This window comes from Clytia hemisphaerica, unplaced genomic scaffold (assembly GCF_902728285.1).
Source record: "Clytia hemisphaerica strain Z4C2 unplaced genomic scaffold, Clytia hemisphaerica genome assembly, whole genome shotgun sequence".
Taxonomy (NCBI): domain Eukaryota; kingdom Metazoa; phylum Cnidaria; class Hydrozoa; order Leptothecata; family Clytiidae; genus Clytia; species Clytia hemisphaerica.
In genome coordinates, this window is record NW_027103938.1 from 332,918 (window position 1) to 386,324 (window position 53,407).

Sequence of the window (53,407 nt, forward strand, 5' to 3'; positions counted from 1 at the left end):
TGAATGATCCGTGTTCAATTTGTAGGATACGGGGGCCGTACGTGCGTTTCTTTTCCCTTTCGTTGACATCGCATGCTTGGGAGATGCTGGAGTTCCTGAACCGTTTGGCGATTGGGTTGAAAACCCTTACGTCAAAAAATGCCTTTTGGCCAGGAATCCAAAATCCCCTAGCAGCAATATCAAGACGGGCATTGTCTTGAGTGTTGGTAGATTTCATTTCAAAGTTCTCTCCTGACAGTGGAGTCAACGCTGGCTCGACTTTCACGTCTTTGCAGACTTGCGCCAGGAGGGACGCAGTAATGTCACGAATTTGGTTGTGGCGAAGAGTGACAAAGCCACCCTTCTTGCACGTCAGCGCGTGCTCCAAGTTGAACGAAGATCCACATACACAAACGTCTGGTAAACGATTTACTTGGTGACCGTATCGAATCTTGATCAGGTCCCAAAATGATTGCTTGTCGAGCTGGAAACCTTCGTCTTGGATGGGGAGTGTGGATAGCCAGAGGGATGATCCAGGCTCGCGGTTGATTTCGAGGAGCTTTTTCATGCCGTCTTGTGATTGGTTCTTGATGTTTTCCAACTTCTGTCGATGAGACTGTGTGCGTTTGAGTTTGAATGACGCTTTCAATTTCTTAATTTCATCTTTGTCGATTTCGTTTTCTTCTTGTTTGATGATGTTCTTACGGAGCTGTTCGGTGAGCAATTCTGAGTTTCGGAATTCGGATTCGGCCAGATCGCTGAACTTCGGAATTCCCAAACCACCCAGGCTTGGAGGGAGGGTAAACAACTCGCGCTCTACGTTATTTGGATGAATTCCTCCTGTGATCGCTGGGATGAACTTGGTGTTGATGATTTCATCTAGCTTTGAGAGGTGGTGTTGAATGTTGGGGATGGTTCTCATGGTGAAGTTTAATTTGTGTTTGTAACCTGCCGTGAAGCAAGTGTAGGCTTCTTGAGGGGCGATTTTGGCGATCTCCGACAATAGCTCAATTTCGCCGATCCAGGTGCTGATCTTCTCAGTGACAAACTCATCGCGGTAGTCGTCTGAACCGATGGCAGCTCCGAGGTGTTTTTTTCCTTCGGTAGTGATGCGGATATTTGTGTCTTTGAATTCTTGTTGGGCTTGTTCTAGGTGTTGTGGTTTGACGATGATCCAAGTTTTATCTGCACGCTGGAAGTAGCCATATTTGGGGCCCCAGCGAAGTATCGTATCCCACATTCGTTTGAGCCCAAGAATCGTACCGCCTCCGAATATGTCGTCGGCATATCCTGCTGCTCGGGTGTTGGTGTTACGTATCTCGCTAGCGGCGAAGAGAATCAAAGGGATTGTTGCGATAGCGTACAGCAGGCCGGCAATGGGATCACCCTGCGTGGTGCCTTCGGATGAACGGATTTCGACACCACCGAGGACGAAGAGTCTGGAGGGCGTATTGTAGCAGTTGGAGGCAAATGTTGCAATTGAGGGGCAGATGACTTTTATGTTGTGCAAAAATGCTTCACGGTTGACTGCGTTGAAGGCGTTTGATGCGTCGACTAACATCACGGCTTCACACTCGTGTTTGTTGAATATCTCTCTGAGGGCGTGAATAGCAGCTTCACAACCTGCATCTTGGCCGGCACATACTTGCAATGAACCGACGGAATCGGTGATGTCTTGTTTGAGCAATCTTGATACTGTCTTGCCGATGATTCTCCGTAGTGTTTCGCCGATACCGATCGGTCGCAGGCCTGGGTTTTTGTTCAAGGGGATCAGCCGGCTGGAAAGGAAGGCTTCAAGAGATCCATCCGATTGGATAGTGGTGCATAGACGTTTCGTAAATTCAGCTAAAGACGTGCATAGATCGTTTGATTCGGTCTTAAAGCTGTTCGAACAAAGTATGCGTCGCCATCCATCGCCATCCAGTCCTGAAGGTCCTGCCCCTCCTTTTGTCCTCAATGCCGATTGTCTGATCATATCACCGTTGATTTCGTCGAATCTGACCGGGTGAAGTTTGATTGGCGTGTCGTCGAGCAGAATATCCGGATCGGCTGGCTCAGGTGGCGGATGTTTTTGTTTCAGCGTGTTCAATGTCACATCATCGAGAGGAAGGATTCCGTTGCTCATGTTTTTGCTGAGTAGTTTTATTGCGCCGTTTACGTTGCCTTTCGACATTTTCTTGATGAACTCCTTTGTGATCTCTTTAACGGACGATCTATTGGTTTTAGACGACAGTAGGTGTCTTTGAATGGTCTCTCCTTCGTGTAGAAGATTGAAAAGGTCTCCCTTTTCCCATAGATCGAGGCGTTTTGAAAGTGCTGTTGCGTGCTCTTTAGATTTTGATTTGCGCGAAGGTTTCTGCAACAGGAGGGCTGGCATAATCATGATTGCTTTCAGGGATATGGTTTTGATTGACGAATCTTCCACCCAGCTGTTGATGAGTCGACTGAGTTCGCGGATGAATCTTTTGCCAGCATTCCCGGATGGTAAACGAAATAGGTTTTGACGCCAAAAGACTATTTTCTCGTAGACGACGTTCAACATTTGGGTATAATCAGATCCTTTGTAATCTCCCCAGCGGAAGATTTCGAGTGGGTTGGGTTCGTCTGGTGGATCCGGGGGTTCTGGATTTGGGTTCTCTGCTGTTGACAAATCAGGAGGGCTGGGAAGGTCAGCGGTAGGGTTTGTTGACGACGAAGACGATATTTTGGATGTGACGTCAGATAATTTTACTGTTGATGGCAATGCAGGAGCTTCCGTCTGATTTCGAGGATTTTGGGTGCATTTATTTTGATGTAGAGTTTTCCCTGATTTCGATTTCAAAACTTTGTGGCAAAAGCTGCACTCAAACCTGCTCTGGTTCTCGGATACCATTTTCGTCTCTGTGGTGTCGGTGGCGTGAACGCTTATCTCTCTCTCCGGAGAAAGATAAAGACAGAAAAGGCTGGAAATGCCGGAACACTTCAGAAAATCGGGGGGGGTCCCCTGTAATAGGCTTCCCGCAGAGCCCGAAATTTCCAGGAAGGAAAAGAGTACGAGAAGAAAGAGAACCGACTCACCAAGAAAAAGAGGGGTGAGTCGACGAGAATGGCTCTCTTTCTCAAAACTTTCAACAACTGGTTGAAAATTTGCGCGTTCACACCGAATATCGAATGTGATTGAATTGTTTGACGCACGGTATAATAACAAAGGCTGATGCGATATTTCGTGGTGGACGGTGGTTTCTAGAATTCGGAGCAACTTGAATATTTCGATCTCACCTCAAATTCCGCTTCTGGGATGGCGATTTCTCAACTTCGATTTTTTCCGTTCAGGAGCACCTCCGCCATCTTTGATCGTCAACCGTAATCTAATTTAATTATTTAATTGAAGCCATTATGGATTTTTTTCCAAGTCTCTTTTAAGATCGAGCTCCGAGCGGGAAAACAGTACAGTGTTCTTTTTTTGAAACGGAGTACGTTTCTTTTGAGACACGGCACCGGAAAACATCCCTACGGTTCCTTGCCGATCGGGAAACGTCGCCCGGTTCGGAAGCGTATCTCCGTTTTCGAAATTCTACTTTACTGGTAATTTTCGTAAAAGTAAATAAACAGCAAGAAGCTCAACAGCTATTTTGCTTTTTTGCTTTTCCTTTCTTTGGTTTCTTTTTAATATTGATTGATTGATCTGGTCTCTCTGCTCTGTTCACTGGTGCCATCGTTTGTACATGGATAGGGAATGGTCTAATGGACATGGTATCCTGTTTCTTAAATAGAGAACATTTTGTTATGGATTTGTACAGTTGTTCTTCAGAAATTATTATGGGGCTTATCGCAACCAACCATCTTAACAAAATAAACAAAGACCAAAAACCGACCAATGGAAACATTTACTTTAGCCCTCTTGAAAATTGAGAGTGGCATATTTTTGCTGCATGGTAATACATAATTTGGTAGTCTTTGTAGGTGGCAACCGACCGACCGACCGGCCGACTCACTTTTTAGATCGACCGACCACCTCACTTTGTAGGCCGACCGACCGCCTCACTTTGTTGACCTACTGACCGCCTCACTTTGTAGACTGACCAACCGACTCACTTTGTAGACCGACCGACTCACTTTGTAGACCGACCGAATCACTTTTTTTAGACCGACCGACCGACTCACTTTTTAGACCGACCAACCGACTCACTTTTTAGACCGACCGACCGACTCACTTTTTAGACCGACCGACCGACTCACTTTTTAGACCGACCGACCGACCGACTCACTTTTTAGACCGACTGACCGACTCACTTTTTAGACCGACCGACCGCCCGACTCACTTTTTAGACCGACCAACTGACTCACTTTTTAGACCGATCGACCGACTCACGTTTTAGTTTTAGACCGACCGACTCACTTACTTTCATGAGTATTTATTCAATGTACTTGTGTAAATAATGTAGGTATATAAACATTTGCAAACGGAATCTTTCACGATTTGGGCCATATTTGTGAAAGTAAAATTGAGCGAAGTTACATTTTTCCAATCATTCATGAATCATTCGGTTGAGGCCCGATTTATGGGGACTTAATTGTATCTTTTGCTCTTCTCATTGATTGAATTTAAAAATTATCTGGATTCGTTTTTTCATATCTATCATTTTTTTGCCCCCGAAAGTGGTCTTAACTCATCGAATGTCTGCATACCACCATTGTGGTAATCAGATTGTTACAGACTACACATCCTAAAACACCTATTTAAATTTGTTCCGCCGTCGAGATGTCGCACCTGACATTAAACGAACTTACTTGGTCGCTGTGTCCCAAGGAACGGAGCCTTTTGGTAAGAGAGTCATTCGGGCAATCGAATCTAGCGTACGACGCCTGTTTCACTTGCCCGAAGCCTCCCTCGCCCAGGTTCCGCCCCAGAACAAATCCATAATGTAAACACTCTTGTGCTTCAATAGTCATTATGATATTCTCAATTTATCAATGTAATTAACAAATTTCACTAACAATACTATTCTCACAAAATAATGAGAATAATCCTTCGAGCGTCTATTCTCAAAGGTGGGTCGAAATGATAATTTACGGTCAGAAATTATTATGGGGCTTATCGCAACCAACCATCTTAACAAAATAAACAAAGACCAAAAACTGTTTTGATTTGCATTTATAACACTCGCTTCAGCTTTTCAAAGCTAAATCAAAACTAAAATTGTAATATGAAATAATGATAATACCATATAACGTAATATGAAAATATGTATCGGTAGTATACGGAAAAACCGAACATTCACGGAAGAGACTACCTACGGATATGCTTACGCGACAACAACAACAACAACAACAACAAAACAATTCGCAAAATTTTGAGATTCCAGTCCAATATCTATGCGTGAAACTATGAGTGCCTCCTCGTCGCTACGCTCCTGCGGGGGCAATTATGATAACATGCAATAATAAATCTCTAAATTTCTCCATCAAAGCCTTGTTACTAATATTTGTTTTTACTTTGAACAAGATATAAGTACACATTCATGAGAGTTAGGCGACAAAACATTGGATTTAGACTGTTGTATCAAATATCAGGTCAAAGATTTATAGAGTCATGTTATTTTGACACGTTTTTTATAAAAACTTCTACATTGATGAACAAAGCAAAGGCTTATACCCTTATTCTGTTGTACCAGCAGCTATATTGATAATTCTGAAAAACAATGCACTGTTTTTAACCCTTTAAGTGTCACGGTTATTTTTTTCTAAGTTTTTTAAAGAAAATCGCTAGTTCAAACTCAAACTTTAAAGGCTTATATCTCCGGATCTAGAAGGAGTTAGAAGCTCGTTTATAGGTCCGTTGGATAGCTGCGCAGACCTGACTGAATGATAGAAAGGTGCTGAGTGGTAAAACTTCAAACTAATTCAGAATCAAGTTAATCAGCAGGGTCAAATTTGGAGGTTCTTGGATCACTCGTTGACCAAAAATGGTCAAAAAACAGTCAAAATCTTAAAAAAGTGGATTTTTGTCAATTTTTTGCATTTTTTTGACTTTTTAGCTTAAAATCTCGCTGAAAAGCCTCACTTTTCATTTTTTTTGCTTGGTCATGAAGCCCAAACTGATTCCAACAAGTTAGACCAAAAATGACGGTTTCTAACTCGAACTGGGCATTACAGGATGGCTTCACTGATATATACGACATTGGCACTTAAAGGGTTAATAAGAAACATTTTATAAGAACCAAAAGGCTTAAACATAAAAGTGCTGACGAATATGAGAATAATTTATCAGCAATGCTGAGCCTACAGGCTGAATATCAAACAAGTAGTAAAGACATGGTATCAAAATAAGAACATGATAAGAACAATATTAGGCTGAAAATGTCAAAAAAAGAATAGTCGAGCCTCGTTAAATTTACTGGTTCTTATAAGAAGGTTCTTAGAAGGTCATTGGAATAATATTTAAGCATGCTTAACTACACAGCTTTATAAGAATTCGAGGCTAAAAATTGGCCAAAACCTAAGAACAATCTGAACCTCAGCTCTTAGATATCTACGAAATATTTAAAAACAATTTACACGAGGCCAACAGACTGAATCAAGGATATAAGGAAACAAATATCGTTACACACGGGGTTTATAGTCAATGTAATTTTCCCGCCTAATGTTTATCTTTAAAGGCTCAAAAAAAGAATTAAGAAAATAACAGGCACAAAATTAATGAAATGGTCGTAAGTCATTTTAAATAAGAAGATTTTAAGAATATTTAAGCCTAAAAATTTCAAAAAATTAAGAACAGTCTAGCCTAAGTTAAAGTTTACTTGTTCTTAAAAACAAAATGTAACTATCTTTTCAAATTGGAAGCCTAGATATGCTTATAATCATAGTGGCAAAGTAGAAAACCTGAGGCTTCGCCATACAGCCATAGTTAAGCTTCAATAAGGTTCACTCTTATATCCCCCCTTAACCTAGTTAAAAGAGTTAAAAGAGAAATATACTATTGGTTTGCATTGCTGAATGTCTCAGATCCTGTCATCTTTTACTTATTTATGACAAGCGGAGTTTTACATTGAAGATACATATGGGTCCGTAGTATTAAGTTAGTAGTCAGAATCCACCATTTTTAATTCATGTGTTGAAACAAATTCACAAAAACTTTTCCCATACTCAAACAAAGTCTTCGCCCGACTTTTTATTAGGCTGACATGATTATCTTTGGGCTAAAAGCATTAGTCAAATTGTGTATTAAACAAATGCCTAAACATATCTTAAAGCCGATGCCACAAATTTTTCAAAGTTTTCTACGAACATTTTGAATATGATTATAATTTATTGATGATAATTTTCAGATATAAATCTTACAAACGACTTTGTAAACTTCAACTTCATAATTGCAGCGTTTTCTAGCTTGTTGTGAGAACTTGAAACTGTTTAGAAATTAGAAGTGTTTGGGTCACGTTTTTTTGTTCCAAGGCGTAAAGGGTCGCGGTACTAAAATTATAGCATAATTTTGTAATTACACAATTACGTTATGTAACTTATAAATGAACCTAACACTTCACTTTTTGCTATCTGGAATTAAGAAGGAGGGAAATCATTTTCAAATGGGAAAAGTAGGAAAAATTTTGTCGGTTGTTTTCACTTTAGTTTTATGAGTTTTTTTAACACTGTTCAAACGTTACTTGAACATAAAAGTTCCTATGAATAATTTAAGTCCCTTCCCTTGATACAAACATTTTCAACGCTCAATATAATCTGGAGAACATTTTTGGAACATTCTTCTTTTGTTCTCAATATCTTTATTCGTTGAAAAGAGAGGATATACTCCTCAGTTATTGCAAGAGAAACAGTTTTCACAGAATATATACTCAATATATTTTTCAGTAGTTTTCTTAAAATTGTTTCATCTCTCCTTGGTGTCAATTTATGAGTTAATGGTTCATTATCGTTGGTTAGTGCGGAAATTCCGTGGCTGGAGGTCAATGTCGAGTTACAATTGCAATGAAAAAGAAATGGAATCCCAGAAAGTGGAAAAAACTGAAAATGTTGGCAACGACAAAGAGGAACTCTTTAATACTTTCTATAATAGTGTCACTTTGCATGGATTCAAATTCTTATTCGAGAAGAGCTCAATGCTTCGTAAGGGTGTTTGGTTTCTAATCATCATGGTTGCTTTTATGTGTTCTATTGCTTTATTCTTTGACCTCGTGGGTGATTTTCTTGAACGCAAAACGAACATTGATACTATTGAATATTATGAAGAAAACCATGAATTTCCAACACTGACCATTTGTCCTTACGACTCACAGTCTAAACAAAAATTAAACAATTTAACAGTCAATTACACTAAGGCTGATTTTCTGGACCTCGTCCAACGTATTTCACAACCAACCAGCGAGAATCTTTCTCTTACACCGGAAATCCAAAATTTTCTAAAAGAGTTAGACACACGTAATGTTAAAAACTACATGGACCTATTAAGTATGTATAATATGGACTTCAAAGATCTCATCGATAATAGAGTATATTTGAACAATGAAACCTGTCAATATTACAGCAAATATTGCAGTAAACAGGACTTCGAGACGGTCATTTGGAATAACCATCAAACCTGTATCGAATTCAATTCATTCATTTCCGGTAAACCGAGTCTTGTTGTCGGTAAAATCGATAATCGGTTCCGAGGATTTCAATTGTATTTGGATCTCGGACAAACGTCTTATTTTCGAACAGCTGATTTACACGGTGTCATGGTGATGATTAACAAGTTTGGGAATGCCCATCATTTGCTACCAGATAAGTCGTACGTTAGTGTTAAACCAGGCGAGATGGCTTTCATTAAATTGAAAGAATATGAGGTTAGTATGTGATTTAACAAAAACAAGCATTTTTCTAGACTATGCTATAGCTTAAGAAAAATCACGAACAACTAAGAAAAACCCCATAGCCGAAGAAAAATCGCAAACGGGTTTTTTCTTTCGCCGGGATGAGTTTATAATTGGTAGAGTTTGCCACAATCAAGGTCAAAAATTGTGAGACAGAAATGATTACAAGCTGTCTCCCCCCTTTCCCCCCATTGGCAATGTTCACTGAACGATGAGACGGCGTTACACAATGTTTTCTCAGTAATTTCAAGTGGTTTTCTCAAACATTTATGTATCTTTGATTGCAGTCTTCGAAACTCTCCCGCCGCCGATTTTTTCTATCTAACGCCAAAACGTGTATATTTTTCCGCCTTTACTATCCCTATAACGAACGATAACATCGTCTAGCATTTTTCATGATGGGCTCTTCCAGAAAAAAATTATGCATGGGAGGCGTGGAGGATATAACAATTTTTAGTGATTTACCCCCCGAAAAGGGTGACTTTTGGCCCCCCGTACAATAGGTTTTACCCCCCGGACAAGCATCTGCTGACCCCCCCGGACACCCCAAATTACCCCCGGACAGAGCAAATTTTGATGATTTTTTTGCTACCCCCCCGGACAAAATATCCTCCACCCCCCCCCCATGTACAATTTTTTTCTGGAAGAGCCCATTAGAAATTTTGTATAATGACATTTTATCATTGACTTTTAGTCATCACTCCTACCACCTCCTTACCATTCGAACTGTGGTACCAGAGAATATCATTTAATCAACAAGAAAAGACCATATACCAACACTCTGTGTAAATTTGATTGTATAACCAATCATGTGTACCAAAAATGTGGCTGTGTGGGGGATGAAATGAAACATATCAAAAAACGAAGTGAGTCATTGATTTATTAAATTTATTACATTTAAACACCCCTTTCTCGTAGACCCGGTAGTGGGCTTATTCAGCCAGTGGGGTAAAGAGAACGGACTGAAATTCGATAGGGATTGATAAGCCCATGTTTTTATACACCCCTTTTTCACAGAACCACTGGGACCACTTCCCACTGGAAAAATTGGTGCTCCAATTTTTGTCCCGCTGAAAATAATCAAATAAACAAATCCTCAGTGCAAAATGTTATGTTATTTTCTCCATCCCGAATTTTTGTGACGTGAAAACAATAGAATTCAAATCCCCAGTCATAATAAAAAATTGGAATCTTAACCCCATCGAGTTTCAGTCCATTATTTTTACCCCACTGGCTGAATAAACCTTACCGGGTCTGCGAGAAGGGAGTATTCTGTGCTCAAGTCGAAAAGAGACATCTAAGTTCTGAACTTTCGGCTGAAAACTACGAAAAGAATAGATGAATGAATGAAAGGAGAAAGTAGACTGTCTAAACCAATGAAATATAAGGCCGAAGGGCTAGAAGCGAATCTCTCACCTTTATCAGGCAAGAAAAAGTGAAACCTTAAAAAATGCGCCGTATTTTCGATGACGGATTGAATATAGCAATTCTCTTGTTTTCGAGTGATATTTTTTTCGAAATCAAGCGGTAAATTTTATAGTTTCAATCTGCCATTTGTGTAGAAACCAGACGGGTCGCTCAAGGCCGCGCAACTTTAGTAGGATTTGTTGGCTTCAAATCCTACCAAGGAGATTCGTTTCTATCCCTTCGGGCTTATATTTCATTGGTCTAAACTAGTTTTTATACACGCACTACTTGAGGATTTTATAGGTAAATAACTCACGATATCGTTTTCGGGTCCAGAAATAATACCCCGCAGACAAACACACACCCCTCTTTTAGTTTTCTACTGTCTGAATTGAAATATTTTCAGTTCGCCATTGGGTGTATAGATCTGTAAGTCGGAATAACGCGCATAAAACGCCCACACTCAAAATCTTTTTTACGTTGACTAAAGACAACATCAAACATAAATATTTGAAAAAAAAGTCTATTATTTTTTGGGCGACGACAAAAGTTGGACCCCTCAAATGAACCCCCAAATGGAACACAAAATGGACCCCCAAATCAGGTTTACAGATAAAGATTATACATTAATGAAGCTTATGGATGTGTGGGTGCGTGGGTGAGTGGGTGAGTCGGTAGAATTTTTTTTGCTTGAGTACCTTAAGGTAAAAATATTTTTCGCGTTGTGTGTGTTAACTTTTTTTAATCAGAGAAATACGTCTTTTTGACTTTTTTATGTTGTATTTTTGTCATATGTTTTTGCTTTATTCTACTCCTTTTTTCTCAGTTTTTCTTTCTCACTATCACTAGGAGTGGGCTATAAGTCATGAAAAAGTAAAAATTTTAGTATCTCATTACGAACCGGATATTTTTAGGTGCCTTAACACCTATCTCGGTAAGAAATGAAAATTTTTTTCAAAAAAATCGAAAAGAAAAATGTGCTGGCTACTTTTGTAAGGAAGGGTGAAAATCACACAAATTTGATTTCTGCAACATTACTGGCAATAACTACACATTTACTTTTAACAATAAAACGCAAATGATAACATATTTTCAAAACACAAGAGACATACACGTTTTAAAAAATGTTCTAAAATGTTATAATTTGTTAAAAAATTTCTCAAAATATGAATATTTACATGCATAACTCATAACAAAACGAAATTTTAACGAATATATTCACTTAAAAAGATTTGAAATAATATGGTCAAATGTCTTTTGAATTTCTGAAACGTTAGTTAAAACAAACATTGGTTTCTCTGATGGAAAATCTCAGTCCCCTTAAATGTTTATAGGTAGAATTTGTACCTCTGCTGTGTCCTGGATATCGTCGTAGTCACTCGGCCGTACCCAGTTTTTCAGTACTTTCACCAGCTGATTGTTTCTCATGGAGCAAATTCGTGATTTCCTATTCATTAGGAAACAGAACACCATCTTGAGTCTCTCCCTCATCGGAGAGCATAATGATTATATTTTCAATCATATCTTCTTCGGAGAGCTTATTGACTTTGTAAAGGTGCGGGCGAGCTTCAGCGTCACGAGGGTGCGTCATGCTTTGATATTGAACTTCCTAGAGAAAACATGGATAGATACACCCTATGTTCACGAGGAGAAAAAATAAGTCACGGGAAAAGAGAATAAACAAAGTGATAGAAATTAGCAAAGCTACTACGTACCTGTCTCAAGAAAGATTTAAATTCCGGTGTTTTTTGCTTTACTAGTGCCATTAATTTGCTTACGGACGTAAATGAACCTTGATGTTGCTTGCATTTCGCTAGAAGTTGATCGATAAAATCATTTGATCTTGTGGGTTTCTTGTGGATGTTTTCTTTGATGTGTTTCTTTTTCAAAACTTTCTGACTTTGTGACCGCAAGACATCTCCCTAGCATCAACTGCTCTTTCGTCCATTACATCAGACAAGATTAGATCGTCCCTAATCCTTTTTCCTGTGAATTGTTTATTCATATGCACTGCAGAAAGCGAAGCAAGATACCCAAACTTTGCGAGGTATTTTTCACAATTAAGATTGTTAGTGGGGAGATTGGCTCTCTCCTTTGAGTTAAGGGCTCTGACCATAGTGAATTTTTTAAATATTTGCCACTTACAAAATATAAATTTCTACTTGATGTAGCCCACAAAACTGTGGCATGTTATACATATTCTGTTAGGCCAATTATCTGTGAGTCTGAAAATTTAAGAATCAAATGATAAAATTTGATGAAAAAGAAAATGAAGACTTTTGCGAAGAAGAGTATTTCAACTTTGAAGAGCTTAGTTTCGGCGAGGAAAAAATATTTTGAAAACATTTTTTCGGTAGATGGTGTATCTTTTATCGAACTAAAATCACTTTTTCGGAAAATTTTTCTAAAAGCTTATTTGTTTCAAAATCTTGAAAATATAGTTTTTTGACCAATTTTCCATACTAATTTTTCATAGAAAAACAGCCATAACTTTAGCCTGGATAGTCAAGCTCAAAACTTTAGAAAAAACAAAATTTACCTCAACATACAAAGTTCTAAAATTATAGAGCTTGGTCTCCCTAGGGAATGAAAGTGCAAACCCATGTTTCCAAAACTTTGCTAGCCAACCCAGGGCTGCAAAACATAAATTAATAAAAAGCAGCTTCAAAACATCCAAAGATTAAACCAGAGTCCATGAACAAGTTTGCATGCATTATCATGACCAACCATCAGACCATGTTTTCTTGGAAAATGAACTTGCCTCTGTTTTCTTCTTTTTCATGTTTTCATGTAACAGAAAGCCATATCTTCACTAGCAAGTGGAGGACTATCGAGTGTGATTAATTACGTGCGTCCCGTGCCCTCGTGGGTCGTGCCTTCGTGCCTCGTGCGTCCCGTGCCCTCGCGCCTTCGTGCCCTCGTGGGTCCCAGAAAAAAGTACGTGGGTCCCGAAAAAAATTACATGGGTAGTTTTCGTGGGTCCCAAAAAATATTACGTGGGTCCAAAAAAAAAAATACGTGGGTCCTAAAAAAAATTACGTGTGTCCAAAAAAAAAATTACCTGGGTCCCGAAAAAAAATTACGTGGGTAAGTTCGTGGGTCCCAAAAAAAATCTCGCGGGTAGTTCGAAAATCGGCTAAATGGAGTAAGTGTGGAAAATGGCCCAGCACATTTTTTTATTGACTTTAGACAAATTTTTATTGTTCATTCCTGTCGAGATACATGCTAAGGAGTCTAAATCCGGTCCGTGTTAATTTTGAAAAACACCTACTTATAGCCCACTCTTTCGACTTATTTTTTTCGAACAGCTTGAAAAACATAAATTTTTCCCATCTTAGGTGTGAAATTATGCAAGCTTGAAAAAATGATTTGCTACAACTATTACAAAGGTAATTTAATCATTTTTCATTGTTTGAAAAGTTTCTCTGCTTAAATTTAATCTCTCTATCGTACTGCACGTTTTTTTTTAAGAACCTCCAAGATTTTTGTAGCCTTTGGATGTTCTTAACTTTTTTTGGGTTTTCAGCCTAAAAATGTTCTAAGCTTGTTCTTATTTTCCTTATTTTGTGAGTATTTCTGTCTATTTTCCTAAGAAATTGGGTTTTTTAGACTCCCACGTTCCAATAAAGCCATTGGCATTGGAAGCATATTGGAAATCGCTGAAAATATTTCTGAAAATTACTAAAAACACGAATCCTATGAAATCAAGCCTTGGGTATTAAAACTTGGACTAAGACCAATTTAATTATCCCGAAAAATTAACGCGTTCTTTATACTTTTGAATATCGTAATTAACTGTTTTCTAATTTCTTTCCGTAGCATCCAGAATAATCTTATATTGCCACTCGTTTAATTAGAAAAACTACGGTTAAAAAATGCCCTTAGGGGGGGGGGTGGGCTATAACTATAACTATAACTTTCGGGATTTTATAAATAAGTCTTTGAGTATAAAAGCCCGAAGAGCTGGTAGAAGAGAGGAAATCTTCAGCCTTTTCCAAGTAAGATAAAAGTATTAAGATTTGCATTGCATTTGGGAAGACAGATTGAATCGATTATTTTTTCCGTTTTCACGCAAGTTTCCTTTCGAAAGCTGGCAATAATTATTACTATCAACCCGCCGAATGTGAAGACCATACAGGTAATGGGTATCGGATTCTTTTCACACAATAAATTTTTCTCTAGTCCTTTGAAATATGAAATCAATGACTGTAGCTACTTCTAGTAGCTCTAGCAGTACTCAGAGAGCTCCACTTAGAGGCTGCTTCTTGCACAAATTTGCGACATAGAAATAGAATATTAGAGGGAATTAGTTCACTTTAAAATTTTGTGTCTGTTTTAGCATTGTTTATGGAAAAAAAGTACAAAGATTGTTTCAACCAATGTCCTCAAGAATGTACTCAAACAACATATAAAGTGAAAAAAGCCACAGTAAGGATCGGTAGCGATGAAGTGTACAAAAACATCCAGAGAACTGTACCCTCGAAAGCCAACATGACCCTGACTGAGATTAAAGAATATTTCAGGTACATATTTTTAGTTGGTAATTTGGGTTTTTGTCAACAAAAAATAATCAAATTACATTTTAACAGTTCAGTCCTGAAATTGAAGCAACAAATACAAACCTTTTTTATTCATCGCGGAAGAATCCAGGATTGATAATACTTTGGTTACTATTTTCTATACAGAAATGCTGATTAGCTCTAGATTCTCTACTTACTCAGGACTTTTAATTTATCATTGCTGCTGCTGACGCGGCTTTTATCTTAACCAATTTGGTTGGTGGTGGATAAGTGAGATGCGGGCTTTTTCATTCAAATCGAGTTTTATTTTTCTTTCAGAGAGAATATTGTTGGTATACATGTTTCATTTTTTGATAATATCATCATCAAAGAAAAGATGATTCCTTCAGTTCGATGGACCTGTCTAATCGGTAAGCCCCCTTTCCATGTTTCGCTTGTTTACCTGACGAATCACTATCTAAGAGAGAAGCCCAAAGCTGAAGAAAATTCGCAAACGGTTTTTTTTTTGCCAAAAAGAGTTTCCAGTCAGTAGAGTTGCCGTTTCTTTCGAAACTCTCCCGCCGATTTTTTTCCGCCATAACGCCATACCGCCATATTTTCCCGGTTTTACTATCACTGTAGTAATGGAAGATAACATCGTTAATACCTGTTAGTCACTTATAATCTCTCTCTATCTACCTGTTTTAAAATAGCTACCAGTGCATCATGGCAGCACTAGATGTGTTCACAATCTGTTCGAATTAAAGGAAATTTCGAGTTATGGAGTAAGAGGTTTATAATTTGTTGTTAAACTGAAGGGACCATAGTTAAGGAGACATTCGAGCAAAGAAACTCTCACTGAAATCACTCCATTGTGTACTTTTAAATGAGTGAATTCGAAGAGATTTCATGGGGCTTTATGATGTCAGACATTAAATTTTCAAAAATAAACACTGATAATTTTTGTTTTTCTTTTTTAGCATCGGTTGGAGGAGGAGTTGGTTTGGGACTTGGTTTTAGTTTCATTACAGCGTTCGAATTCGTTTTCTTTATTTATGATTACATTAAACTTTCATTGAGAAGGGTCATGTCAAGCAGAAAAGACAAACGAGACGTTATTCAAGTCGTCAAAATGAATATGAACGCCGATTGAATGGATAGATCTATTGATTTCAAAGCTCTGAAGGGCTAGATCCGAAACTCTTGGATGAGAAATAAAGCTACTTATTTACCATCCAAAACACGTAACGCTTGTGTTCATTTTCTCGCTTGAGAAAGGTTGAAGATTCCTCTCTAGCCCCTCGGGCTTCAAACTCAATGGATACACCTTGCTATCCTTAAAACATGAGAAGACTGGATCAAGTTTACTAAGAAAAGTTGACGTCAAAATCTGTATGAATTAACATCAATGCAACAACTTTAGATATCTGACGCAAATGAACACATTCGTTCATTCGTGTAGAAGAATGAAAAGGCGATAGTCGGAAAACTATATACCTTATTACACGAATATTACTAAGCAAGTATTCAATGGCCTTGAAATAAACACTCAAACAATTAACACGAATTTTATTCGATTTTTCAAGAACACCACGGCTGGTTTGAATGAACACGAAATTTCTTAATTCGTGTTAATTACTTATTTTCGTGTTAAAAGGTATGTGTTTCCAGTTGCGGATCAGATGGGTTAATACACTCAATAATGGAGAGTGTTCCTTTTTACGGGAATCATACTCTCTGTTGAAATTTCCCAACCATAGTATCATCGAAAGGTTGTTGCGAGCGTATAGTAGGGGGAAATTTGTAAAATCGCTCGATTTTTTTAGTCAAAGCACTTGTTATACATTTTTGGAAAGCTAAGGGGTAGGGGAATCAAAATAACTTGGGTGCCAATTTTGTTTCGGACACTTTGGTGTGATTTTCGGACAAATACGACGGTCTCGGGCGAAAATCATAGGGTGAAAAATTAATGAAAATTTCAGCTTGAGAAAACGGAGACCTGTTGTATATTTTTGGAAAGCTCTCAAAAAATTAAGATTAGTGATATATTGCGAGTATAGGTGATTTCAGTACCTAACTCGAGATATTGAGCTTCCGAAAGCGCAAAAACTGGACAAAACAGCTGTTTCTGGCTGAAAAACACTGAAAAACACTGTTTTTAAGGATTAATATCTCGAGTTAGGTAAAGAAATCACCTATACTCGCAATATATCACTAATCTTTATTTTTTGAGAGCTTTCCAAAAATATACAACAGGTCTCCGTTTTCTCAAGCTGAAATTATCATTAATTTTTCACCCTATGATTTTTGCCCGAGACCGTCGTATTTGTCCGAAAATCACACCAAAGTGTCCGAAACAAAATTGGCACCCAAGTTATTTTGATTCCCCTACCCCTTAGCTTTCCAAAAATGTATAACAAGTGCTTTGACTAAAAAAATCGAGCGACCTCAAAAAAACGAACAAATTTCCCCCTACTAGTAGACAACAGTGTAAAATCGCAACTATTCATGGAAAATGTCATTGAATAGGAAGAAATATTGAAAGAATGTTCGTTACCCACAGAGAATCGTTGTATGTAGTTAAACTTAGTTGTTTTAAAAATGCTGTGTAAGCAAAATGTGAAGAGATAAGTTAAATGATGTTTTTTTTAAATAAGGGTATACTTTGCACTTGATGTTTATACACTGTTTCCGGAAAACGACGTAATAGATTCTATCCATACATGCATTGCTTCTTTTGTAATAATAAATTCGTAAATCCCATCCCGCTATTACTGGACATACTGTACATGATATCAACAGATTTTTGTTTCTATTTTCAAGATGTTTCTGCATAGACTCTATAGCAGATATTATTTTGAAAACTTTTACAAGTGAATCTTGTGCATTTACTTTTGATTATTTTATTTGATTATTATGAAGGTGTATTTTATATAAAAAAGATAATTTACAATTTTATTAAATATATACAAAACGTTAATACTAAAGCTAATTGATAAAGATTGAGTAGTTTTTGGTCCTGGACCATGGAAACTAAAATCCCTTGTGATTCAAGTTTTTTTTAATTGTAGTCGAGATTCAAAAAATTAGAAATTACCTTCAGTGGATTAATTTCTGCGTTTTTGCGAATTTTGGCCATTTTGTGAAATTTAATCCACGTTAAAATTTTGAAGACCCTTGATTCGCAGGAATGTTACAAGCGAGAAAATAAAAGTTCGCGAAAACAAAGGAATAACCAGGTAGACATTCTCAAAAGTTTGCAATCAAAACACATAACGAGTTAAACTTTTCATTTCAATTTTAAACTTTCAATCCCTAGTAACCTCCTAAGAGTACCTTCCTTGTGGTTTATTTGAAAGATTTTGAGTGACTTTGTCTACCTTCATCTCTTTTCTAAAATTATTCGATTTACATGGTGGTAGTCGCGAAATCAAATAAAGAAGGCCTAATTCGCGAAATTTTTTAATCCACTTGAAATTTTGAAGACCCTTGATTCGCGAAAATTAATCCACGCGAAATTTTTAAATTCTCGTCTCGTAAAAACAAATCCACTTAAAGTACAAAAAATAAATATTTAGATTTATATATCCCCGAAACAATGTGACCCGCCATTCCATCGTACATATTTAACCTGATTTAACGGAAAAATAAGCCTTAGAAGGCTTGCTGGAACTTGGTATTTGCATATCGACACCAACATCTCGTTCCATTCATTTGTATCAAACACATTTGTATCCATCTGAACTAGAAATCATTCTGCATACTCCTAATAATTAGGATTGTGGGGTGGTTGAGGTGTAATTGGGGTGGCAGTGTAGGGTGGCGGTGGACTATCGTGTATACAATCTGAATAAGAATTGAAATAATGTATAAGTGTGTAATCCAAAGATTTCGAATTAAAAAGTCGTCTTAGATTTTTTCAACCAAAATATTCCCTTAGTGATAACTCGTATTTTAGCTTTTAAAAACTCATGGTTCCCACTGGGATGTGACCACTTCTCCTTAAGGGCTCTGACCATAGTCCAAAAATTGATTTTGGTATTTGAACATAAAAGTTATATTTCAGGTTCCTTAACACTTTTAACAAAGAATTGCCTTTATAAATTGCTTTTTAATCGAATCTCTTAAGAGTAATTAAGAATTTAATTGCAAAAATGACGTTATGAACTTTAAAAAGATGTTAATAATATGTTGCATCACCCTCTTTTACAAAAAATGCTTAGTTTTAATGGGTAATTAACTTTTTTGTTTCAAAATTTCTTTACACTGTCCTCAAAGAATTGAACTATTTTAAATTTTGCGGAAAATTTTTCTAAAAAGATGTGTCAAAAGTTATGACTGTTTTTTTAAGCAAAATCCAGGTAAAAAATTGATGAAAAACCACTATTTTGAAGATTTCGAGACAAAGAAGCATTTACAAAGATTTTCCGCAAAAATTTTTATTGTTCGGTAAAAGATACACCATCTACTGCGAAAAATTTTTCAAAATGTTTTTTCTTCGCCGAAACTAAGCTCTTCAAAGTTGAAATACTCTTCCTCACAAAAGTCTTCATTTTCTTCTTCATCAAATTTTTTCAATGCAATTTTTGAATTTTCAGATTCAGGAATAGTTTGTCTAACAGAAAATGTATAACATGCCATAGTTTTGTTGGTTACATCAGTCAGAAAACACATTTTAAACACGGCAATTATGAAAAATTCACTATGGTCAGAGCCCTTAATTTAGGTCTCTTACACTCCCTTATTTTCATCCGACACGCTAAAGCTTGTCGGGAAATTTTTCAACATCTCATTCTGGAAGATTTAGATTACGAAATTTCGCAAAACCGCGTCAAGGATTTTGCAGCGGGAGGCCCTCGTTTTCGGGAATGTTTATGTTTATGTGCGCACATCAAAGGCCAACTATCATTCCTCTCCGATGGGAAATTGACCGCTCCTTCAGAGCTTTAGCATGGGCGGCCGCCAATCCACCATCGGAATATCAGATAAATGTTTTCTCCGTGACACGTGGCCTACGTGACCTAAACTACGTTCTAGTCGGGAGGAGAAAATAGAAAAAAATATCAGAAATAAAGAAGGAAAACACTCCGCCATCAGGTTATTTTGCTCAAGAGTTGATGTTAAATTGCCATACAAAAAAAACAACTCAAACAATGAAAAGTTTAAGATATTATCAAGTTTCGTTCGCTCCATTTTGTCCTTAAATTTATAAAAACCAACCGATAACACCAAACATGACAACCCCACCTAGTGTAGTGGTTCGCACAATTTACATTTTACTACCAAATTTCTTTAAACATCAGATTTATCCCTTGGAAGAAAGCGAAAAATCTTTTACCGTGTGGTGTGTTGGAATGATAAGCAGTGTGGTGTGCATCGTTCATCAACTCCCTGTACGGTGAATCGTATCTGGGCGGTGCTTGGGCGTTATTTGGATACGCATGTGTGGGAGGGAAAGGGGCAGGTGGCATTTGAGGCGCTTGATCTGCCGGAATCATTGGATACTAAGACAAAAAGTAGAGAGTAAATGTTAAAAGCCTATTTTTGACCCTGGTAAATCTTCCCTTTCCTATATTAATTGGGCTGCTTTGTCTGGCTTTGAAGGTTTTAGTTTTACATAAGTGTTCCAGTTTCTATCAGACACTGGCTTTAAATCAGGCCAGTGTCTCCTATTGTTAAGTGTTCGAGTTTGTGCTGAATAAAAAAAAATTGTTTTCTCTTTCTCTTTCTGACCAATCTTACCCCACATTCGTGTCCATTCAATGTGAAAAAACTTGAGATTTAAAATTGACGGGTAAGCAAACGATATCACTTTGTTTAAAACAAAACCTTTAAGCAATTCCTTGTAAAGTCGTTTTTACGAACGGAAATGCGCTTTCTTGTAAGCTTACTTCGAAAGAGTAAGGAACCTAATTTTGGCGTGAATGATGATTACCTGCGCGGGGTTGACCATAAGAGGAACAGTAGACAAGGCTTGCATCCATGATACCATTTCTCCCTATGAATACAACGGGATAATTATTTGGAAATTTAAAACGCAAAAATTAAATTTGCTCAGAAAGTCATAGCGTAACAAACACAATGTCCTTCAGTTTAGAATTAAAAAAAGGAGTGGAAGTCCAGGGAAATACAATCGACTCTCTCTAATTCGATCTCTTCAAAGGACCAAGAATTTTCTTCGAATTAGAGAAAGTATTTTATACTAACTCCTGGCTGAGGGCCAACATTTCAGTTCGTATTATAGAAAGATTCGAATAGTAGATGTTCGAATTAGAGAGTTTACTGTAGGATTAAAATTAGCTACTACGTGAATGTTTTCTCCCTTCGAGGATACCGGATAAACATACCGGTGAACTAGCTTGGCAATACCAGATGACTCCACTTTTCTGTACTATTTCGAAAACATTGTTTCGTCCAGGGTATGCAGTACTTTGTTTGACCTGTGTGATTTCTCCACGTGTAATGGTGGCTACTGGTTGGTGACTCTAAAAATCAAGACTGGTTATGTTTGATACATGCATGTTTGGTTTGTACGTCTGATGATTGCCGTAAGGCATGAAACCTGAAGAAATGTGCTACTTCAAAATTTTGAAATAAATTTGCTTCTAAAAGATCTTTGTTACAAATTGACTTTTAACAATCATTTATTTTATAACTACTGATGTGTTAAGGCCCCGGAGGGCGGGCATCCATATGGTCCGAACCACGGCATGTGCCGCCCTTAAAGGTAGGTTTTTCTAGACCCCGCTAAAAATGTACAGTACATCCTACTTTTGATAGAGGACAATACAAGGGTCTTCTTTTAGCTGGATACGCCGTAAGGGTGTGTTTTTTAAGAACTGCTGAATTGGTAAATGCACTGTAAGGGTACCTTTTCACTGCTCAAGGGCTGCACTGAAATGGGTCAGATTAAAAAGCCATTTTTGAGGCGGCACATGCCGTCGTTTCGAAATCGAGTGCCCCCCCCCCGAGGGTTAAGACTATCTAACAATTTACAAAAGCTTTTAGAAAGAAATCTAAAAAAGAGTGCTAGGAAAAGGTCCAAAAGGTCAGCTAACCACAAAAAAGATGCATGGTTTTAAAGTTTTAAAGTTAAACATTCAAACGCTAATCCAATAAACAAGTAGAATGAGACTTTTAAAAACAAACAAAAGATTCGACTTACGTGTTTTGTTTCATAATAATGTAAATAAGATCTTTCCAATCGAAAATATCTTTTGCCCCATCCACTAAAAACGTTCTTGTACTTTAAAAGTTCCCCATCTTTCTGAAAAAATGAAGATAGTCAAAAATATCAAAACAAATTAGCTTTTAAAAAATTTCTTTAAAACTTCTCTATGACTTTCCAAAATAACTGAAATGAAATCTTTGACCAAAGTGGACAATTATAAAAAGAGGTACAACAGCTCAGTAAAAGGAAAGACTTTTTTGACAATAAGCACTATTCCACCTGTATTTTTTTAAGAAAGATCCCTTATAAAAATAAGGTCATAAATATTTTTGATAATAATAGCGGATCACTTACCCGTCTAATATCATCAGCTGGCATGACTTGTATCAATCTACTGTGTGTTTCACTTACACAACTATTGCTGACGTGTTCACGCCGGCTGTTATTGTTATTATGGGAGGTGTAAACAAGTGTACTAACAGGTACACCCATTATGCAATGACCATTCTTTTATATCCCTCATTATTGTTGTTTAGAAATTTGATCTGAAACATTAAAGAAATGGAAATAGTAGAATGCTAATTTCAAGAGATGTTTTGAAAATTCCAGACATTTTTTGAAACATATAATCAAAATCTACATGGTAAAAAAAAGAAAACTTGTAAAAAATATTTTTTTTATAGTTTAAAATAGTTTTTTTATTTTTAGCTCTCAATATAATTCAACAATCTGTGACAAATAAGTGTTAATAATAATATCAATGCAAAATTTACAAAAATATATATTACATTAAACGTTGTTTTTCAGTCCAGGTTTCTTAAAAATGTATTACAGTCATAAAATAATTGAAAAACTGAAAATTTGGTGGAAATATAAAACAGTTAAAAATTAGAAAGCTTTAGAAAGATGAAAATGGTCTTGTTTTAATATAATATCGATCTTCTGTATTTCAGGGTCAGTTGGGACTGTAAAACAACTTATTGAACTGGTTTTTTCTGAATCTAGGTCTGGAAATCATATTTCGGTTTGCTTATACGTCCAAAGAGATCTAAAATCCTGAATATTTTTTCCATGTCACCTTATAGGACGATATATAACATACAAACAAAATTTCAAATAGTGCATTATTCATCTGATTTGAGATAAAACCATTTCATTCTTTTTTTCCAGTCCTCAGATATTCATTATATTTATCATTGAAATCCTTCCTTTGTTGAATTCCTTTTTCACGGTTTTGACGTCTTCTTTCCTTGGTGTCTTCTTCAAAACACTTTGCTAGTTGAAATTTCAGTTTGTTACATTTACCAAAGAACTTTCCGATCACGTATTCTTTATGACAATTTTCAAATGCTTCGATAATGTCAGTGCAATTCTGGTGTAAATGTGGTGAAAGTGAGGAATGCATTTATGTTTTTTTTTTCTCTCTTAATAAAATCTAGAGTGAATAATTTAAGTAAAAGTCATCAATTTCAGTTCCTTTGGAGAAAAAAAATTTCACTGTGTAGCCAATAATGATATCCTATTAACTGGAGCTATAATATTGTTCTTGTTTGTTTGTTTGTTTGTTTGTTTGTAATTATCATTTATCGTTTATATCTATTGTTTATTGTTTATCTTAGTATGCTACTTAGATCACATGTCAATAATTTTTCCGGCAAGGACAATGTGAACTTCCTTAAGAAAAGGATCGATACAGTTTTAAATTATCGATTCCATCAATACAAACATAGGCCTTTTGATAGACTTTTATCGATAAAATTTTAACAATCCCAAGTTAACGATAGAAAATTAGTGATAGGAGCTTTATCCATGAAAATCAAAGTGTCCTGGCAGGTTATCATATGCCAATAAAGGTGTCTATCTATGATTCGTGGTTATGTTAATTAATGACTTTGGAAGTTCGGTGAAATGGTGGCCGAATGGCTGTCCCATGTTCTGTCCCAAGTTAGAGCAGTTGACGGTAACATGAAAACCAGAATATGATTTTTCAAAGGGGGTCAAGACTACGGGTGCATGTCACTAGTCCGACACTTTCTAGTCCGACAGAAAAATAGTCCAAATCTATAAAATAAATTTAGAATTTAGAAGTCTTTTTTTCCGACGTCACTTTGTCCGAAACGATTTTCGTGTCGAATTTGATAGGGTTTTTAACTTAGATATGTTAATAATAGTCATTTGCAGATTTGACATAATTAGAAATAAGGGACCAATCAAATTTGCACAAAGATAATTTATAGCAAAAAGAAAGCACCGCCTTTAAAGGTGCCTTTTTGCATGTTCAGAATTATGCTATAAGGGTTGTAAACCACAAACCTTAATTCCAGCCTCCCCCCCCCCCAAAAGAAGGTGTTGTGCGCAATTTGTAATACTGCGCACATTGTAAATACCTTGGCAGATTTTTAATTTGCGCGATTGTAATCTGCGCAGATTGTAATACTGCGCAAATTTGTCTCTCAGCCCGCAGAGAATATTCTCTGCGCAGATTTGTAATTTGATTGATATTTTCATTGGTAACAATCTATTCTGCAACAATGCATTAAAAAGACTTAAAATAATACCCAAATAAAGTTGTGATTATTGAGCACATCGAATAAATAATCAATTAATATTTCTTTTCTAAGCAGTGCTTTTATAAGAATCTTATCTGGTAATTTAAAAATTGTTTATGAGAATAGAGCGGACATAATTATTTATAAGAAATTCAAAATCCCATGTTTGTATTGAAAGAACCAACTGCCAAAAGCCATTTTCATTAGATTTAAATATATTGATTCGTTTCTTATAAAGTTGATGCTTATAAGAAAAATGAAAATGCTTAAAATTATTCCCAATCCCATGTTTGTATTGAAAGAACCAACTGCCAAAAGCCAATTTTCATTAGATTAAAATATATTGATTCCTTTCTTATAAAGTTAATGTTCATACAAAAGATATACAACTTTTGTGTGATTTTCTGATTATTTTCTCAGTCTTTTTTTCTAAACTTTTCTTCGTGGGAAAACATATGCCCTCAAAGTAAAAATCTAAATTACAAATTACAAATCTGCGCAGAGAAGTATTACATTTCTGCGAGCTCGACGTTACAAATGCCAAAGTTTATTACACCTGCGCGGTTTACAAATCTGCGCAAAAGTATTAAAAATCGCGCAGCATACAAAATGCGACCGCAAAAGGGTCCCTAAAAAACAAAAAATCCAATTCTTGCTTTTGAAAGCCTACATAATAAGGCTTCCCAAATTTAAGAAAAGTGGCTTTAGGGGCCCACCTCAAAGAGTTTTTTTAACTTTGGATTTTTATAGCACGTGGCTGCTTATAAAAGATGTGCCTCCTCTTCAGCTATTCATATTTCGTTTTATATGTTTTTTCTGACGCATTCGTCAAATTCAACGTCAGGAAATTTTACTGTCAGACTAGAAAGTGTCCAACTACTGACGACCTCCCAAGACTACAAACATCAGTTTATCAGATCTAGCAAAATAATTAACGTCACTGTCATCAATGACAATCAAATGAACAGTTTTTTGTCAAGAGCCTTGTAAACATTAATAGGAAAACTACTGAAAGGAAGAAATTAGGGGAAGAATTCTATCAAAACTTATTGACAAAGAAAGTAACCTTTTGAGGTGGAAATAAGAGTTTTTCAAAAAGTTTTAGTTCTTGAGATGTATCAATTTGAAGTTCCAATTTTACGGCTCCTTTGGTAACAAGACTCCCCAGCTAAATTTCACGATTTTTTGGCACTCAGTTTCGATTTCGCTCAACCAAATCTCGGCAAGGTAGCTAGCACGCATGTACGAAAACCAAAAATTGGGGTTTTACCTTGCGGGGCCTTGAAAATCAGTCAACCAGCTTTAAACTTTTGTTTATTACAAATGATGTGAAAATGATATTGAAAAATGGTTTTCACCTTGGAGGTGGTATTGTCAGTAAGACCCCAGAGTTGGCAACCATATTGAAGATGGGAACGAAAAAGAGCATATTAAATATTAACTTAAGGTTATTGTTGAAACATAGTGCCTGAGCTTAGATATAATACCATTTGTTTTGGCAAGTATAGCTGATAAAGATGTGGTGTGGGCTTTCCAGTTGAGGTGCATGTCAATCAAAACGCCAAGATATTTGATATTTGAACTGTTGAAATTTTTCTACCAAGTAAAGAAAAGAACAAAGGAATAATTTGTCCAGTGTAAGAAAGAAAATTCTGTTGTTTTCCCAGCCATTTTGGAGGATCTAGGTCACGATTGACTTTGTGCAAAGGAAAGAGATAACTTAAAATGTCAAATTTGGTATCATCAGCGAAATGAAAAGTTTTCACCTGAACGAGTTGCATTGTGAAGATCTTAATATCGAATTCAAAATAAGATAGGTACTGAACAGAGCCTTGTGAACAACCATGGGGATTTTTTAAAGAGAGGTATTAGAGAATAGAGACAAACTGGGATCTGTAGATAATATGATCTAACCAGTCTTAGCCTTTCCCTACCCCTTTAAATTAGAATAGAATGATCAACAGTGTCAAAAGTCTTTTGCAAATTAACAAAACACCACACACAAGTTACCACATTGAAAGATTTCGAATACGTTCAACATTTAAGAGGTATGGATGGTTGTGAGACCTACGAAACGAAACTGCCGCTCAAAAATACTCGTGAGAGTCTAAGAAGTAAAAGTAATAATAGTGTTAGGCTGTGAAATAGTTTTATGGTAAGTTATTATGTGTGCTTGCCTGGGTTTCCAAGTTTTAGAAATCCTGTCAACAAGGTTAACACACAGACTGTGTTATAACATTCGTTTCCAATAAATCACCTGCACCAAGCTCTACAATCTTATACTTTGATAGGTGAGGTACCAGGTGTTTTCTGAAAAAACTTTTTTGTATTGCTCTTTCAGATTAGGAATTTGTGTGAATCGTGGTTGTTCCCAATCTTCTTCTGTTTCATTTGACCCAAGAAAGAAATCGCACACTGTAAGATCGGAGATCTTGGGGGCCATTCGACATCTCCTCGGTTGCTGATGACCTTTCCAGGGAATTGACCTCTCAGATAACGTAACGACGCGTTACTAGTGTGAGCTGTAGCCCCGTCTTGGATCCACCAAGCTGTGTTTCTGTTGATACAAAGCCTTCTAAATTCACGCTGGATAACATTGTATCTAGCCATATACTTTAGATATTCCCTCGTATTAAGACGACCTTGAACAAAATGTGGACCAAGAACTAAACACTGACCAGTGACGCCCATCCAAACCATGCCCTGATCTGCCCCTTGCACAAATTCAACATAATGATCATTCGGGTGCCCTTGACCATACTCCGAATAAAAGATAACATTTCGAGTATTAACATCTGAATTCATGCTAAAAATAGCTTCGTCAGAGATGATGAGGTTTGATAAAAAGTTTACATTGTTCATTCTAAGAAACCAGTTACAAAATGTAAGCCTTCTCACAGGATCTCGATTTTTCAACTTTTGCTTCTTCACCAAAACTTAGGGGTGAAATTTAATATCATGAACAATTCGATGAAAAGAAGATCGTGTAAGATTTAAACCATTTCGTCGACATGATCGAATTCCATCTTGCTGTAAATGAAGCTCTGACTAAATTCATGTTTGCTTGAGTCCTCGCAGTTCCCTATCACCCACTTTTTCCTTTGTTTCGATTATGACAAGTCCCCTCCCGGCCAAACTTGCGATACATCGTAACAACGATTATTTTCGATGGTGGAAGGACATTTGGCCAATGCCTCAAAACTGCTCTCATATTGTTTGTTCGTGCATGTTCAATGCAAACCCAGACTCTTTGGTCTACAGTAAGACGAGGCATGTTTTTCTTCAGCTTACTCAAACTTTCTCTTCTCCACTCATATAGACTCGCTAAGCTTTGGAAACTTTTGGAAACATTTTGATAAAAGTTTGTTGCTTGTTGAAACTTCATGCTCATTAATGAATCCCAAAGGAGCTCTAAATGGCAATAAAAATCATTAAAAACGAATAAAACTTTACTGTCAATAAAGTACAGTGTTTTCTAGTCTAATTTGATGCCCTCTTTTTTCGTCTTTTTTCGCTCTTTTTGAAAAAAAAACTTTTACTCTTTTTGTCATAACTTTTGATCTAATGAAGCAATTTTAAAGTTTGATATACCAAAATTTAAGTTAAACCCTCCTCTAAACGATTTCGAAAAAATCAGGCGAGCCCTAAAAATATTTTTGTTTCCGGTCCACCGGGTGACGAAAAAAACACTCACCCGGCCGGCCGCAAAAAAAAATTTCGCTAAATTTCGATCCCAAAACTAGATTTTTTAAAGCACTTGTAGAAGTTAAATGATGGTCTTCTTTACCTTAAATCTGTAGTAACTTGACACCGCTACAGGCTTCGGCATAAGAAAAATTCACGTGTGATCATCGCACGCCTAGATTTTGATTTACAGTGGTCTAGTTCTAGGCATGCAATTATTCAAATACTTAATTTTCATCGTTTATATTTTCACTTGTGTTACAATATCTCTAAGAACTGGACACACTCTTTCAATAAAAACAAAGCTGTTTACTTACTGAAAAGTCCCACTTTGTGAATGTTTCTATTTATTTTACTCACAAATCAGCATGATTCTTTTATAAAAACCAAGTTGTATATAAAAAAAAACATTCTTAAAAGTTGAGTTGCAAGCAAAAATTAACAAAAATAACAGGGTTTAGTTTGAAATGAATAAATTTAAATTTCATTTCTATAGCAATGATCAGGATAAAACCTTCATTCCAAGTAATTTCTAGGCGTGCATTTTACAGTAGAATTTAAAATATCACGTGCAATAAATCACACGCCTCAAAAACTGATTCACGAAAGTTTTCTAAACAAACAAACTAACCCTAACCCTAACGATGATGTACGAAAAACAATGCACCCGGGTGACGACAAAATAAATTTTCACCCGGTCGATGGACCAGAAACAAAAATTTTTTTCGGGTTCACCTCAAGCTATATATTTTTTCACTTTTTCGCAATTTTGAATCAAACAGGAGGAAGTTTTTTCAGGGACACCCGGTATTTTTTGTTTTTTCTAAGATTATGAGCTTGGATTCCCAGGCTAGGCTCCTTTCTATGGTAAGATATTTCAAGCCAAACTTTATTTTACTAAAATTGTGAAATTGTTACCGTGTGAAGTGCGACCCTTTGGCTGCCCTAGCGCCTAGGACAGGATAAAAGTTTCCACAAAGTCCCAGCAAAAACAAAAGTTGGATTTGGGTGAAAATGGCTGAAATTGGGTCTTTGAAATAATTTTTTTTGGTAAAAGCTATGGTGATTCTGCTTGGCTATATGAAAATCTTATCTATGTCAATCAATATTCCTTGTCTTTTTTATATTTATTTGAGATTGATTGCTTTAGGGGCCGCTCACATATAGATTTTTCCCACGCTTAGCGGTCATTCTGATGCTAATTAAAAAACCCACCCACCCCCTACCCTTAGCGTCATATTATGAAATATAACAAAAAACGATGAAAACCTTTTTTTTTCCTTTCTCACTTCAAGTATTGATTTTCCACTGCCAGAAAAGTTTCTTCCCCCTTCTGCTTGCTACACATTTCGCTTTTTTTTTTGTAGTGGTTTCGGTATATGAATTTTGCACAAATTGGTTCCCAGACCCATAACCATAAGTTATGACGCCCATGGGGAAAAAAGCCCCAAACTTTTTAAACATAACGAGCGTCTCCGGCATTTTACTATACCGGCTTATTCTCGATGCCATGGAAAAAGAGACAAATTTGAAGTGAGGATGTTTTGTTAAATCTTGAATATAAAGAGACTGCTACCAGGCTACCTGTGTAAGGGGTCTTCGACAAAAAACTTTCGAATTTTTTGGCATTGGGCTGATAAGCTTCAGACCCCCCCCCCTTGCTCTTATCGACCAAAATTTTCGAAACCAATTTTTACATCTTCAAAAACACAATTCTTTCCAATAATGTCTGCCATTGCGTTGATCTTGCCTTTGTCTATTTGCACCAACATTGAGTTTGTTCATACCCCCATTGATATTGTTAATCAAAACTAAAGTTAAAAAGACGCGATGAAGTCGCAACATTTCGAAGGAAATGGCAGCACGCTAGCCAATGAAAAAAGAGTTTTTTTATCAAAGCTAATTCAAAATTGTATTTTTAAAGTTGCAAATTTTGTGCGCGAAGGTGAAAGCAAGTGAAATTGTATGCTTTCAGTTGAGTTTGTGGACGAAATCAGCAAGAAATTGGCTGAAAAGATTTTCGTCCCAATACTTGTTTTTTTATCGGTATGTAGTTGGACCCCCCCACCCCCTTATCGGCCCAATGCCGATAAAAAATTCGAAAGTTTTTTGTCGAGGATCCCTAAAGTTATAGTTTTCTGAAAATTCTCTTGAGCCTCGAAAACCGATATCTCTAGTAGATTTTCTTAGCATCACTCAATCTAACCCACCTACCCGGACCCCATGATGGGAAAAATTGATAATGTGAGTGGCCCCCCAACAAAAAGCAAGACTTATAATCGAATCAATCGAACGGTATTTTTAATCGAACTTTTTCGAACTTAATTGAACTTTGTTGGCCGATTAATGTTTGACTAAGTTCGGTTGTCGAACTTTAATTGAATACTCACAAATTTCTCAAAATATAAAGTTTGAACTTTTTTAAAGAGACCTCGATAGTTCGATTAGTTTGATTACATTAATCGAACTTAAAATCGAACTAATCGAACTTAATCGAACTTTTTCAAGTTTAATCAAACAAAAATTTGAGAAAACCCGCGTAACTGAAGGCCGCTCCACTTGCGCGTAATTCGATCGCACTTTTTCGAGCAAAGCTTGCACGATATTTGTCAAAAGAAAAAAAGAAAAATGGAACATTTCAAGCGCGCGCTACATTTTTATGACGTAATCTTTTTTTCGAGCAAAAATGAGTAAAGCCCAAGCAAAAGGTGCGGTTGCAGCGCTCGCAAGTCGAGATCTGCAGAATTTTGCAAGACCACGTCAAGGATTTTGCAGCCGCAGGTCTGAACTGAGGAATGCAGCCCTTGTCTGCGGAGTTTTTTGTCGAATTTGTCGAACATTTCTTGTTGTGGAACTTTTTCGAACGGAGTTTTTTGTCGAATTTGTCGAACCTTTCTCGTTGTCGAACTTTGTCGAACTTAATATGTTTTGTCGAACTTAATCGAATACTCACAATTTTAGGGACTTCTGAAAAGTTTGATTAAAGAATTTAATTGAAATTTTGTCGTTCGATTAAGTTCGACAAAGTTCGATTAGTTCGGTAATCGTTCTGTTCGATTAATAACGACCCACGGCATGGCCTGAACATGTTCGGGCCTGTTCGGACCATGCTCGGGCCACAAAAAAGTATTATTGAATCGGCCCGAACATTTTTTCGGACCATGTTCGGGCCATGTATTTACAATTTAATTTTATTTACCTTTCCTGGTTTATCATCATCCATTGTTAAATATTTTCATTAGACAAATTCAAAGTTCCAAATACCAGTTTGATTCACAAAGTTGTATAACAGTACAAAAAACGATCCAGAAAAATTCTGCTTTGAATAGGAGAAGACCACGAGAAAAAGGAACGGGATAAAGAATAAAAAGAAGACCATATCATGTAAGATTCAAATCATTCTTTTTAATAATAATTTTCCTAACTTAATTGGAAAATAGATGATTAATTTTTATATTTGAACAATATATATTTGAATAAAGATGAAGATTTTTAATAATTTGTTTTAATAAGGAATTTAAAATATAAATATTGTGTCTTGAAATTACACGCTCGATCGTAGCTAGTTTTCGAAAATCTGGCCTGAACATGGTCCAAAACTGCGCGGGCCCGCGCGGGCCATTTCTAAAAAGTATTAATCAAGAGGCCCGAACATGTTCGGGCCATGCCGTGGGTCGTGATTAATAAGTAATTTACGTCTGGAAAAAGATATTTAAAAAGTCTTGACAGGCCATTTTGTCAATTTTGTGTAATTTTGGTCAGCTGAACGGATTGCCACATTGTCATAGTTTTAACTTTTGGAACACCCCTGAATTAGAACTAGCTAGAACTTAGTAGATGATAAAATGATGACGATGAAAACGTTGTTGTTGATGAAAAAGATTTTTGCGAAGCGAATTTATGAGCGAAGCAGTTTTGCTATACTGTGCACGTACCTTTAACTTCTATCCCAAGCGAAAATTTGCTATAAAATTTGCTATATAAATCACATCTTCAAACCGATGATTTTATCAAAATGACTTGAATGGTTTGGCTTGAAGCCACGAAAACTTTCTCGGTTTGGTAGCTAGGACTGCGAAAAATGCCGTTTTAAAATGGTGTACCCTAAACAGTGAACAGCAACAAAATCACCGGAAGCCGAAACACGGACTTAGAATCTGAAGTTGATCAAATTGCCGCGCGGGCGGCACGTATCTAAGCAATCTCAGCAGTGGTTCTTCGGTTTTAAATGTTTATTTTGCTGTTAAATGGAAAAAAATTAGTTTGAACGTTGACAGAAAGGATCTTCATCATCCTTTGACTTTTAACAGCAAGTATCAAGTATCAAATAAGGTCAATTAATGAGAGGTTTTTGCAAGCCGCACGGACGGGCGGGAGGAGTGCTCTTTTAATGAACAAAACTTACCTTGCAAAATCAAGTGGATTCTATGATAAAGAAGTACGGAGGTAATCAAATTTGTCGAATTTGTCAAGAATTAAGGGAGATTCTACTCAAAGTTGTACATGTCTTTTCCGCAACAGGGTACCAAAATGCCAAATTTCAAATTGGTTTAGGAACTAATATTTTGCCCTAAAAAGTTAGTTATAGTATTGTCTTTCTTGAATCTGAAGTCTGCCCCAAAGATTTCTGATAATTTTAAGTCTTTCCTTACCATTCTCGTAGAGTCATCAATTTTTGTTAAGAAATTATTGAAACCAAGCTTAGCTCATTTAAAATTTCCTGTTGAATGGGGAACATCAAGACTGGGTCAAAATAAAGACCAGCTTGGTTACCAACTTAGAACAACTGTTTTCTGCTCTTAAAACTACTTATCACTATCAAAATTTACCAAACTGTTGCGGAAAGGACATAATCTGAAATTTTAAGTATGCAACTGTTTTCAAAAACTGTCAAGAAAGCAATTATTCATGGTTCAAAGTATTTAGTATTCAATTTTACACTTTTAAATTGCTTAAAAATCATAAGTATGACTTTTTATGTATTCCTAAATAAAATAAATTAGTTCTCAAATAATGTTGCGGAAAGGACAAACATTAGAGGGAACAGACTCTTGAAGGTTACACAGAATAAGAAGATCGTGAACGGTGAAGACTGGTTGGTCTGGATTGAATGATAAGATGTCCTTAAGAGCTTTCTTTAATGTTGCCCCAATGCCATCTGGGATACCTTTACCATGTCCACTTTCAAGCCAAATCCATTTAATATCAATTTTATTATTCAGAATATGAATGTAATAACCAGCACATGGTTCTGTTTCTGTACTGAGATGTTGGCGAATCAGAAATAAAGTTTATTTTCTTAGCACCAGTCTTCACTAGTTCATCAAGAATTGGTTGAATGCTTGTCATGTCTGCGGGAGCTTTATGGTCAGTGCAATCACTGATGGCGCAACGAGAATATCTGCTTATTTCGAACCATATGTACATTGGGTGAAGGCAAACTGTATCTTCATGATAATACGCTGACTTTTCTTCACGGCTTTGTCGCATTTTGGCATTTTCTGACCAATCGAGCTGAATGGTGATAACGTCAGACTTAGATTGGGCCTCTTCTCTTGCAAGTTTAAATGCTTTGTATTGCGAGTGAACACGAGACTTGTGGTCATGCATTATTTTCAATTCGTTGAGAAGTCTTTTTTTGAATTTGGTGAAAGTTAAAGTTACTAGAACTTTACAGCTAACTTTCTTTAACCTTCTTTTTTTTTTCTTCGTGGTTTCAATTTTCTGCCATTCTGAAAATGTAATAGGTGCACTGAAGTTAAGATCCTTAACTTTTCTGACAAGCTCATCAATATTGCGATAATCCATAGTGTCATTCCATCTTATGTCAGTGCGTTTTGTGAATTTTCTTAGTGCCTCAAGTTTTATTTCGGGATTCAAGCACATTACACAAAGACAGGTTCCCCAATCGTTTGGGTTAGGCTTCACCACATTGAAAGGGCAATTTTGCGAAAAATATGATAAACTGCACTCGTTGGAGTTTTCAGCCTTGAATTTCTCAAATAATGAAGAAATTGAACACAAACGATATCTGAGGGACAGGATCTCGTCGGGATCTGCAGGGTTTTTCTTCATTTTTTTGTATCCGTACACATACGTGAGACATCATCTCGTAGAAAAAACTTTCTTACTAGTTCTTGTAACTCAGTTAAAGCTTCCTTTTCTGAGTTAAATGAAACGTTCAAAAGATTTACCCCAAGCTCTTGCCTCATTTTGGTGTTAAAGCCCAACTGGGAGACCATCATGCACCAGTTTAGATTTTACTTTCTTCTTCTGAGATGGACTTGGGCTCCACAGCTTCATTTTGGGTACTGGAGCTTGTTGAAGAAGAGGAGTGTTCATTATTTGATGAAGATGACTGTTCACCGGTGCTTGTATTATTTTTTTCATAAGATCTTCTCAAGCGTCTCATCTTATTCTTTACAATAGATTTTTGTGGAGTGGAAAAAGTGTTATCAGTTCTGGTTTGCAACCTTTTCAACTCTTTCTATTTTGCTCTATAGTTTTTCTTTGCCAACCCTAACAACCCTAAACAACTTCATTCTCGTTAGATTTTCTGTCTTAAGCTACCTTTCTGTTTGCAGCATTCTTTCTTTCGCGATCTTGATCCTTTAACTTTCCATGTAGCCTTTTGTTCTGATAAATAATTGCTCTTTTTTCTCTTGATCTCTCTGTGCTAGTTTTACCCATTTTACTATTATATCTAATCTAAAGAAAAAGATACACTTTTAAATATGAAACGATTTGTGTTCGGCTAAAACCTTTAGAAAATGAACTATCATCACAACATCAAATTTCATATTTGATTGTTTACAAAAAGTTATCTCTGCACGCCAAACGTTTTCCATTCAAAATTGAATGTTTACAAATCAGAAAGCAATGCAATGTCTTCATGAAAAGTTCAAAATTAAAAGAATAACATTGGAAGAACTAAAAGTGGTCCAAAAAACCTAAATACATCGAAAAAACATACCAAACTAACTCAGAAATTCAGTTTTAAAAAAGTGTTGCGGAAAGGACATTAGTGTTGCGGAAAGGACATCATGTTTGAACCTTGATTACTTGTGGAAAACACAACATTCAGAAACCAAACTTATAAAAATAATTTCTTTATAACAATGCTAGCAAACTGAATAAAGAATTCAAGCCTCTACACCCCATGGAAAAAAATTGTGTACAAATGTTTAGCGTTGCGGAAAGGACAGATTTTGGGACCATGACTTATTGACTTCCAAAGATGTATGAATTCTAGATCAAGTACAGCATCCTTTTAAAATTAAAAAAGATTCTATCAATGCTAGACAGAAGAGCTTTTAAAAAAAACCTGTTTTGGGTGGAATAGCAACAGTAGAAACAATTTTCTGACTCAAACAACAAAAGTGTTGCGGAAAGGACAAAATTTGGAGCCATAAATGAAACCTGAAGTAAATACCATATGATTTTATTAGAAGCAAAGAAGGAAAAAAATCATACAAAAATTTACCTTCCCCATACCTTTAGAGTATGAAATCAAGTCACTGTAATTGTAGAACCCTTTATAAATGGTACATTTCAGTTTCAGTTCAAAGGGCACTTTTTTGAAAAAATGCCAAAAATTGGCTTTTTTCAACTTCGGACTCAAAATTTTGAAAATGACGGTCCATGTGCCAACTTAAACTGAATTTCCCATGGGGGCACATGTAAAGTAGAAGCTTTAAGCCAATAAAACCCCTGCCAGATCGTCTCCTTGAATAGCTATATCAAAAACTGTTGCGGAAAGGACAATGTACAACTTTGAGTAGAATCGCCCTTAAATCAAAACTACCCAAGAACCAACAAGCCATCTTTGTACATTTTTGTTTTTGTTTTATTTTTATGTTTTGATGATTTCGACAGACGATTCATGATTCGAATAAAAATAGAGTCGTCTAATCTCGACATACGTCTTGCAATCTCGACACCGGATCTGTAAAATAATCAAAACAAACCTTGAATGAAATTCTTGGTATCATTCTTATCGAACAAGTTCATCCATCAAACTAGAAGTTCAGTACACATTGCAATCCTTTCAATTAAAAAAACAGCCAAATCATAAGCAGTTTTACACAACACACGAAACGCATGCAAACCTCCTCGTAACTTTCTCGTGTCAATCATTAAAATTTTACAACTTTATTACGCTTCAAGTCACGTGATAAAAATAATTCGCGCGCTTAGTCGACCTGGTTTCCATTTCCTTTTTATTTATTGCAAGCACACGCTCTAGGCGCTAGGAGGCCGCGTTAAACTTCTAGGCGCCGCACCTAGCGCACCCGGTCCCTTTTCAAATTCATAAGGAAACCAGGTTCACGACCCTGCCTATGCCCCGGACAGTCCGGGGTTTTTTTGATGCGTGCCCGGGGTCCGTATTATTTGTTTTTGAGAGACTACCCCGGACGCCCCAGACAGCCCGTGCGGTCGCTTTTTATAGAATCGCTGACCGCGCGGGCTTTTTTCTAATTCATTGAAATATTCTTCCGTGGACAAACGCCGTCTTCCAAAAGATCTTGTAATGTCCTGATTTTGGCGTTTCGTGTGTGACGCCTGTATTTGAACCTTAAATCTCAAGCGTGGTTTTGTTCAGCAATCAAATTCTAAAATCTAACCGAAAGCTGAAAAATGGATCCTGATCAGACAGAGAAAGGTAAGTAAAGTTAGTTTTTTTATTTTTAATTAATTTATTAACCTTGCCTAGTTTATAAAAAAAATCTCTCACTTTGTGTGCTCGGCGATATACGTCCGGGGTAAATTTATGGCGCAAAAATTGGAGCCCCGGACATAGGTCCGGGGAAAAAGTTATCTTTTTCAGACCCCAGACATTTGCCCCGGACTGTCCGGGGCATAGGCAGGGTCGTCCGGGTTCTTTTAATTATTTTCGGTTCACGGTAAAAAGGTCTACTAAAAAATTCCTCGCATGCAAAATGTTGTTGTGATTTGGGCATCTTCGTTGAAAGCATGCTAAATAGTTTTTTTAGTGATTACTACATCGTTAAAGTGTTCTTTTCAAATATAAGTAATAACAGCAGTTCACATTTCTCATATTATATTAACAATCTGTGACGTGGATAGAGAGAGAGAACAATTTAGTGATTGATTGATAACTTTGGTATGTATTTGTTTATGTTTGATTTTTTATTTCGAAGACCAGCCTACAGCTATGTCGAGATTGCAAGACGTATATGTCGATATTAAACGACTCTACGGTACAATACGGCTAGTCTAACAACACAAGAATATGTGTTTACATGGTGGTAGAAAAGAGTTAACAGCAATTCCAAATCAATCCTTGAGTCTCAAAAGGCCTCTAAAATTTACCTATACTTACAATTCATATTACACAATACCTTCTAGCACTGTCTAGCAAGGTTTTTCAGTTTTTGACTGGAACAGCTTCGTGATTTTTTGACGATTTTTGGAGACGGAGCTAAGGTACCATTTTTAAAGTTGTTTAAATTACGTAATCTCGATTAAAAACCCCGAAAGACCAGAATTTTAAACCTAGGGAGATAATAAAGAGAAAAATACGAATTGTTTACCTCCATGATATATTTTTCTCTTGTTGAAAGCGCCTCTCGATATCCAAGCGCTCCTTGTTTACTCTAAAAGCAGATCTGACGTTAGGAAACTATTAGCTTATCAAAATTACCACAGCCAAGCCAACAGCATGATGTGATGTTTAGCTGTTTAGCAAATGTTTAAACAAGGATTCAAGTACTAAATCAGACTAAGATGAGTAAAGATTCAGTCATCTGCATCATCTCTTCTGACGAGGAGGACAATTCCGAGTCTGCATCTTCAGCAAAGAAAAGTGGTGGTGAGTATTTTTTGTTTTTGGATTTTTATTTTTTAGAAAATTCTCAAATTAGCTAGCAAGCAAGCTAGCAAATAGCTGTCCCCAGTTTTTTTGTAGGATACACCTGGTTCTTCCAGAATATCTTATATACATAAAAGATAAGGGTGGAATACATATTTTCCCAGGCAGTTTCTTAGAAGTTTAAATTATGAGACACAGGCAGGGAATGAAAGGTGTATTTTTTAAGTGACTGGGGATCGTGTTCAAAAAAGAATGACATTTTTGGTGTTTTTTGTTGATAAATTTCAAACAGCTATGATTTGTGATAAATTGTGGCTATCAAAAAAAGAAAAAAATCCCAAAAGAGGAATATACTAAATTTTTTGTTCCGAAAACAACGAAGTCTGTAGTGTATTTTTTGAGCGGCGTTTAAAAAGCGTTTGAACTGTGTGGAAAAATGCAGCTAATTTTCACTGCGGCTAACCATGCAAAGCTCACTTGAAAGCCCTATAACTTCTTTACGGATGAAGGAAGCAAGTCAAGATTTCGGGGATACCCTGGTAAAGGACTGAAGAAACCATATCTGAGAAGAAATGTGGCTCAAGTCATTAAATTGGTGAGTATTTGTGGTTTATTTTTGAAAAACAATATCCTTTGACAAAAAGCATGTTTTACTTAAAGGATAATGTGAAATTAAGCGGGATTATTGGAAAATAGTCATTTCAGTTATAGAACTATAATATTTGATCAAAATTTAACCCAAAATGTGAAATTTTGTGGCTTTAAAGACATTGTCTTTGGTAAGTAAATATTAGCTTATTGAGTATTACATTAAGTTTAAAAAATTAAATTTATCAACCATCAGAGCAGTTGAAAATTTATTTTTTGTATGGATTTAGTGAAGTTCTGTGGCTACTCAAATTTTATGCGATACATCTTCTCACATCTCTTGAAAGAAAGTGATAAAATGTGGTTTTCTATGATAAACAGGTGTTTTTAACAAAAACCACTATCTTTCCCAGTATCCTGCCAGAGCTAAAAGTTAATTTTTGCACATATAGGATCTAACATTTTTTTACATATTAAATCAACTGTATTTATGGTGTTAAAAGTGATTATATGTGGCTAATTTAACATATTTTTACAAGCTACATTTCTTTAAAATTGGAAACATTATTATCCTGACTTTACTTTTAGAAACCTTGGTTTGTCAAGGGATTGTGAGAAAGTAAATTCTTATCATATTTTGTGAATGTAGGTGGCTACTTTAACGTGACTGCAAATATATTCTCTCTACCTATAAACCTTAGTGAAAATGTGTGGTTTTTCATCAAAAAATGATGTTTTTTCAATAGAAACCACAATTTCTCCCAGAATCTTACCAGCTTAAAGGTTCAATTAAAATCAAATAAGAATCACATAACATTTTTGCACCAATGCACACAATTTATTTTAATAAAAGTGATTAAGTGTGGCTAAAATTGAATATTCTTACAAGCAGGTTTGAAGGCATCTATTAGTTTAGAATTGGAAACATTACTATGCTGACTGTACTTTTAGAAACTTTTATTTTATGTTTGTCAAAGGATTTGAGGAAGTAAATTCTTATTCTATTTTGTGAATTTAAGTGGCTACTTTGATTCACATATAGTTATTTATTCATAGGAGAGTATATTCTCATTAACATAATTCTGTAATTACCATTCAGGTTTGACAATTTAATTTTCTCAGCAAAAATTATTGAGTAGAATTGTAGAATTTTCAGAATTTTCAGCTTTAGCCACACTTTTTCACTTTATTTTTATTCTAGTGATATGATTTTTTAAAATCATTTTAAAAAGACAATTCTATTCCTAATCATTTCTGATAATTTTTTTGTTTTTATTTCAGGATGTCACTGTTTAATCATTGAGGTCTTTGGCAAAAATTTAGCCACATTTTTTCCCTCAAAATGACTATCAAGACTTTTCAATTGAGTTTGTTTAATTGTGGAAGATTTAAAAATACTTTATATGACAAATTTCTCATCTTTTGAACTTGTTTTAATAGTAAATCATAGCGTCATCTTATTTATGTTATATTTTTAGCGATTTTTTACTAATTTTGGATAATTTTAGATAATAGAAAGTTCGAGTACTTTAGCCACATTCTAACCCATATTCTACACAACAACTGTGTTATAATATATCAACAGATAGCTTTTGTTCTATTCTTCTCAGTTCTTGAGAATTTTGTTTCTCAAATTAAATGTGCACAAGTGTGGCTAATAATTTGACAGGTCTGAGAAGAAGGGTCGTATATGAAGCCGCATAAAATGAGTGGGGCGACGATTTGCACACTTACTTCGGCGCTGCGCGTGGCTTACGCAGTTAGCGCACATATTTTACGTGTGCAAGCTTTTCGCGTGTGATGGGGGCTATTCTAAGTCTGAAATGACCTTCGCGACTTCGGCGCAGCGGCGAAGGATGTTGCGCAGCGCGAGTCTTTCGCATATGGTATAAGTTATTTTATGTCTGGAACAGCTTTCGTGACTTCGCATATGGTATAAGTTATTTTATGTCTGGAACAGCCTTCGCGACTTCGGCGCAGCGACGAAACATATTGCACAGCGCGAGTCTTTCGCATATGGTATAAGTTATTTTATGTCTGGAACAGCCTTCGCGACTTCGGCGCAGCGACGAAACATATTGCGCAGCGCGAGTCTTTCACATATGGTATAAGTTATTTTATGTCCGGAACAGCCTTCGCGGCTTCGGCGCAGCGAAGAAACATATCGCGCAGCGCGAGTCTTTCACATATGGTATGAGTTATTTTATGTCTGGAACAGCCTTCGCGGCTTCGGCGCAGCGGCGAAACATATTGCGCAGCGCAAGTCTTTCGCATATGTTATGATTTATTTTATATCCAGTTCAAATGTTGTCACAGGAAGTGTAATCATGCAAAAACTTGCGCTGCACAATATATTTCGCTGCTGCGCCGAAGTCGCGAAGCAGTATTATCCATGCTAAAATATCATTTTATATGATTAGTTTTACATCAGAAATGGCCTTCACAGCTTCGGCGCTGCGGCGAAAGATATTGCGCAGCGCAAGTCTTTCGCGTTTATAAAGAGTTATTTTGTGTCCTGAAATGACCTTCGCGGATTCGGCGCAGCGGCGAAACATATCGCGCAGCGCAAATCTTTGTTAACAGCAAATGAAGCTCATACAGAGTTTCTGAGAATGAAAGTGACGTCAGATCAAATGTCGTCAGAAAAGAAAGTGTAATCAAGCGAAAGGTTGCGCTGCGTAATATGTTTCGCCGTTGCGCCGAAGCCGCGAAGGTAGACATTTTAAAGAATAAATAGGTTTATGTCATGCGAAAGGGTGCGCTGCGCGTTGGGTTTTGCCGCTGCGCCGAAGTCGCGAAAGTAAAAATTTTGAATAAGAAAAAACTATATCTTGCGAAAGGCTGCGCAGCGGCGAAGTAATTGTGCAAATCGCCGGCCCTTTGCATAAAATCCCAAAACGACTACTAGCTTGCTATGAAATTACAATGATGTGTTTTGTACAGCTTCTTAGTATCCCTCTAATAAGTTTATGTTATTGTGATTGATATGTGAAGTGATGTGGCTTAGTTTAAAAAAGTAGGGTAATTTACCCTTAAAGTGGATTTTAACCACAATTTTTCACGTTTTTTGTTTCAATTCGAGTTTATCGATATCTTACCTCATAACCTTTCAAGAAACATATTTTACATAATATTTTCACAACTATTTTAGTTTTTATCAGTTAAGATAGTTTTGTAACTATTTTTAAGTTTACTTCAAAGACACCACAATATTTCACACTTTTGGTCAGAAATTGTTTCACATAATTATACTGGGCAATACTATGGGGCATCTTCAGCTTAAATTCATAGATCTTTTGGTGATAGTCACTTTTGTGTAAGAATGAGGCTAACTTTCCATAAACATACAAAAGAGTCATTTTTAGCCCCAATAATTCACATTTTGGAAAAGTTTTGGTTCAGGCAGCTTAGTGAAAGGGTAAAGAATCCTCTCCTAAAACTTTACAAGATCAAACCCATGAATAATTATGTACTCCAGCATAAAAAAAATGATACAGCCATGCAGTTTAGTCACACTAGCGTCCCCGCCAAAATGTGTATCAAAGATTAATGCTGCGAAAGCGCTATATCGTTTACTTGACTCTTAAGCAAATAAATGGGGCACAAAACCGCTACTTAATTCAAATTCTATAAATGTTATTGAGGTTTGAAAAAACACTGCTACCTAATTTGAAAAAGTCTTTAGTATACTAAGAAGTTGTAATATGCATGATTGATCTTTCTGATCAATTACCTCTAGCCAATCTTGCAGATTCTTTTTTCCAATAATGTTACTTCAGCTCATAATATTTCTTTTTGTTCATTGGGGTAGAAATATTTTAATCAACAAGTAGACCAAGACCAAGAGCGGAGAAGAGTCTCTTTATTTATGCTGCAATCCCTACACAATAACAGTCCTACCGGGCTGCCACAAAAAAGTTACTCTCTTTGAAACTGATTTTCTCGAAATCGAAAAATTTTAAAAGAATCATTCCTATTCCATTGGAAAGAAGAAAGATAAACTTAAATTTTGATGGGTCATTTGATAAATTGGGTTCATTAAATCAAAAGTTTTGCTCAATTAAATAAAAAAGTTACTTTCAGAAAGTGCCCGAAAACGTTGAAAATCAACCTATCAAATTTTTATTTTAAAACTAGCAATCGCAATAGGCTTTACATGATTAAGAACATTTTTCAGTAATCGAGAACACATAAATTTTGTAACTGATGGGTCAAAAGGGTTTAGCATCTTCATCAAAATCATTTTAATTTACTTTTACAGAGATTTTCTTAAGATTTTTGGTTGTAGACTGGATAAAATCTATGTACGGCTGGATGTACCTCGAAACCCATATTTGATGTATTTTTCTGAATTTTTTTGGCTTTTTTTGGCTTTTTTTGACGAAGTTTCTTCCTTTAATGTAATTCAACCTTCCTTTATACAACAAAAGGTCATTTAGACAACTAATTATCATTTTTGATGACTAAAACGAAAATATTGATGCATCATGTAATTATGCTTCTGTTTAATTTGATAGGTTGATTTTTAACGTTTTTGAGCACTTTCAGAAAGTAACTTTTTTATTCAATTGAGCATAACTTTCGATCTAATGAACTAAATTCAATAAATGACCCATCAAAATTTAAGTTTATCTTTCTTCTTTCCAATAAAATAGGAATGGTTCTTTAAAAATCTTTAGATTTTGAAAAAACTAGTTTCAAAGAGAGAAACTTTTTTGTGGCGCACCCGATATACCAAATTCTTTTGAGTAAAGAAAACTGGAACATTTTCTTAGAAAAGAATCAATTTTGAAGATTTATTTTTAAGGATGCTCTGCAATTTAAAAGATAAAAAATTGTCAGGGGTATTGAATCTTAAAAAGATGTTATAATAATGTTATGTGTTATGATGTACGTCAAGGTCTTAGTATGTTACAGTTAAAAAAGCGACTGGATGTCAGATTCAGATGAGGGATGTCAGATTTAGGGGATGTCTGAATATATTTTAACTTTATATCTATTGGTTTGCCAGCTCTTCTTTTCTCACACAGAATTATCATTTCTTGATGGAATGCTGGGTTAGTTTGATCTATATATGATTTATAACTAGTAAATGGAACCTACGTCAAACTTAAAGCATCCAAAGTTGTTAGATCACTATTTCATATTTTGTAAATTAATAAATCTGTCAAGAGTCATACAGTTATCTGACAGGACCTGCTCTAAAAGAGAGGGAGTTATTTATCTATTACATGGAATTACCAGAGTTAAGCATTAATTATTTAATTATGATCCACAGACAGTTGAGCAACATGTCCTGCATAAATAATCTTTTGCTATTTACGAATGAAACTATTGACACCTTCAGAATGGCAAATAGCACGGAGTTTCGTATTATTGAATTTTAAAACGAAAGTCTCCATCATCAGTATCAACTCAATTGAAACCACGCTGTATCATTCTGCAAAGTAGACTTCTATACGTTGAATCAAGCTTATCAAATTGCGCTATGGTTAGATTCCAATTCTGAAAATAAAACGTTAGTCTACTTCTGACAAATCACAAAAGAGTTTAAATTATATTGTATTGATTCTGAAGGAGGTTTGTCGACTGTCCATTTGTAAATCTTCTCTAAATTAAAATCACTTAAGACTTAGGAAAAAAGTTAGGGAAAAATACTTGAAGGTTTTGCTGAGGAGCACAGCTATATCGTGTTAATGGTTACCAAATAAAAATTTCACGAAAAGGTTCGTTGCCAAATGTAATAGAATCTCAATTAAATGGCAAAAAGTCTAGGTTACTTTTGATAATGCCAATGATTACATGCTCTTTTTTTTGCGTGATCGTTAAATTTCTTCTGAAAAACATAATTCGGGAAAACGACAAACATGGGCATAATTATGGGTCATTATTGATCACCAAATGGACCGATCATGCCATGTGAAACAGTAAAATCAGCTTTCGCACCCCTCACAGCTTGTGGTTCAAGTCTGTTTTTATCTTTTTTTCGTTATTGAATTGAGTATATTAAACGAATTACTCCGAGTAGATCAAAATTAAAGTCTTTCTATACTTATGATATGATATTTACTTCAGCTATCAACTTCTTTGTCAAGTCCAAAGAGATAACTACAAGAAATATATTTCATTCTTATAACGTAGATTCAAAAATAATTAAAATATATATGCCCATTATACTAAGGAAAAAATCAAAATATAATAGCTGTATTCTTTTTCACGGTTCAACATATGCCCATTATACTTTACACATTGACATTACTACCTAAATTTCGAAAGATCATAATCTGACCCCCTCCCTAAAAAACAAGGTTAACCCTTTCAGCGTGCAAACTTTTGTCTAAAGAATGCTACTCAGAAGATTGTTGTCCCATGTCCTAAGAAATAGTCGTTTTCTAAAAGAGCTTATTACTTTTTCAAACTTAAAACTTCAGTAATATAAAAGATTTAACCCTTTTCATACTTCAGAACTACAATTTAAGGCGCATAAAATATGGTTTTTAAGATTGGGACGTTTAAAAATTCTCTTTTGGCGCCCCCTGTTTATCGGCGTCTCTCCAAAAAAGCTCCGCTGGGGGCCACCTGCCACAACACCACTGACTGTGATATTCGTCGAGTTATTGAGCTAATGACCTAACTTAAAAGCCTTTTAATCTTCAGCTTCAGTTTCAGCTTATATCTTTGATATTCATGATATTCGTGCATGAAAAATAACTAAGCGTGGCTCGAAAAATGATTTTCAGGGTTGCTTTTGCTTGAAATTTATTGCTCTTTTGGGTCAGACAAGTAGCAAATTAGGTCGGGTAATGCCCGACAATTATTTCAAGCCCTGAATAAGATCTTTTCACTAAATACCATGTGACTAATTTCTTCCCTCGTGACACCCCATTCTCGAATACCCTAGTTATATATTACCTTTTCTTTTTCAGCTTGTTCGGGAGATGCAAAACTGCCAACACCAGCAATCAACCATCCACAAGTTCCAAAACAAGATCAAAATCGAAATGCATTCAGAAAAGAAATACAAAAATATATTTCTCGTGCATCGAAAGCATCGCCAGCTGACCAGCCAGGTCCGAAAAGTCCAACTTCAGCATACGAAGAAAATATGAGACGGAAACTACAAAACGCAAAGTCAACTGATCAAACACCTACTGTTCCATTATCTCCCAGCAAATACTATCAAAAATCAGCACTCAGTAAAACGCTTCAAGGAGTCCAGAAGCCAAACCACAAGAAGAAACTGTCACTAAGTTATCAGAAAATCTCACAGGATCAAGATAAGTCCATTCCAAATAAGGGTCAACAGCAAGAACAGTCAAAAGAAACGAAATACTACAAACAAACATCTAATGGATTAAAGAAACTGAAAATGCCTTCAGCGTTGCCTCATCCTACTACAGAACCAACGAGCAAGCAAACAACCTCATTGCAACAAGAAACTATCACTGCCGCTTTATCAACCACACAAACAAGCCAAGCTTCGTCGAAACCTCAAAGCGCATCTTCTACTGCCCCCAGCAAAAAGGTAGACAAACAAAAAATTTCAATATCAAATCATTCAAAACAGCAAAAGTCTGAAAGTAGAACTATAAACCCGTTAAGCGCGGACAATTCAAAGACCAAAACTTTGACCACTTTTCATCCTTCTTCAAGTATGACACCACCAACTTCTACCAATCAGAAACTTTTACAGTCTGTAAAACAACCAATCACTGGACAGATACCTTCGTCTTCCAATCAAAAGGTTACTACATCATCTATCACTACCAGTCAACCAATCACAAACCGTTTAGCACCGTCATCTCTTGTAAGTCGATCACTGAGTAATAAACCTACACCAACTACCCTTCTCAGTCAGCCAATCACAGGACAATCTACTCTACCAGTTTCAACGGCTCAGCTAATCACAAGCCGTCCTGCTTCAACTTGCACTACAACATCAAGTATATCAACGGCTTCAGCACAGTTTGTTAAAGCAGTTTCAAGTTGCAACCATGCCACTTCCAAAACCGCCGATAACAGCATTCAACAACCAAAGCCAAGATCATCCCTATCATCTGATAATGTTTTACCAAGCTCCTCGGATCCTAAACCTAAAAACATTCAATCTATCGCACCACCACCTAAGCAACCTGCTGCAAATAATAGTATTGTTATTCTAAGTGATTCCGACAGTGAAGATGAACAAACAAAGCCACAAACATCGAAAACCTCAACAAACAATCCTAAGACACCAAACGGTAGACTTGAGAATCTAGTCGGGAAGTTACACAAGACCCCTTCTACCAAACAGTGTTTTGTGAACCTCGATACTTTGCGTCCATCGCCAAAAAAGAAACAAGTCAAAAAGTCTCCATTGAAAGTTGTAGGTTTAAATCCTTTGAGTACTGGATCCAATAGTTCGACCCAGGCCCCAGGATCATCTGGTGCCACAAGTAGCTTAATCGGTACGCCTCTCTCAGGTACACCGCTCAAAGTGTCCAAGAAAGCCCGAATTAAAATCTTGGAAAAAAAGCTTGAATCCATGGAGAAGCAAATAAATCAATTTGCAAAGCAAGAAGTAAGCTTGTACGAAATGGATCACGAGGAATCAGCGTACATTCAAGAAGCTAAACTGAAAGAAAATTTTGTCAGATTGTGGACAAAGTATTGCAAACTGGTTGGTGATGATCCGGATGAAGTTGTGAGCGTCCGTAAGAAAGTTAAAGTCCGGGCATCCCCGTTTCCGGAGATTAATCGTGAAGTTGAACGCTATGTTAATCGCAGTGGAACATTCCCGAATATATTCGACATTAAAACAGTTTGTGTACAAGCGAATAATAAGTACGAGTTGTCTATTCGGGAAAATGATTTAGGCGGTATGGCAAGGGATATTTTTGTAGAGGTAGGACAGAAACTGCAAAAGAATCGTGAACGTGACTTGAGAGCGACTAGTGGGAATATTTTAACTGACGAAGCATTGAAATGTCCAGACCCTGCTCTCGAAGATGTCGAATTGAAAACTAAGTTGAAACGAAATCGAAAGATCGCCAAGAAGAAAACCGAAGATGTTTTCAATGATTTTGTACAGCAACAATATGACCAAATGAGAGGTAACGGTTCTCTACTTTTCTACAAGAAAGATCCCTTCTTCCTTTGAACAGCTTTCCAAGATCCAGTTTCTATTATTTGACTCTGGTTACTCTGCTAACTCAGGTTAGCTTTTTCTAGGCTTTTCTAACCTTCGATGATTAAATTTTGAGTTTTTGCATCTTTTGCTTGTGACCACAAGACCCTGTACCATCATCGACTCTACCATAAAGTGGGTACTATCGCTTAAAAACGAATGTCCATTTATTTGAGTTATCCACCTTTTTTAGTGTCCGGTAAGTCACCGTAATCTCTTTTCTTTGCAATCTTCTTCTCAGGAGCGGCGAACGTCGGATCAGACGATGACACAGAAGAAAATGACGACGACGAAGAGGACGACCATTCGGAAATCGAATCACTTCGACGCCAAAATCTCATCACCAACAAAAAGGTACTTTCTATTCACAAAGTCCCTTAACAAAAATTATCAGTTGCGAAAATTACCTGTAACTTTGCTCTCCGTCTCGCTTGTCAAATAATTCGATAAACCTTTTGAGACTTTACCATGCCCTCGAATTCGGCAAAAAAATTATCATAGGGCTATAGTATTACAGACAACGACTTTTATTATTTTGATAGATTTTTTTCATACTCGGGGTTCTGTATATTGATTTTAAAGCCCGAAGGGCTAGAGGATGATCTCCGACCTTTCCCAACTAAGTAAAAGTAAATCCTTTCGATTTGCATCACATTTGAGGACCATTAAATCTAGCACTTTCTTTGTTTTTTTTTGCCCAGTACATCTTTTGAACTATGTATGACGATAGATTTTATTTTTAATATGGTATTTATGAAAGCCATGCATGACGGGATAGAAAAGGTGGCTTTTCACATCTAGGAAATTTTCGTCTAGCCCCCTCGGGGCTTTAAACTAAATGGTTGAGTCTAACCTGTGAGGGAGTTCTTATTTCGAATATTATCATTGGTAATAAATATTTTCAGCTAATTCTAATTTTTCAATTATCTGCTTTAGTGAAAGTGAAAAAAATTATAATGGTTCAGATTCCTTTTTCACATGAGGTTTTAAAGTTATTTACATCCAACCCCATTTTATCCAAAGGTTAAACAAAAACTCATCAAATCGAAGATCAAAGGTCAACCACCTTCCAAGAAAATGAAATCGACAGAGATGAAGAAGAAAGGTAGCAGTAGCACTACAGTAATCAACGTCACCCTTTCTTCTTCACAAGAAGAACCGCAGAAGAAAATCGATTGCCAAGTCACCGTAAACGCATCGCCTAGTTCCTTATCCACACCGATTGTGAAACCGTCGCCAACACCAAAAGTACCTACGTCAACTTTTGTTAAACCCGCAACTTCGAAGGTTTCTACCTCATCACTCGTTAAATCATCATTATTATCGAAAGCACCCGCGTCAACTTTCGTTAAACCACCGAAAGTTTCTACTTCATCGCTCGTTAGACCGTCAACGCCGAAAGTATCCACCTCATCGTCACCTGTAACATCGTCGGTATTTACTGGGAAATCGTCAGATTTGAAAAGCAGTACTTCTCCTCAGTTCTTAAAGTCATCTGCTTCACCAAAAAATCCGAACTCGACACTCACCAAATCTTCCACTGTCACACTATCGAAATCCCCCCTTAAAAACCTGTTGACTAAACCATCGGACGATAGGTCTGGTTCGCCGAATAAATTGTTGTCAAAGGTTACGGGTTCTTCAAAGCCTGCTTGGGCTTCACTGAAACCACCAAAAACAACTCAATCCTATTCCTTCAACGCAATTACAAATCAACATTCAAAAACAATTCATGCGAAAACAAACAAGGAGATACCATCAACTAATCCCAAACCAGCAACAGAGAGCTCGATTTCGAAAAAGTCTCATTCCGAAACCGTATCGAAATCACCAAACAAAAAACATACCAATCGCGATCCAATCCCAGAGGAGCACAGAAACAACTTCCAAGCAAAAGACTATCCCGGATTCAATAATTCCAGAAAACGTCCCAACTCTGAATCAAAGACACTCGAATCCTCAAAGGCCTCTCTAAACCCTTCAAATAACATTCAAAAACAAAGTGAAAGTCATAGGGATTCGAATCAGAATATACCAGCTCTGGATAAAGAACAAGATGCTGTTGCAATTCCAACAAAACCAAACTCGATTAAGAACTCTTCAGATTATGAATCACCCTTAAAACGATTTCGTGCCAAACTTAAAGCAGACAAATTGAAAGCTGAAAAGAACCGTCTCACAGCCCTGAAACCGATCTCTAAACCGAGTGCCATTGTTATCATAGATTCTGATGAAGATTGATTCAAATTTCTTAGCTATATTTTAACCTCTATTTCTGTTGACATTCGTTCATGAAATTTTTAGACATGATTTTTATCACTTTTATAGTAGGTACAAATTTTTGGATTATAAGGTTCTAGCTGCAGAGTCTTTTTTGAGACCTCCTTTCGCAAAAGCTTAACTTTCAGGGTTACAACCAAAAGTTGTAAATCTTTATGGGTAGGATTTTTATTAGTCTTATCGCAGTCAAAAGAAACATAAAGATACACGTTTTTTTTTTATTAGAACACCTAAAATTCCTAATTTTTCTGACTACTCTAAATCGACAATATCATGCGAAATAAAGAGCACTTAAAATTGGTAAAATTTGGACAATATTTGACTCTCGATTTTAGAAAATCCATCCCTAAGTTCAGTTAAAACTGCTCGAAAAGAGGAAAAGATTGTAGTTTCTTGTCATTTTTTTCCAAACTGAGGCTGGGCATGTTCTTATGATGTTCTTAATTTTTCGACGAATTTCAGCCTCAATGTTCTTATAAACTAGGTTCTAATAAAAAAAAAACGTGTACGTTTTGAGGCAGCTGAAACTTTATTTTCAAATAATCTTTGAGATCGGTCTTTGGTCGGGTTTGGTAAGGTCACTGTGTTCTGCCAACTCGGAACAATAAGCCTCTAATATGATTTGTGCTTATAACTCCTTTAATTTTATAATAGCGAGTTTGTAAACGAGTTAAATCGACGGCGGTTGTGTGGAGTAATAATTATCGCGTGATTCTGTCTAGCAAAGTGAAAACCTCGTCGAAATGTTTGTTTATTATTCATTAACTATGACCTTACTGCTGGACGACAGTAAAATAAACAAAACTGATATTGTCTTTACTTCAGTAACCAGCCTCACTTAAGTCAAATAGAAAAATTAGCTGCCATAAAGCGGACTGATTTTGGTGAGGAGACTAAACCGTAATTTAGCGAGAACATATTTTGGCAAGTAACGCGATTAATTAATTTTAGCAAGAACTTATTTTGGCGAATAGTGGAAATAAAACATTGGTTCTTTGCCTAAGAATGAGCGTAAAAAAAGACAATACTCCCAAAATTTGCCAAAATTAAGTCTCGCCAAAATATTTTTCCATAGAGTAGCACAATCAGCCAACAAGTGCATTTTTTTCTCAGGAAGTGTAAAAATTTATATACATTTTAGAAAATATTTCTATATTTTGGTTTGTTATTTTTTGTCAATACACGCTTCTTTTTTTATAAGAATACACTTTATAAGAATGTCCATGATGAAAAAAAAACTAAGAATATGCTAAGAATATCACCATCATGGAATTTTGCTACTAAAGCTAAGAATGCCATTTTAAGAGCATTTTCAATTATAAATTATCAATTATCCCCAAGTTAGGCTCACTCCTTTTACAAAAGTGCCATTTTATGCTTGAGACGTATGTACTAAATGTTAAATCTAGTATGAATAAGGATCCCAACCTAAGAATGTGCTGTAAGAATATTTTAGGATGATTTTCCAAAAAAAGTTAAGAATATTCAGGATTTACACCATTCTTATAAAAAAAAAAGCGTGTACATACTATAGTGTATGTTTGCAATATTTTTAAATTGCCATGTAAATATTTCTATATCTTAGTAACACTGTATAATTTAATATTGTTTTTTTTTGGCGAGATAAGTAGTTTTCGGACTTTATTTCAACAACTGAAATATTGGATCGTTTTCCTTTCCAGTGAAAAAGGGCTTTATGAAGGGATTTTTTTACTAGAACTGGCTTTCTTCTGCAAAAACTATTTGAAGAAATAAGATTTCTTAATCCTGGTTGGCTAAAAATAATAGATCAAAATCACAGATTACTACCGAAACTTTGAGGGACATTTTCAGGGAAAAGAATTGATTACGTTTTTCAATACATTCGTCACCTCGTTATTATACCTAATTTAGATCGTTCCTTTCGAATATGGGTTGTTTTAAAAGGTGGTGCCGTACCATGGGGTACCCCAATGGTGTACCTTATGGTCTACCCTGAAAAAAGATTTACAGACCAGACTGGAAAATAATACGCGAATAATACAACCTTACCTTTATGAAATAGGTTAATTTTCACTACCCTTTTTTGCCTACCCATTCATTAACTTCCCTGGGGATAAAATCATGATATTGAATTTTAGTGCAGACAAAATTTCGCCACAGTAATTAACAAGACTACAATAATTTCAAAATGATGGAACTCACTAGCCTGCTGTAGTCTTTTGATGCAAAAAAATAGTAAAGTCTGTCTCAAAATAATTTGCAGCTGGAGACAAAAGTGGCTGTAACTTTTGATAGAATTCGAATCAAGTTGCGATTTTGTGCTCGTTAAAAAGATATTTGTGAGTGGAATATTATCAAGTAAAAAATTTGAGAAAAAAAGGATGCCGACTTGTAGATTTATCAGAACTAAACGATTTTTGTTTATTTTGAAAGAATGATGGTTATACTTAAAAATGAGCATGTTTTTGCTGGTTTGAGACAGATTTAAAATAACATATTTGCGTCTAAAGGAAATATTTTAAGACCAAAATTAGATAAAAATTGCATATAACTCACTCTAGCTCCTTGGATATTGAAAATAAGTTATGAAAACGGGGTATAGGAAACTTTCTACACCTAAAATGCCGTTCAGAAAATGCAAATACATCTGTGACTTTAGAGGCTGGGTAAAAGATATAGCATCTTGAAGGTCAACCAGTATTTTGGAGCCCTAGAATCAGCATTGACAAAACCGAAAATTCTAAATATGAGAAAAGGCAAAAAATCTTGGAATTCTATTCCTATCACCTTGAGTTAATAGTTTATAACAAAAAATTAACATTATATATGAAAATTTTCGCTGAATCAGCAAAAACGGCAAATTCTGTCATTTTTTTGCAAATTATAAGAGAAAAATATCTTTAAAGCTTAATATTTTCAGTTTCAGTTATATAAGCTTTTTTTCTAAAATTTTCACAGCTTATTCCATACATGAATGGAACTATTTTCAAAAGAGATTTGTTTTCAAAAACTTGATTAAGACGTTGTTAAATCCAAAATTGTCATTTTGAAAATTTCTAAATTTTCAGTTTGGACTTTGCAATATCGAAAATCTTGAAATACATTTCATAAAAATCATAAATTTTACATCCATCGGGTCGTAAATTTAAGGAAAAACACAAATATGTTCATAGTTTTTCGCCCTATTACCACTGGGCTTAATAATTTGATTTTAACTACACCTCCGTTTTGGGGGCCCCAACCCTGCATTTTGACAACCAGGGGTATACTGTAAAAAATTTATCAAATAAATTTATGCCCAAAACCCTCTAAATCATATTTCAAAACTATGATCAAAATTTTGCATTCATAGGGATTCATATCTTAAAGATACCTCGAGAAATCGCTAAAATTTCAAACCTCCGTTTTTGGGGCCATTAGAAAAAAG

The 53,407-nt window shown here is 36.0% G+C and overlaps 3 protein-coding genes across 3 annotated transcripts; 2 read left to right on the forward strand and 1 right to left on the reverse strand.

Annotated features, from left to right (window-relative positions):
• Positions 1–7,741: 7,741 nt before the first annotated feature.
• On the forward strand, positions 7,742–15,963 carry LOC136809905 (acid-sensing ion channel 2-like). Its single transcript, XM_067066469.1, has 6 exons — positions 7,742–8,795; positions 9,517–9,688; positions 13,568–13,618; positions 14,569–14,752; positions 15,068–15,159; positions 15,709–15,963. Exons 1-6 carry the CDS (start codon positions 7,872–7,874, stop codon positions 15,879–15,881), a joined length of 1,596 nt encoding a protein of 531 aa, XP_066922570.1. The 5' UTR covers positions 7,742–7,871; the 3' UTR covers positions 15,882–15,963.
• A 2,503-nt stretch (positions 15,964–18,466) lies between these two features.
• Positions 18,467–22,445, reverse strand: LOC136809908 (pleckstrin homology domain-containing family A member 1-like). The gene is made up of 6 exons (XM_067066471.1): positions 22,254–22,445; positions 21,894–21,995; positions 21,076–21,213; positions 20,664–20,726; positions 20,067–20,232; positions 18,467–18,574 (listed from the first exon to the last, which is right to left on the reverse strand). Exons 1-6 carry the CDS (start codon positions 22,389–22,391, stop codon positions 18,495–18,497), a joined length of 687 nt encoding a protein of 228 aa, XP_066922572.1. The 5' UTR covers positions 22,392–22,445; the 3' UTR covers positions 18,467–18,494.
• Positions 22,446–37,777: 15,332 nt separating this feature from the next.
• Positions 37,778–51,314, forward strand: LOC136809867 (uncharacterized). Its single transcript, XM_067066425.1, has 4 exons — positions 37,778–37,964; positions 45,479–47,644; positions 47,960–48,072; positions 48,742–51,314. The coding sequence occupies exons 1-4, from the start codon at positions 37,880–37,882 to the stop codon at positions 49,957–49,959; spliced, it is 3,582 nt and encodes a 1,193-aa protein (XP_066922526.1). The 5' UTR covers positions 37,778–37,879; the 3' UTR covers positions 49,960–51,314.
• The last annotated feature ends 2,093 nt before the right edge of the window (positions 51,315–53,407 follow it).

Coding starts and splice junctions, on each gene's coding strand:
- LOC136809908 (XM_067066471.1), bottom strand. CDS start 22,391: ATGGGTGTACCTGTTAGTACACTTGTTTACACCTCCCATAATAACAAT. Junction 20,233..20,663: donor TTATGGTCAACCCCGCGCAG/GTAATCATCATT, acceptor TTTTTGTCTTAG/TATCCAATGATTCCGGCAGA. Junction 18,575..20,066: donor TCATTCCAACACACCACACG/GTAAAAGATTTT, acceptor ATTCTTATTCAG/ATTGTATACACGATAGTCCA.
- LOC136809867 (XM_067066425.1), top strand. CDS start 37,880: ATGAGTAAAGATTCAGTCATCTGCATCATCTCTTCTGACGAGGAGGAC. Junction 47,645..47,959: donor ACAATATGACCAAATGAGAG/GTAACGGTTCTC, acceptor TCTTCTTCTCAG/GAGCGGCGAACGTCGGATCA. Junction 48,073..48,741: donor ATCTCATCACCAACAAAAAG/GTACTTTCTATT, acceptor TTTTATCCAAAG/GTTAAACAAAAACTCATCAA.
- LOC136809905 (XM_067066469.1), top strand. CDS start 7,872: ATGGTTCATTATCGTTGGTTAGTGCGGAAATTCCGTGGCTGGAGGTCA. Junction 14,753..15,067: donor GAGATTAAAGAATATTTCAG/GTACATATTTTT, acceptor TTTTTCTTTCAG/AGAGAATATTGTTGGTATAC. Junction 15,160..15,708: donor TCGATGGACCTGTCTAATCG/GTAAGCCCCCTT, acceptor TTTCTTTTTTAG/CATCGGTTGGAGGAGGAGTT.